The sequence below is a fragment of the Plecotus auritus genome (assembly GCF_963455305.1).
Source record: "Plecotus auritus genome assembly, chromosome: 9".
Classification (NCBI taxonomy): Eukaryota; Metazoa; Chordata; class Mammalia; order Chiroptera; family Vespertilionidae; genus Plecotus; species Plecotus auritus.
In genome coordinates this window covers 96,528,637-96,600,725 of record NC_137783.1, presented here as the reverse complement: position 1 = coordinate 96,600,725, position 72,089 = coordinate 96,528,637, and the positions used below count along the sequence as shown (strand labels likewise).

General features: G+C 40.3%; 3 protein-coding genes and 3 pseudogenes across 6 annotated transcripts; 3 read left to right on the top strand and 3 right to left on the bottom strand.

Annotated features, from left to right (window-relative positions):
• Window positions 1-16,609: 16,609 nt before the first annotated feature.
• On the top strand, window positions 16,610-17,734 carry LOC308234067 (speckle-type POZ protein-like; the record flags this gene model as incomplete). Its single annotated transcript, XM_080641255.1, has 1 exon — window positions 16,610-17,734. The coding sequence occupies one exon, from the start codon at window positions 16,610-16,612 to the stop codon at window positions 17,732-17,734; it is 1,125 nt and encodes a 374-aa protein (XP_080497381.1).
• Window positions 17,735-29,711: 11,977 nt separating this feature from the next.
• On the bottom strand, window positions 29,712-31,354 carry LOC308233616 (upstream-binding factor 1-like protein 1; annotated as a pseudogene). The gene is made up of 2 exons: window positions 31,342-31,354; window positions 29,712-30,379 (listed from the first exon to the last, which is right to left on the bottom strand). The product of its transcript is annotated as an upstream-binding factor 1-like protein 1 (transcript).
• Window positions 31,355-32,080: 726 nt separating this feature from the next.
• On the top strand, window positions 32,081-35,000 carry LOC308233615 (TSC22 domain family protein 3-like; annotated as a pseudogene). Its single transcript has 3 exons — window positions 32,081-32,141; window positions 33,866-34,090; window positions 34,922-35,000. The product of its transcript is annotated as a TSC22 domain family protein 3-like (transcript).
• Window positions 35,001-44,190: 9,190 nt separating this feature from the next.
• On the top strand, window positions 44,191-45,405 carry LOC308233614 (upstream-binding factor 1-like protein 1; the record flags this gene model as incomplete). Its single annotated transcript, XM_080640596.1, has 1 exon — window positions 44,191-45,405. The coding sequence occupies one exon, from the start codon at window positions 44,191-44,193 to the stop codon at window positions 45,403-45,405; it is 1,215 nt and encodes a 404-aa protein (XP_080496722.1).
• Window positions 45,406-58,461: 13,056 nt separating this feature from the next.
• LOC308233613 (TSC22 domain family protein 3-like) lies at window positions 58,462-61,178 on the bottom strand (annotated as a pseudogene). The gene is made up of 4 exons: window positions 61,118-61,178; window positions 59,780-60,004; window positions 59,547-59,668; window positions 58,462-58,466 (listed from the first exon to the last, which is right to left on the bottom strand). The product of its transcript is annotated as a TSC22 domain family protein 3-like (transcript).
• Window positions 61,179-64,388: 3,210 nt separating this feature from the next.
• Window positions 64,389-70,626, bottom strand: LOC308233610 (tripartite motif-containing protein 43-like; the record flags this gene model as incomplete). The annotated part of the gene is made up of 7 exons (XM_080640594.1): window positions 64,389-64,393; window positions 65,196-65,450; window positions 66,795-66,892; window positions 67,393-67,415; window positions 68,346-68,576; window positions 69,437-69,532; window positions 70,216-70,626. 7 exons carry the CDS (start codon window positions 70,624-70,626, stop codon window positions 64,389-64,391), a joined length of 1,119 nt encoding a protein of 372 aa, XP_080496720.1.
• Between the last annotated feature and the right edge of the window lie 1,463 nt (window positions 70,627-72,089).

The following is a 72,089-nucleotide window of genomic DNA, read 5'->3' as shown; positions in this document are numbered from 1 at the left end:
AGGACATCCAGTCTAATTAGCATATTACGTTTTTATTATTATAGATTCCCTTAATCCAGTTACTCTGTTATTACCACAAAAGCAACTTGCTAAAGACATTGAGGTTTTGACCCTTGCTTAGGCATGATTTCTAGAATTTGGCAATCAATTTTAAAGCTCTATTTTTCATTGGATGCCCTGTTTTGCTTTCATTGTTATAAGTGATCAGATCTCTCCTTGGGAATAACACTTGGAAATGAGTGACGTTGGAAACCTAGACCTGGTTGCATCATTTCACTTCTCTGCCTGACCTCCTTCCATCCTCAGGACACCTTGAGAAAGCTCTGCATGTTTTAGTTTAAGTGCTATTATTAAGATTGCCTCTGATTGTTCCTTAAAGGGGGAATAGGAAAAAGTACAGTATTAAAACACACCCTAAAAATATATATATAAAAGGAAACAATTTGCATGTTTACCTTCTTTTTCTGTTTGTTTTGCAAGATTTGGGAACTGTATTGGAAAGGTGAGTTTACACTAATTCTTTCTGAGAAATTTAGTGTCTTCTGGATGAGTGAGTTGAACATGTTTTGAGCTAGAAATCTTTTCCTCTGTAGCTATTTCCTGTTTTATTTTTCAAAAATGGCCCTAAAGCCTTCTGGTCTCAGAAGTTTCCTTCTCATGTGGCTGAATTCAAACATACCTAAAAACATCTGATCTCTGGGTTTTCTTCCAGCTCCTCTCCTCCATACTCTCTCTAATTATCACAATAGACATTACTGGAGTGATTGTTTTAAGATATCCCAGAAAAGGTACCAACACTGCAGAGTTGGAAGGTGAGAAAATCAGGAAAGAGGGAGCTTTCCTATGAAAAGATGGGAATTGCTTTTGTCCCCAGGACTAGCAATGACTCAGCCAGGTCCATCACTGCATGTCCCCTTGTAAGCAGACCTTAAGGGGGATGACATCCTGGTGCCCCCTAAGAAGTTAGACCTTCAGGAGCAGGGCTGCCAGGCAGGAGCTAGGTTTCCTTGCTTGGCAAAAAAAGAGAGCAAAGCTATTTGGCTCTGTGGACTCTTAGCTTTCACACACTGACTGTCTCATTGGTGATGACTTGCAGACTCAAGTTCCAAAGGGTCTGCCTGCATGTTCTACTCCCTGTAAGATATCCAGGAATTTGCATTCCCTGAGGTGGAGTAGATAGAGAAAATGATTCTCAATCATTTTAGGAATGCAATAATATCTCAGAAGAATGGGGAAGTTGACATTTGATATAAATTAAATTTAGAAAAGAAGGTAGCATTTCTTATATCCTGAAGAGGGTAGACTACAATGTATAACCCATTAGCTCAGAATGAGAGGATCCTGATGAAACATCTTGGATGAAAAGCTACGATTGTGTGACTAACTTTTGGCTGCAAATGCCACTGATGTCATTCGTCACAGGACTGAATTGGTGCAGAATCAAAAGCCTCAGCCAGTGAATCTGGATCTAACTTCATGGTGCTTCATTGGACTCAGACATGCTGAACAGGTTTAGAGGTAAGAGCCTACCCTGTAGCATCCGGTCTCAATTTCTCTGTGGTTCTTAGGTTTTTAGATTCTTTTTCTATTTTAACTTTATTTAGTTTTTGTGTGTGGCATGAAGGCAGTCCATGACTTTCCAAAATTAGTATCTTCTTCCCTTGTGTAGTTATATCACAACTAGAGGCCCAGTGCATGAATTTGTTCACAGGTGGGGTCCTTCAGCCTGGCTGGCAATCGCGGCCAATTGCACAGTCCTGATCTGTGCCAATCTGGGCTGGCCGGCCAGGGGGAGGGACCGTGCGAGGTTGGCTGGCCATGGGAGGTTGGCTGTGGGAGCGCACTGACCACCAGGGGGCAGCTCTTGCATTGAGCACAACCATATGGTTCAACCATATTAGGCTAATAGTAGAGACCAGGTCTAAGCCTCCAGAATTGAAACTGAGATTATACAGAATGCAGGGTTTGAACAGATAATAAAAAGCCAAAGCATTCTCTTCAGAAATTACTAATTTATGCATAGCATGAATTTCCATCAAATGTTTTGACTCTTGAAAATGTAACAGGTGCCACTTATACTCTAATAACAACCTACATAATAGCAAAGTGCTGTCTATTTCTTAAATAGTATCAAGGACAATCAACACAAGAAGAATTTTCTAAAGGAAGGAAAGAAAAGGTTTTATGTGTGACCTGAAACAAACTACCCAGAGGTTGACATAAATCTTTGCTTCACACTGTCACACAGGTGGTTATATGTGCAGAGGTTTTGTTTTCTTCTTCTATGTAATGTAAAGGACTTCTGTGTGCTGTAGAGGTAGTGATAACATTTGCTTTTTGTGGATGAGCCAGTGCACTCCCTTTGCTGTCTTTATTTTGATTACATTGGAGGAGGGACAAATGAAAAGACTCTGCCCCTCAGGCGATTGAAATTCCATTTATTGACATGATTTTTGCCTCTCTCTCTGCAGTGGATAATGTTCTGAGTCATGGAACCATCAGTCTCTACATGAGCCTTTCTGAGGATGTGAAAGGTGTGCTGTTTGGAACTGAACCATCACAGCATGTCCAGGGAGCCTCAGAGAGTGCAGAGTTTTGCGACATGGGGAACTCATAGTTTCACCTCTGGTAGACAATACTGGGAGGTGGATGTGCCACACAACTTGAGTTGGATTCTGGGAGTCTGTAAAGATATCATTATAAGGGATAATGATTTTTTTATTGATTTTGAAGAAGCATCTCTTCTATTTTCATTAAAGCTGAATGATCATTATTATCTCTCCACTAACAGCCCACTCTTAGTTCATCATGTGAAAATGCCTGTGGGTAAGATTGGAGTGTTTCTGGATTATGAGAAAGGAATTGTGAGCTTCCATGATGCTGGCAATGGTTCCCTCATATGTAGTTTAGCTTCTTCCTCCTTCTCTTCCCCTCTGAAGCCTTTCCTTTGCTTTGAAGCTTCATGAAAAGTTAAGTTTTGGCCATTTATTTGATGAATTTCCATGTGTCTGGAAACTATTTTTATGAAATGTCCTGTGAGGCACCAGGTGATACCTAGCACATTGTAATTTAAGGGAACATAATTGTATGTTCATAACCACATTAAATGTATAAATGTCTTTATAAATTTTCTTTTCTATTTTTTAACATATGTAATAAATTAATTTTATTGTTGATATTATTACAGATGTCTCCCATTTCCCCCTTATTCCCCACCTCCAAGCCCCTAACCTCTCCCACCCCCCAGGTCTTCAACATCATATTGCACCTGTGCATGGCTATGCATGTGAGTTATTTTGTTTTCTCTTCTCACTCCCCCATCTTCACATCAAGGTATGTCAGTCTGTACCATTCCTCCATGCTTCTGGTCTTATTTTTATTGGTGAATTAATTTCATTCGTTTGATTCCACAAAAAAGTGAGATCATGTGATACTTGTCTTTCTCAGATTGACTTATTTCACATAACATAATACTCTCCATGTCCATCCATGCTATCCTAAAGGGTAAAGATATACATGTTTTCCACAGCTGCATACTATTCCATTGTATAAAAGTCTCACAGCTTTTTATCCCTACATCTACTAATGAGCACTTGGGCTGTTTCCAAAGCTTAGCTATTGGGCAAAGGTTACTAAGTAGAAAATATACAAATGAGACTACATCAAAATAAAAAGCTTCTTCACAGCAGAAACCACCATCAAAATGAAAAGGAGACCCACTGTATGGGAGAACATATTTGCCAATGATACATTTGATATGGGGTTAATATCCAAATTATACGAAGTATTCACACAACTCAACAATGGAAGTCAATTTAATTAAAAAATGGGAAGAAGGCCTGATTACACATATCTCCTAAGAGGACATACAAATGGCCAAGAGACATGAAAAAATTCTCAAAGTCACTAATCATCAGAAACATGCAAATTAAAACCACAAAATTTGACTCAGGTTGTGACTCAATGACTGTTCCTACAGCAGAACAGTCTTGATAGGCATGTGACACACATGGAAAGCAGACACAGGAAAGCACCCACAACCTTTAGAAGCCATTCTTAACTTTATGACCAACTCTGTTCCCTCCCATTCCCTTTTCTTCTGCATAAAGAACAATCCCTCTTTTGCTGACATCCTTCTTTTTCCAAATAGCTTAAGTTTCAGGTATTTCACCCAAATTTATAGCTCCAGGTGCTGGGTCCTAAAGGCTCTAATATTCCAGCTAGCACTCAATGCCAGTCTCTCACTTAGCTCAAGATATTTGACTTAGATTATTATTATGACACGTAATTTTAGGGAATTTAACTTTAATTGTCCTTTTTCATCTCAATCAGAATCCATATCCCAGAACTTTTAAAAAATATTTTTATTTTGATGGCGTCCAACTTATCTTTTTTTTTTTGCTGTTACATGTGTTTGTTTGTGTGTTTTTTTAAATTGGTTTCAGAGAGAAGAAAGAGAGAAACACTGATGAGAGACAAATATTGATTGGCTACTTCCTGCACATCCCCCACAATGATGGAGCCCAAACCCTCAGCAAGTGCCCTCACCAGGAGTCCAACCAGCAAGCTCTGGGTCATGGGTTGATGCTCAACCACTGATCCACACTGGCTGGGATGGAGTAATTTATATTTTTTTAATAAATAATATTTTTGTACTTCACTAAGGAAAAGTTGGCACTAGAAAAATTGGATAAGAAATAAAAGAAAAAAAGGCCTTTGTCTTTGTTTTGAATAATCATGGAGTTAAAGACTATTTTCAATAATCATAACTGTACAAACTTACTAACATTATCTACTTTAAGCATCTATACTAATAATAGAGGAACTTGCAAATTGTCTGGGATGCCATCATAGTAACAGTAATGACCAAACAGCTGGCTGCGTGGGGCAACAAGGCTGGCAAGGGGGTTAGTGAGGGATGACCAAATGACTGAACAGCAGACTGCCTGGGGCAACCAGGCCAGCAGGAGGGGTAGTAAGGGGCAACCAGGACAGCAGTTAGGGGTGATCAGGCTGGTGAAGGGAGGGCAGTTAGGGGCGATCAGGCAGGAGAGCAGTTAGGATCCAGATGTCCCGGATTGTGAGAGGGATGTCCGACTGCCCGTTTAGGCCTGGTCCCTGGGATCAGGCTTAAAGAGCAGTCGGACATCCCCCGAGGGGTCCTGGATTGGAGAGAGTACAGGCTGGGCTGAAGGGATCCCCCCACCCCCTGCACAAATTTTGTGCCCTGCGCCTCTAGTACATAGATATGTTACAAAAGGTTTAGACCAGTGGTTCCCAACCTTTTTGTGGCCATGACCCATCTAAGCATCTCTAAAACCCTGTTGCCACTGCTGTGAGATCTTATTCAAAAAGTGAACTCCTATTCACGTGGGGGAAATGTAAAAGGTCATTAATTTGCTCTAAACAAGCTTCCAAAGGACTTGGAATCCAGGAAAGAGAAAAATAAAACACAAAAGGACAGATGAAATACTGAGGAAGAAATTACTGAAAAATTGTTTAAAAAAATCATTGGGCCGAAACCGGTTTGGCTCAGTGGATAGAGCGTCGGCCTGCGGACTGGGGGGTCCCGGGTTCGATTCCGGTCAAGGGCACATACCTTGGTTGCGGGCACATCCCCGGTGGGGGGTGTGCAGGAGGCAGCTGATAGATGTTTCTCTCTCATCGATGTTTCTAGCTCTCTGTCCCTCTCCTCTCTCTTCCTCTCTGTAAAAAATTAATAAAATATATTAAAAAAAAAATCATTGGAAGTGATATGAAAAAATAGCAAATAAAGTTTCAAAACATATAATAGAGAACTGAAATGTATAAATATGTTACAATATATATTTATATACTGTATATGAGGCCCCTAGAACCATAATAAATGAAAAAAATTCACTGTTAATAACTCATTCCTGAATTGCCCTCCTTAAAAATCAAATTGCCACCGTGTGGATCCTATGCCCCACATTGGGCACCATTGGTTTAGAGACAAGGTAACAATTCCAATTTCTTACAAAATCTCTGCATTTCCACAGCTGGCTTATTTAGTGAGAAATATATCAGGGAAGGGATGCATCCCGCTTTAAATAGCAAGTTTTGGCAGAGTCCAGATATGAATTATTTGTTTAAAAATATTCTTTTTTGCCATTTTCCTCCATTGAGGTGGGTTTCCATCTTGTTTCAGTGAGTTATAAACCAAGTAGTCAAAGGAGACAAAAGTGATTTTCAAACTAGTTGCCTTGGGAGCAGGCAGCAGGCTGGATAGAGGTGGTGTCAAGGGAAAGCTTCACTTAAGGACTGGTGCAGGGAGCACCCAGATGGCTAATTTGACTGTTAATTTTAACAACATGTTAACAATATCTGTGATGTCAAGGCCATGACGATGGCCATAGCCACGGCAGGACAGAGCAGCAATTTTATTTTTTTTAATGATTTTTATTTATTTCAGAGAGGAATGGAGAGAGAGAGAGAGAGAAACGTCAATGATGAGAGAGAATCATGGACTGGCTGCCTCCTGCATGCCCCCCACTGGGGATTGAGCCTGAAACCCAGGCATATTCCCTCACCCTGAATCAAACCGGACTTCCTGGTTCATAAGTCCCAGCTCAAACACTGAACTACGTATTCTCCAAGTGCCAGAACAGCAAAAACAACCCTGGCTGTGTTGGTGCACTGGTTACAGCATCAGCCCAGGGTTTGATTCCCAGTAAAGGTCAAGCACATTGCTTGAAGGTTTGATCCCTTGTCCTGGTCTGGGCATGTAAGGAAAGCAACCAATCTATATGTCTCTTTCAGGTCTATGTTTTTCTCTTGCTGTCTATCTCTTTCTTTCTTGGTCACTCTCTCTGCCTACACCCTACCCTATACTCTAAAAAAAAAATCTATGGAAAAAATAGTCTAAGGTGAGAATTAAAATAATAATAATAAAATTGTAGCAACAAATAAAGCACTTCCCACATAACAGAACATAGTTAAAATATTTTCAAGTGCACACAGTAAAATATTTCCACATTTTTGGACATTTGCTATAGCCACTAGTTAATGAAATAATCCATTCTATCTGTAAGATAAAAATAGAAATTCTTTTTTCTTCTTTTTTTTAAATCCTCGCCCAAGGACATTTTTCCATTGATATTTAGAAAGTTGAAGGCAGGGGAGAGACAGAGAGAAACATCAATGTGAGAGAGGCACATACTTCGGTTGTCTTCTTCTGGGGCCCTGAACAAGGTCCGGGATCCAGTCTGCAACCAAGGAATAGGCCCTTGACCTGAACCGAACCAAAGACACAGAGACACTTCAGTCCCAAGTCCTACGCTCAATCCACAGAGCCTGACATGCTAGAGATAAAAATAAAAGTTTTTGATGGATGAAATATATAATAATAAAAATGTAATATGCTAATTAGACCAGAGGTCCTTCAAGACAACCTTCCAGACAAAGCTGGGGCTGACAGGGAAGCCTGGATCCTGGGTGCCAGAGGGAAGCCAGTGCTCGCAGCCAGGGAAAGGAAGACCTACTCTTGCAGAATTTCATGCATGGGGCCTCTAGTGTAGATATAAAGGCAGCCTGTGAGGGTTACTTTTTTGGGAAATGGGTGACTTGATGAGATTATGTTGGTAGAGGTATATTTAGGGAGATTACCAAAGGTGTTAATCCTTTTCCCCTTAGAAGAGAGAAGCTCTATGAAGACCTCTCAAATCCTATCACTTGGAATAAATGGGTGTGGTCTTCACAGACTCAATATAAAGAGCCAAAGTCACTGTTTCCAGAACACAGGGAGTGTGCTTGGAGCTTACCTGGTCGGGGAGACTTCTGAGAGCTACTACCACCAGGCTTGGAAGGCTTGATCCCTGAGCTGACTTCTTTGTATTAATACTTCTCAAGCAACTATTGGTGAGTTTTCATTAATCAACAAACTGAGGTTGTTTCTATAAAATCACGTTGTTTCCATTACTGTTTTTTTCAGTATGTGCTTTGTAATTAATATGATGACTAATTTTAGTTCTCTTGTTTTATACTAGTGGCCCGGTGCACGAAATTCGTGCACATTAAAAGGGGATTAATTAGAGGAAATAATTTAATATTGCTATTTGCCCTTTCTCTATAATAGAAGTGTCAGAGATGAAAGAAAATTAGTAAAATGTATATGAAAACCTTTCTCCTGTCAGAGTCTGGGGCACACCATGGGACCCAGAGTCAAGTCCCCGCCCACCCACATGTGCCTCAAAATCGCATGAGACCCAGACCCGGCCGCCACCCCCCCTCATTGGATAGATCCAGACCTGGCTAGTCCCACCCTTGTCAAGCCCCGCCTGGCAGGGAATGTAGCCTCAAGTCCCCTGGCCCAGCACCAGGACGGGGGGAGGTGGGCATGGCCTCAGGTCCCCCGTCAAGCCCCACCAGGTGTGGGACATGGCCTGAGATCCCCTGTCAAGCCCTGCTGACTGGGGAGCATGACCTGAGGTCCCTGTCAAGCCCCACCAGGCGGGGGGGGGGGGGTGGGCGCAGCCTCAGGTCCCCCGGCCCAGCACTGGGAGGGGGGAACAGCCTCAGGTCCCCTGGCTCAGTGCTGGGGCGGGGGGTGCAGCCTGAGGTCCCCTAGCCCAGCACCAGGACGGGAAGCGCACCTTGAGATCCCCTGTCAAGCCCTGCCAGCCTGAGGTCCCCTGTCAAGCCCCATGAGGGTGAGGGAGGGCATAGCCTCAGGTCTCTGCTGATTGCTTGTTAAGGCTCCTTATAGAACTTGGCCTCAGCTGTGGGTGCAGCCATTTTTGTGACGGAGTGATGGTTAATTAACATATTCCCTCTTATTAGATAGGACTAGAGGCCTGGTGCATGAAATGCATGCAGGGGTAGGGTCCCTAGGCCTGGCTGGCAATCAGGGCCAATCTGTGGGGTGACCAGCGGGGTGATTGGATGGCCCCCACTGGCACTCACCTTGGCTGGCCTAGCACTGTCACCTGCTAGCTGGCCCTGCTCCCCCCTGCCACCACCAGTCACCTCCCTCTGCAGGGCAAATGGTGAGGCAATCCAGGGGCCCCCACTGGCACCCGCCCTGGCTGGTTTGGGGCCTGCTGGCTGGGGGCAAGTCATACGTTAAGTGTCTGCCCCTTGGTGGTCAGTGTGTGTCATAGTGACCATTCCACTGGTTGTTCCTCCCTTTGGCCAATTTGCATATTAGGCTTTTATTATCTACACTAATAAAAGAGAAACATGCAAATTGACCTCCACTATGCCCACCAGCCAATCAGGGGCGAATATGCAAATTAACCCAACAAAGATGGTGTTTAATTTGCATCCGCAGGCATGGAGCAAAGACTGAAGACAGCATAGAAGGAAGCCAAGCACTGCAGAAGGGAGCAAAGCAGCAGAGAAGGGAGTGGAATAGGGATTCTCTGCTTTGCTCAGGCCACAGGAAGCCCTATTCTTGCAGGAATAGGCCTAAGGAAGCCCTATTCTTGCAGGAATCTTCCTGCAATGGGCCTCTAGTATAGAATAATCCTTAGTTGTTCCTAGGACTCAGATAGTAGTCCAGATTATTTTATAGTTTTCTACATGGTTGTGTATTCTAAAAAAAAATTTAAGAGTATTTGATTCTATATGTAGTAAACATTAGAGCCTACTCTAAACATGGTGAATGCCTGTATACACAAGAGAGATGCTATTCTATAATACCTAGCCAGATAAGCATTCAGTGATTTGAAGAAATCTTGTTACATGTTTCAATATTTCACTTTGAAGTGAAGTAAATATTTCTTAAGAAACATGAATTTTCTGACTTAAATTTAAAATTCAGAACAGTCCAGTGCTCTGTCCACATACCCTTTACCCCAGCTAATATCATCTTTAGTAATGTTTCTAATAGAATTTTCCACAAACAAAAATATACACAAAATGTGTATTTTATAGCATTTTCAGTAGCTAAGTAAATAAATGGATGAGAAATAAATATTCTGAAATATGGGATGTCATTTAAGATATGTACTACATATTATTAATCTGTTATTCAACTGACCATATTGTATACTTAATCATTTGGTCTATGTTATCTTGTATGTTTTTAAATAATGGGTTTTCTTAATATTATAAAACAAATACTTGGTTCCACATGAAAAGTAGAACCACAGTACTGAATGATACCAAACTAAACATAAAAACTCACTGATATCAGTCAAGATCACAGTGAGTTACCTTAGAGGCTAAAATTTTAATTTATTGCTAATGTAATCAGAAATATGTATTAACATTATCAATGCATTGAGTTAGAGAAGATACAATCAGGGCATTGATTCTGTGGATGGTCTTACATGGTAAACCTAGAATGGAACAATGAGACCTGTTCTTATATTTCTTAAATTTAATGTTATATCAACTTATGCTAGCTTTTTGATGTGCCAACTTGATTAGGCAGAACTAAAAGTACAAAAAGGAGAGCAGCAACCTTTTTTTTAAATTAACATACATATGCTTTGCCTAGTTATTCAATCAAAGGCTAAATTACTTGGTGCTGTGAGGAGATTTGCAGTTGTAAGTAAAGTCCCTTATTTTGACTTAAAGGTAAAGAAATTAGAAAGTAGTCCTGACTTCATCAGTGGAAGTCCTTTAGAGAAAGGTGTAGACAATCCTTGAAAACACTCCAAACATCAAATGGGCCTGTATTGCTCCAGAAATGCCTCACTGACAGTGACAACTGCTTTGTCCCATGACCATTGGGTTCCAGCCTGCTGGGGATTTCTCTTTCCACCTTACTCTACCCAGATCTCACATTTGCTTAACTAGTCCCTGTGATGGTGTAAGCCAGTTTTTTGTGGGTCATGAATTCAAGTTAATAAATAAACAATATAGATGAACTAAGATGTCTTTAAATAGAAACACATAAAACAAGATGATGTACTAACTAATGGAAGGAGAAGCTATGACCAGAGGCTGGAAGAGACTAACTGCATTTTTGGCAGGAACAGTGCTTCAGTACTTGCTAGTAGCGTGTTTGTACCTCTTTATAGAACAAGAATGAAACTGACTACATGTGTAATATCTGTCATTTTAAAAAGAAAGTACAGGCAGTCCTCAAAGTTACGTCAGACTCGACGTATATCATTTTGTGCTCAATACATATTATTAAATGAATCTTAGGTAATTGTGGAGCATCTGTCTACTATGATAGCATTTATCTTTTAGTTCAGAGAGAAGGGAGAGGAAGAGAGAGATAGAAACATCAATGATGAGAGAGAATCATTGATTGGCTGCCTCCTGCATGCCCCCCACAGGGATCGAGCCTGCAACCCAGGCATGTTCCCTCATTGGGACTCAAACAATGACCTCCTGGTTCATAAGTTGATGCTAAACCACTGATTTATGATCAAAGTGCTAGAGCAGCAATTTTAGAGCAATGTGTAATATTTGTAATCTCAGGGCAAGAGTTTGATTCCTGGTCTGGGCATGTTTCTTTCTCTCTCTCTCTTTTTCCTTCTCTCTCTCAAATCAATAAACATACCCTTGGATGAGGATTTTTTTAAAAAGAGTAGTGGTCACCCTGGCCAGTTTGGCTCAGTGGATGGAGCGTTGGCCTGCAGACCAAAGGGTCCCAGGTTTGATTCTGGTCAAGGACACATGCTGGGGTTGCAGGCTCGGTCCAATGTGCAGGAAGCAGCCAATCAATGATTCCCTCTCATCATTGATGTTTCTATCTCTTTCTTCCTCTGAAATAAATAAAAAACAAAAAGAGCCGTGGTCAAGGTATTCTTACATTACAATATGAAAACAATCCTGGCTGTTTTGGCACAGTGATTAGAGCATCAGCATAGGGTTTGATTCCCAGGAAAGGCCAAGCACATGGATTGAGAGTTTAATCCCCTGCCCTGGTCCCTGGTAGGGCATGTAAGAGAGGCAACCATTCTATGGTTCTCTCTCAGGTTTATGTTTGTCTCTCTCTGTCTCCCTCTTTCTCCGTCTCTTTCTGCCTACACCAGTGGTCGGCAAACTGCGGCTCGCGAGCCACATGCAGCTCTCTGGCCCCTTGAGTGTGGCTCTTCCACAAAATACCACAGCCTGGGCAAGTCTATTTTGAAGAAGTGGTGTTAGAAGAAACTTAAGTTTAAAAAATTTGGCTCTCAAAAGAAATTTCAATCATTGTACTGTTGGTATTTGGCTCTGTTGACTGATGAATTTGCCGACCATTGGCCTACACCCTACCCTCCACTCTTTCAAAAATCAATGGAAAAAATATCCTAAGGTGAGAATTAAAATAATAATAATAATTAAAAAATGATAGCAACAAATAAAGCCCTTCCTATATAACAGAACATAAAATATTTTCAAGTGCACACAGTAAAATATTTCCAAGTTTTTGGACATTTGCTATAATGAGTAATTAATGAAATAATCCATTCTATCTGTTTGTAATTTAAAAATAAAAGTTTTTTTTTCTTTTTTTAAATCCTCACCAAGGACATTTTTCCATGGATATTTAGAAAGTTGGAGACAGGAGAGAGACAGAGAGAAACATCAATGTGAGAGAGACACATACTTTGGTTGTCTCCTGCTGGGGCCCCGAATAAGGCCTGGGATCCAGCCTGCAACCAACGCACAGGCCCTTGACCTGAATTGAACCAGAGACACCTCAGTCAGCAATCATACACTCTATCAATGGAGCCAGACCAGCTAGAGATAAAAGTAAAAGTTCCTGATGGCCAGAAATTTAGATATAAAGGAAGCCTGTGAGAGTTACTTTGTTGAGAAATGGGTGACTTGATGAGATTATGTTGGTAGAGGTATATTTAGGGAGATTACCAAAGGTGTTAATCCTTTTCCCCTTAGAAGAGAACAGCGCTATAGAGACCTCTCAAATCCTATCACTTGGAATAAATGGGTGTGGTCTTCACAGACTCAATATAAAGAGCCAAAGTCACTGTTTCCAGAACACAGGGAGTGTGCTTGGAGCTTACCTGGTCGGGGAGACTTCTGAGAGCTACTACCACCAGGCTTGGAAGGCTTGATCCCTGAGCTGACCTCTTTGTATTAGTACTTCTCCAGCAAGCATTGGTGAGTTTTCATTCATCAGCAAACTGAGATTTTTTTTCTATAAAAAATCATGTTGAATCCATTCCTGTTTTGTTTGGTCTGTGTTTTGTAATTAGTATGATGGCTAATTTTACTTCTCTTATTTTATTAATCCTTAGTTGTTCCTAGGACTCAGAAAGTAGTGGCCAGATTATCTTGTAGTTTTATACATAATTGTGTATTCTAAAAAAAATGTAAGAGTATTTGATTCTATATGTAGTACACATTACAGCCTACTCTAAACATGGTGAATGCTTGTGTATACAACACAGATGCAATTCTATAATATCTAGCCAGATAAACATTCAATCATTTGAAAAAAAAATGCTGTTACAGGTATGAATAATTCACTTTGAAGTGAAGTAAATGTTTCTTAAGTTTTCTGATTTAAATTTAAAATTCAGAACAGTCCAGTGGTCTGCCCACATACCCTTTAACCCAACTATATCATCTTTAGCAATCTTTCCAATAGAATTTCCCACAAACAAAAGTATATACTGAAGATGAATTTTATAGCATTTTCAGTAGATGAATAAATAAATGGGAAATACATATTCTGAAGTATGTAGTGTCACTTAAGAAATACACTACATATTACTAGTATGTTATTCAACTTACAATATTCTAGAATTATTGATTTAGTCTATGTTATCTTATATATTTTTAACTAATGAGTTTTATTAATATTTTAAAACAAATGCTTGCTTCCACATGAATAGAAAAACCACAGTACTGAAGGATCCAAATTAAACATAAAAACACATTGATATAAGTCAAGATAACAGGGAGTAACCATAGAGGTTAAAATTTCAATTTATTGCTAATATAATAAGAAATCTTTATTAACATTATCAATTTATTGAGTTAGAGAAGATACATCCAGCGCACTTACTCTGTGGTTGGTCCAACCTGGTAAACCTAGAATGGAACAAGGAGACCTGTTCTTATATTTCTTATATTTAATGTAATATCAACTTGATTAGGCAGAACTAAAAGGACAGAAAGGAGAACAGCAACTTTTTTTTTTTAATAACATACATACCCTTTGCCTAGTTATTAAAGGCTAATTTACTTTGTGCTGTGAGGAGATTTGCAGTTGTAAGTAAAGTCCCTTACTTTGTGAGTTAAAGAAATTGGAAAGTGGTCCTGACTTCATCAGTAGAAGTCCTTTAAAGGAAAGTCATAGACAATCCTTGAACAACACTCCAAATATCAAATGGGCCTGTATTGCTCCAAAAACCTCTCACTGACAGTGACAACTGCTTTGTCCCATGACCATTGGGTTCCAGCCTGCTGGTGAGTTCTCTTCCCAACTTACCCTGCCACAGATCTCACACTTGCTTAAGTAGCCCCTAAGATCATGTAAGTCAGTTCTTTGTAATAAATCTGTATATGGATCTCTTCATAAGTGCATCCATATTACTGGTTCTGCATCTGTGGTTGAGCCTTGACTGACAGCACTGATAGATCCTTCTTCATTGCTTGACAGTCTTGACCACAAATCTTGTGATCAAAAAAAGAATTCTTGTCTCAGAAAATACTAGTATTAGGCCCTGCCCAGTGTGGTTTGGTTGGCTGGGCATCATTCAATGCACCAAAAGGCTGCTGGCTCAATTCACAGATGTGCCTGGGTTTCTGGCTCAATACCAGATAGAGGCTGTGCAGGAGCCAGTCAAGAGATGTTTCTCTCTCTCCTTTTCTGCCTTCTTCTCCTTCTGAAAATCAATAAAAAAACATATTTTTAAAAAGAAAATATTAGATAGCCCCTCCCCAAATTTCCTTCCTTTATTTCATTTTCATATAAAAACACAGATATAGCATACCAAGAAAAATACTGACAGTCCTTCCTCTTTATTTTCAGATTCTGTATTTGCAAATTTGCATATTCACTAAACTATTTGTAATTCTAAAAGTAATACTCATGGTGTTTTCCTAGCCATATTTGGACATGCACTGAGAAGGAGAAATTTGAGTCCCTCCAGTTGAATGTTCCAAGCAGAGTTTGAATAAGGAGAAGCTCATACAGTAAGTGTCTTTTCTATGGTACCTTATACCAGGATTTTTGTATTTTGGTACCACTTGTTGGTGACTTCACTGTTTAAAATAGCCCGGGCTTTAGTGCCAAAGCACTGGGCTATGCTTTATGGAGATAATGTATCTGTTAGATAAGCTTCTTTAAGGAATGAGCTCTAGCACTGTTGGCCATGAATTCAATGTTAATAAGTAAATAATATATGTTAACTAAGATGTCTTTAAATAGAAACACATAAAACAAGATTATGTACTAACTGATGGATGGGCATGCTAGGAGGAGAGACTGGAAGGAGACTAACTCTGCATTTTTGCCAGGAGTAATGCTTCAGTACTTGCTAGTAGAGTGTTTGTGCTACTTTAAACATGAAGGGAAATTAATATAAGTGAGTAATATCTGTCACTTTAAAAAGGAAGTAATTAGTTTTTAGAATGCAATGAAGAATCTATACTTACAGATAATGAAAGTAATAGATTATCCCATAGAAATATGATCAATTTTATGAAGAGCTTATTTATGGCAAAGAAAATTAAAGAGCAAAGAAACAGGAAAAGATGCTAACTCTAATTACCAAAGGGGAGAAAGAAATTCTATTCAAAAGAATTATTTTTCACATATGAGATTAATAAAACTTTTGTAAATTTGATAATAGAACCCAAGGATTGGATAATTAGTGATTTCTTTTAAATGTTGGAAAGGGAAAGTAATTGGATTTTTAGGGAGTGTTCCCTGTGGGTCTACTCCAGGGAATATCCTGTAGTGTAAATAGATTAGAATGCAGGAGTGGGAAACCTTTTTCTGCCAAGGACCATTGGAAATTTAGAAAATATTTTGAACTCCAAACAAAATGAACTGATATTATTAACAATTAGCCTGCTACATTTGGTCTAACATTTTAATTACCCCTAAAGACTTGGGAGTTCCAGGCCAAATGATTTTGGGGGCCTTATATGGGCCTCAGGCAGGACATGCCACACATGTGGATTAGAGGATCGCTTTAAGAAATGCCTAGTACTCACAAAAAACTCAATACATATTATTAAGTGAATCTTAGATAATTGTGAGCATCTGTCTACTATGATAGCATTTATGTTTAATTTAATTTAATTTTTATTTCAGAGAGGAAGAGAGAGATAGAAACATCAATGAAGACAAAGAATCACTGAATTGCTGCCTCCTGCAAGCCCCACACTGGGGATCAAGCCTGCAATGTGGCCATATGCTCTGAGGTGGAATGAAACCGAGACCTCTTGCTTCATAGGTTGACACTAAACCACTGAGCCACGCCAGCCAAGCAGCATTTATGTTTTAGATACATCATTCAAACATTTTTTTGAAACAAAGTCTGAATGTTGCCGACAGTCTAAAGCCAGTGTAGAAGGACAGGTACCTGCAGCTGTAGGCCCCGCTTTGAGAGATTTCCTGTTAGAAAAGACAACTTCATCTTCCCACTACTGACTTCACTTGGGAGAAGAGAGAACAGAAATCTTTGTCCTCTGACTTTGGAAATCTTGTTTAACCTTCAAACTGGCGATGTCAAGGGTTTCAAGTCCTCTACCTCCAAAAGAAATGTCGAGTGGCCCTGTAACTGAGAGCTGGTGCCACACACAGATCCAGGTAGTGAAATTCTCCCATATGTGGACCATCAGTAACTTTAGCTTTTGCCAGCAGGAAATGGGTGAAGTCATTCAAAGTTCAACCTTTTCATCAGAAGCCAATGATCAACTGAAATGGTGTTTGAGAGTATACCCAAAAGGGCTAGATGATGAGAGCAAAGATTATGTGTCACTTTACCTGTTTCTGGTCAGTTCTCCAAAGAGTATATTTTTGGCAAAATTCAAATTCTCCATCCTGAATGACAAGGGAGAAGAAGCCAAATCTTTGGAGAGTCACCGGGCATATAGGTTTGTACAAGGCAAAGACTGGGGATTCAAGAAATTCATCCCTAGAGATGTTCTATTGGATGAAGACTACAGGTTTCTCCCTGATGACAAGCTGACCCTCTTCTGTGAGGTGAGTGTGGTGCAAGATTCCGTCACCATTTGTGGCCAGAATGCCATGAAGATGGTGAAGGTTCCCGAGTGCCGGCTGGCCGATGAGCTAGGAGGACTTTGGGAGAATTCCTGGTTCACAGACTGTTGTTTTTGTGTGGCTGGCCAGGAAGTCCAGGCTCACAAAGCTATCTTAGCAGCTCGTTCTCCAGTGTTTAGGGCCATGTTTGAACATGCAGTGGAGGAGAGCAAAAAGAATCAGGTGGAAATCATTGACGTGGAGCCTGGAGTGTTTAAGGAAATGATGTGCTTCATTTACACGGGGAAGGCTCCAAACCTGGAAACAATGGCTGATGGTTTGCTGGCAGCTGCTGACAAGTATGCCCTGGAGCGTCTGAAGGTCATGTGTGAGGAAGCCCTCAGCAGTCACCTGTCTGAGGAGAATGCTGCAGAAATGCTCACTTTGGCTGACCTCCACAGCGCAGATCAATTGAAAACTCAGGCAGTGGATTTCATCAACTCTCATGCTGAGGCTGTCCTGGAGACCTCGGGGTGGCAGACACTGGTGGTGTCCCATCCCCACTTGATGGCTGAGATGTACCGCTCTCTGGCTTCAGCACAGAGCCCATGTCTGGGACCCCCATGCAAGCGCCTGATGGAGTCCTGATAGCCTGCCCTTTTTAAAACTCCCTTGACTTTCCAGAAGCAGCAGCCATTGTTGCTGCCATTGATGATCAGGTAGAGAGTCTGTGGAGCTTTGCCTCTGCTGTGGGGGGAAGTCTGCATCTTGAACCTAGATTTTTATTCTTCTTATTTTTTTTTTAATGAATCATATATTTAAAAAAAATATATATCTTTACTAGAGGCCCAGTGCACAAAATTCGTGCAGGGGTGGGGGGTGTCCCTCAGCCCAGCCTGCACCTTCTCTAATCTGGTACCCCTTGAGGGATGTCTGACTGCCCGTTTCAGCCCGATCCAACTGGTATCGGGCCCAAACGGGCAGTCGGACATCCCTCTCACAATCCACGACTGCTGAATCCCAACTGCTCGTCTTCCTGCCTGCCTGATTGCCCCTAACCGCTTCTGCTTTCCAGGCTGATCACCCCCTAACAACTTCCCTGCCAGCCTGATGGATGCCTAACTGCTCCCCTGCCAGCCTGATTGCCCCTAACTGTCCTCCCCTGCTAGCCTGGTTGCACCTAACTGTCCTCCCCTGCAGGGCAGTCGCCCCCAACTGCCCTTGCCTGCTGGCCCGGTAACCCCTAATTGCCCTCCCTTGCCAGCCTGGTTGCCCCTAACTGCCCTCCCCTGCTGTCCTGGTTCCCCCCAACTGCCCTCCCCTGCAGGCCTGGTTGCCCCCAACTGCTCTCCCCTGCAGCCCTGGTCCTTTCCAACAGCCCTTCCCTGCTGGCCTGGTCCCACCCAACTGCCCTCCCCTGCAGGCCTGGTCCCCCCCAACTGCCTTCCCCTGCTGGCCTTGTCGCCCACAACTGCCCTCCACTGCTGGCCATCTTGTGGTGGCCATCTTGTGTCCACATGGGGGCGACCATCTTTGACCACATGGGGGCATCCATCTTGTGTGTTGGAGTGATGTTCAATTTGCATATTACTCTTTTATTAGATAGGATTGATTTCACAGAGAAAGGGAGAGAGATAGAAACAGCCATGATGAGAGTGAATCATTTATTGGCTGCCTCCTGCATGCCCCCTACTGGAGATTGATCCCTCAATCTGTTCATGTGCCCTTGGCTGGAATCAAACTTGGAACCCTTCAGTCTGCAGACCAACACTCTATCCACTGAGCCAAACCAGCTAAAGCTCAACCGCACACTTTTAAATAGCAGGAAATAAACGTGGGGAAAACTGGATGGGTGGGAGGAGGAGGGAAGGACTGGGGTCTCTGGGCTGTTGAACCTAATGAAAACACCCCATTGTTCCTTTTGGGGTGACCTGGTTTGATTCAGAGGGTGGAGAGGAGTCTGTTTAGGTCCTGGCCCTGAGGCCATCCCTGAGGTGGTACATGGAGAAAACTGTAAGCCTCTTACTGAGCAGAACAAATCCTCAGGTGCCTGGAACAAAACAAAACAAAAACAAAAACAAAACAAAAAAAGGAAGGACACTGAGTTTTAAGAGAAGGGGAAAGAAAAGGAAACAAGAAAGGATTTTTGCAGAATTTCACAAAATCAGTGTGTGGATTTCAGTACTATTTATATTGAGAGAAATTTCAGTCCACCGAACTGTGCTAAAACTTGGGTATTTGTGCAAATGTCTCACCACCATACGAGTATCAGAATAGTTCTCTTGGTGTTAGCACTTACTGTTTGCAAGAATAGAATTCGTCCTTTTATCCCCTTATGAAAAACAACAAGTGAATGGGTAAAGTTGAAGGAGGTTATTTGATCTGGAAGATGAGTGTTCTGATGCTGTGCCTTTTACAAAAATTATTTATTGTTGAAAACTGGAAAAAAATAATTCATCCAGAATTCATGCTGTCTTGCTAAAAACTAGGTAGCTACGGTAGTTTAGATATTGTGGAAAACAATTTTTTGGCATTTTTTTCTGATTTTATTTCTCCTCAATCCCCCTCACCCTTTTCTAAGGAAAAAGAAAAAAGAAATAAAGCCAGGTATTTAATCAATGGTGCAAACAGGAATTGCTAATAGATCATGAACTTCTTTTGTCACTTTGCTAAATATCCGGGAGTTCCAATTTCAAGAGATGGGTGTGGAGCTATTGCTTAGAGCAATGGCCTCCAGATTGAAGGGGCTCAAGATTGATGATGGTCAAGGCACATACCTGGGTTGCAGTCTCCATCCCTGGCCCCAGTTCTGGTGCATGCAGGAGGCAAAAAATTGATGTGTCTCTCTCATATCGATGTTTCTCTCTCTCTCTCCCCCTCCCTTCTACTCTCTCTAAAAATCAATTTAAAAATATCCTAAGGTGAGGACTAATCCTATCTAATAAAAGAGAAACATACAAATTGAGCATACCTCTGCTATGCCCACCAGCCAATCAGAACGAGTATGCAAATTAACCCAAAAAATATGGTGGTGGCCATGGAGCTGGAGTGAGCAAGAAGCTTCGGTTGCCCCCGGCGATGGAGGAAGCCAAGCTTTCCGCCCACCCTGGCAAGCCCTGGCCTCTGCTCAAGGCTACAAAGTTTCAATTATAGAAGATACATAAATCCCAGATACTTGCTTCTAGCCGGCCCTGGCCTCCACTCAAGGAGGCGCTGAAAGAAAAAAGAAAAAGAAAAATGAGGGGCTGGGAGCTTGGGTTGCTGGGGGGCGTGGCCAGCCTGGAAACAGCCATCAGCCCCTCACCCAGGCTGGCCACAGCCCCTTCAGGATGGTGGTCCCCACTGGGATGCCTGGCCAGCCTGGGTGAGGGGCTGATGGCTGTTTGCAGGCTGGCCAAGCCCCTCAGCAGGGACCCTCACCCCATGGGGGTGTGGCTGGCCTGCAAACCACCACAGGCCCCTTGCCCAGGCTGCCTCACACCCCAAGGGAACCCCCACCCTGATCTGGTACACTCTTCAGGGCAAACCAGCTGGCCCCCACCCATGCACTAGGCCTCTATCTATACTAATAAAAGGGTAATATGCTAATTAGACTGGGAGACCTTTCAGGAGACCTTCCAACATTTTTCTGGACAAAGCCATGGTGGCGGGGCCGAGGTAGAAGCGGTAAGAGGCCAAGAGGGGAGCACAGTTGTGGGTGATCAGGCCAGGATGGAACTGCAGTTGTGGGTGATCAGGCTGGTGGGGGGTGGGGCCGATGGGGGTAAGCAGACCAGAAGGGGGGCCAATTGGGGGTGAGCAGGCCGTCAGTGGGGGTCAGTTGGAGGTGATCAGGACAGCAGGGGAGGCAGTTTGGAGTGAGCAGGCCAGCATGGGGTCAGTTGGGGTCGAGCAGGGCAGTGGGGAGGGGAGGTGGGGGCGAGCAGGCCAGCAGGGGGGCAGTTGGGGTGAGCAGGCTGGCAGGGGAGGCAGTTGAGGGCGTGCACACTGGCACGGGGGCAGTTGGGGATGAACAGGTCAGCAGTGGGGGCAGTTGGGGGCGAGCAGGCCAGCAAGCAGAGTGGTTAGGGGCAATCAGGCAGGCAGGCAGGTGAGCAGTTAGGAGCCAGAAGTCCTGGATTGCGAGAGGGATGTCCAACTGCAGGTTTAGGCCTGATCCCTATAAACCGGTAGTAGGACATCCTTCGAGGGGTCCCAGATTGGAGAGAGTGCAGGCTGGGCTGAGGAACACACACCCCCCACCCCCGTGCACGAATTTCATGCACCGGCCACTAGTAAAAAAATAAAAAATAAATAAAAAAATACAGAGGTGGATGCTCTCTTCAAAATTTTAGTGAAAGGGTCCACATGAGACTGCACTTCAATTTGGCTGCACTATGCAGACTATTCAGCTAGTAAGGTCCTCAGCTTGGGTATATTTAACAGAATTAGTTTGGGAAAACACCTTGTGGAAACTATTCACAGAACCCAGAGAGGTGAATGCAACTTAAATGAAGGAAATTCATTCTATTTGGGTGCTAAAAATGTTTTATCTTCAATCTACCAAATTATACTATTTGTAACTCATATTCTTATTATGCACTTTTATGTATTATTAAGATATAATTTATCATTATTTTGTGTATTTTGATGTATTGTTATGACTTAGAAAGTAGTTGCCAAATATCATGTAATTTTATAGCAAAGTATTTAAAAGATACAATGTTTGCTGCTATAGGTATGGATAAGTAGTGAACATATGGAATTAATATTAATACATATTTGCATATACACATATATGTAATGAGAGTATTAGAAATATCTTATTGTTGAATACTGTAAATGCTGTCCCGTCATAACTTTTCACTTGTGTACCTGATTTTAAGTTATTCAGAAAATAATTAGGAAAACAAATCTAGGATATGAGAAGGCTCACTTAAATACTTATTTTAGACGTCAGATCCCAATTGTTTGACAAATTAATTTCAAGGTATAATTTTCCATATGATGCTGGCTGTCATTTCACTTTAGACTTACATCTCATAAAACTATGAAAACATTCCTGTAAACTCTGACTGGACTCTGAACTTTATTGGCAATTCTGATCTTTTTATTTTTCACCTGATTCAGAAATGAAAAGTCACCCTAGCTGGTTTGGCTCTGTGGATAGAGCATTAACCCGTGGACTGCAGGGTCCCGGGGTTGATTCTGGTCAAGAGCTTGTACCTGTATCCCAGGCTCAATCCCTGGCCCTGGTCTGGGCATGTGCAGGAGGCAACCAATCTATGGGTCTCTCTCACATCAATGTTTCTCTCTTTGTGTCTCTCCCCCTCTCTTCCTCTCTCTCCAAAAATCAATGGAAATATTTCTTTGGGTGAGGATTAACAAAACAAAACAAACAAAACAAAAGATGCCTCTGCATCATAGAAGAAAAAAAAAGAAATTAAAAGTCAACTCCTAGTACTGTGAAAGTAAAGTTTGTAGCTGCAATATGATTGTACATATTTTAGTTTAAAATTATCAATCTCCTTTTTTACTAAAAAAATAAGAAAATTGTTTACTTAAACTTTTAGCCTATATTTTCATGTGAGAAATAAGGAATACAATACTTATAGAACATTCAATGTACTGTTGTAATGACAATATATATATATTTTAAAAATATATCAGTTCAGATTTTGTATAAGCAAAAGTTATTAATCTTCAAGAGTTAAAAAAAAGGGCCCAATTTCTTTCCTAATGAATCTGGATTGGTTCAATTTGTTTTTTGTTTATTTCCTTATTTGTTTGTTTTAAAGGCAAGAGCTAGGTTTCCATGACCCTCTCTCTGAAGTCATTTCATAGAACCATTCTGGCCATCTTCTCAGATTCATTGGCTAAATAGATTTATGGACTAAATCTCACACTTCTGTGCTCATTAACAAGTTATTGAAAAGAGGAATGGGAACAATTCTGACTGATTTAGAACAATTAAGACCAGTACTCAAGTTCTAAATCCACATCCTGGAAATGGATATTCCCACAAATTTATATTTGGATAAGGACTAGTAACTGGGTGTGGAAGGTGATGTGAGCCAGAATAATAACTGCTGTAAAGCCTGAGGACTCTTTCTTGGGCTTCATATTTTTATCTGTGCCATGGAATATACAGTTTATCTTTCTTTAGTGAGTACTACAAAGAGAAAAAATATGGATATCAAATAATTGTTCAGAAACTTCTCACAAATAATTGTTCAGAAACTTCTCACAAACCCAGGCCCATAAAGGACCTATCTCTTCCTAATTCTTCCCAGAAACATGGATTCCCAAATCTTGCAAGTCTTCCAGAATGAACTCACCTTCTCCATCTGCACTAACTACTTCATAGACCCCATCAACTTAGACTGTGGGCACAGCTTTTGCAGGCCCTGTTTCTACCTCAGCTGGCAGCACAGGTCAGTTCTTGCTCACTGCTCTTGCCATAGAGCAACCCAGCAGAGAGACTTCCACACAAATGTCTGTCTCAAGGAACTGGCTCTCCTCATCAGACAAGCCAGTCTGTGGCAATTCCTGCGCTCTATGGAAAATGGGTGTAGGATACACATGGAGGCAAAGCAGAGCTTCTGTGAGGACCAGAGGAGCCTGCTCTGTTTGCACTGCTCTACCTCCCAGGAGCATGAGGCTCACAGACACTGTTCAGTAGAAAAGGCAGCTGAGCAACACAGGGTAAGTGATGCCCCTGAGGACCCACTTCTGTAAAGTGGGTATGAAATTCCTGGTCGTCTGTTTCCTTGGGGATGGGATTACTCCATCCCGGTGTTCCTTTGAGAATCTCTGCCCTGGAATTTCTTAGGGTGAAGCCTCCCCGATTTGACAAATATATAATGTAAATAAGCAATTCTATTATCCCTTTTTTTTCAGTGGCTCTGATTTATCACTCATTCTAGGGGCCCTCCCTCTATGAGGTCTAAATGTTATATCCTCCTTTCTCTGACTCTGAGAAACTACTTCTAAAATGGACACACATGGGGTTTTCATTCTTTTACAGAGAAAAATGTTTGACTTGTGGCAATTCTTCACATCCCTTTCAAAATGATGATATTATTATTTAAAATGAAGGAATGTTCTTCTGATTCTAATTTTTGGTAACTGAGGAGAATTCAGGGAATATCATGCATTGGCCATTTTGCTAAGAAAAGTGATCTTGGAGAAATGAGTCCTTTTTTTTTTTTTTTTTTTCCTTAGTCCTCACCTGAGGAAACATACATATTTTTTTTCTGTATTTTAAGAGAGGAAGAGGGAGAGAGAGAGATAGACACATCAATGATGAGAGAGAATCATTGATTGGCTGCCACCAGCATGCCCCCTCCTGGTGATCAAGCCCACAACCCAGGCCTGTGCCATGACCAGCAATGGATCTTTGACCTCCTGGTTCATAGATCAACACTCAACCACTAAGCTACACTGGCCAGGCTAAGGATATTTTTTTCCCATTAATTTTAAGAGAGAGTGGAAAGGAGGGTGGGAGATACAGAGAAAGAGAGGGAGAGAGACAGAGATTGAGTGCCCAGATAGATGCATTGCAAGGGATGGAACTTGCAAACCAGGGATGTGCCCTTGACTAGAATCAAACCCACGACCCTTTATGTCTGAGCCAAAGCTCTAAACACTGAGACAATGGCCAGAGTGCGGTAAGTCTTATATTGAACCATAAACATTTGAATTTAAAAAAATGTTCAAATGTCTGTCTTTAGGGATTTGCTTGTTCTGCACGTGTATTGGACATCTCTGTACTTTATTAGATGTGACAACCAAAACTGCTCTTGCTGTTGTGACTTCATAATAAATTAACATCTTGAAAGACTTTATTTGCAATGTGTCCACATGGTTTCTTTACTTTTTGCAGTGACTATCACTTTGCGGCCGGGAAGAACTAATAGTCTTGTCTTCCTTTCTGGAGGTTTGATAAGTCTTTGTGTGGGATGTGGTCCTCAAGGGGCACATGTGTCTCTCCTGGATCTGAGTGTTTTCATGACTGGGTTGCTCAGACTTTTACTTCTGGGACACATTACTGGGAGATAGAAGTGGGAGACACTTGGAATTGAGCTTCTGGAGTCTGTAGTGATGATTGGAAAGAGAGGAATATGAATGTCCAGAAGGGACTCTTTATTTTTGCTGTGCTAAGACCCACATCCACTACAATGTCTTCACCACCTCCCCACTTTTACTGCAGTATGTGGCCAAATCTATTGGCCGAGTAGGGGTATTCCTGGATTATGAATGCGACCTTTATAAATGTAGCTCAAAGTTCCCTTATATGTAGAATCTCTTCTTGTTCATTCTCTTTCTGTCTCTGGCTAATCTTTTGCTGTAGTCACTTCTGACTACAAATAGATTAGGAATTTTTCTATATACTGTGGAATTCCAATATCTAAGGAAAACCTTTCCTGGTGTAATACCAAATAATACAAATATGTTATAATTTTTTGTTTTTAGTTTCTTTGTATGTCATGAAAATCCATTTACTATATTATTAAATATGATGATAACATTTAAAACATTATCAGTTTGTGCTTTACTCAGTTTGGGAAAATCATCACCCATGATGCATGGCATAGTATATGTTCTCTGGTTTTTGCTTTATTTCTAAACTGTCATTAGGAATTATAATTAGATATGACAAAGGTGTCTGAAAAAGGTAAAATTTAATGCAAGAGAGCAGGCATCATATTCATTCTCTTCCCAAACAGATATGATTGTAAAGTCACAATAGCAAAAACCAACCAACAACAACAACAAAAAAAAAAAACACAAAAAAAAACCCAAAACACATACAATGACAATTTAAAAATAATTTTCTAATTCCTTTTCATCTATATTCTACATGCTCATGTCTCAGTTTAATTATCCATAGTTGAAGTAACATTACTTAAAATCCTGTGCTGTGCATTCCTTTGTAATTCTCACCACAGTGATACATACTTCAGTGTTATTGGTATTCTCTACTAGATGGAAATTCACAGGATGATCAGACCAGTACTCTCCTCATCTTCCTTAGGATCACTGTCTAGAGCTACACTTATTCAGACATTATACTATCTATATGTTAAGTACATAATGCTGTATCATCATCTTCATATCTCAGTATCACTCCCTGGCTTTCCCTCTATTAATCTAGCTGTGAAGCCCTGTGTCATTTCCCCACCTCAATCATCCACTTCACCCTCTTTACAGCTGTGATTAACTTGCTAATAAAACTCTTCACCAAATAATTAGTCTTAATTATTGCATTTTTTAAATTTATATAAATTTTTTTTCTTCAATATGATGGGCACACTCCACTAAATTTTTAGTTGTATGAAGTCTCAAATTCAAAATAAGGTTGTATTTTGTAATTTGAGCCCCCTTTAACCTAATTAATTATATGTAATATATTTTTAATTATATTCTAATGTAAATAATAAATTTTTTAACATTGTTAATTAAACATCGTTATTTATTACCCATTTCATTGAATATATGCTGTGGCTATTCCCTCATATATGTAATACTAGCAGGTGAAGGAACACATGGGTGTTTATAAAATACAAAAGCTTTTACCATATTTTAACTTTAATAACCAATGGTGGTTTTTATAGGATTCTATTATTACTGGAATTTTTTTGTTTTTCTTTAAGATTTTATATAGCTTAATTTAAAATGTACAAACTGTGCCTCTATAAAAATACCGAAATAAACAGTATACACTAAAAGCTTTCAACTTTCTCATCAATGGTGCTGTTTAATTGATAATTTGGCCAAGTGTTTGTGCCAAAGTAATTAATCTATGGGATTTTTAGTCTCATTACATCTCTAAAAAGAGTAATTTTATTGTTCAAAAAATAAATAATAAAAATAATTGGATTGTGCCAATCAGAATCAGCATTTAACTAAAAGTTAATTTTTATATTATCTAAACACCAAACACAGCCATGTAAGCTCTCCCCAGCCACAAACTTCATTTCAGTAACTTGAGGCCTTTTTCAGTAATCTGATGAACCTCTGCCTAAGGCAATGGAACCCTTAGCTACCACCCAGTATCGGGTGACAGGGTGACAATGCTGAAAAGAAAGGGCCACAAACCCAGGTTGACTTTTGGAGAATTAATTGTGCTTCTTTTTAAAAAATATATATTTTTATTGATTTCAGAGATGAGGGAGGGGCAGGCTGCTAGTTAAACTAACACCTAAGGGCCCTCTGTAATCCCTGAGACCCTAGAATGGGGGAGTGGTAGGCCATCCAAAGCTCCAGTAGACCCCTTACACAACTGAGCACATGTATCCAAGGCCCTGTTTTTTGGTGACAGCCGCCTTTTTGTAAATTACAGAAAATTGAAGGTAAAAAGTGATATCACTTTACAGTAAACCCATGATTTTGAAGACCTTCATTAAATGAACTTAGAATTTAACAGAAAAAAATTCTGGACCTTATGTCATATGTGAAAGTTAACACCCTGTTAAATTTGAAATGCTTTCAACAAAGATTTGCTTATAATTACATTAACTGGTTGATGTTTATTTTTTTAAATTAACTCACTGTTATTTTTAATAAATTTCAGCAAATAGGCCATATGTTGGAAAAACACTAGAGATTTTGCTGACATAAATAAATATTACATGTCTACAGCTATAGACTACATACTTAAATCCAAGGGTCACTGCTCCTAAACAATGTTCAGCAGATGATTAGCACATGATCTCACCACTTCCTGAGCTGTAATTGGTTGTACTGGCTGATGTTCCCACAGGTGCTAAGCCACGCCCCTGCTGTTTGTATTTGTTTACTTGTGGTGACTGGCAACTACACACATTTAATAGAACTATTCAGTATAAATTTAAAATTACTGTACTACATATAGAAAACTTTTCTGTGAAATTGAACTTTTCATAAGTAATTTTAGTTACACAAGGGTGTCTACCTAAGTGAAAACAGGTAGCCAACTAGTGTCAACTTTTTTTTTTATTATTATTATTTTTTTTAATATATATTTTTTTATTGATATTTTATAGAGAGGAAGAGAGAGGGATAGAGAGCTAGAAACATCGATGAGAGAGAAACATCGATCAGCTGCCTCCTGCACACCTCCCCCTGGAGATGTGCCCGCAACCAAGGCACATGCCCCCGACCGGAATCGAACCCAGGACCCTTCAGTCCGCAGGCCGACGCTCCCTCCACTGAGCCAAACCGGCTTCGGCTAGTGTCAACTTTTTAACGTGCATTTGGACATACGACTTTTTTATATAAAGCAATTTTGGCTTTAACTGACACATCCTTGTGGGAATTAGTTATATCAGGGATTTGCTATAATATCATTCCCAGTATCATTTTATGAATCTTTTGGAAAAAGATATATTATTATATTGGTTAACCTGGTTTCAATACTTCACTGAAGAAAGGACAGTTTTTTAAGAATTAGAAAATACATTTGTAGGGCTTTATTTTCACAATAAAGGGACTGAATGAGAGTACTTATGCTTTAGGAATTCAACCTTTATTTAAAAATAAGTTTTTATTGATTTCAGAGAATAAGAAAGAGGGGGAGAGAGATAGAAACATCAATGATGAGAGAGAATCATTGATCTGCTGCCTCCTGCATGCCCCACACTGGGGATCATGCCCACAACACAGGCATGGGCCCTGCCCAGGAATCAAACCATGACCTTCTGGTTCATAGGTCATTGATCAACCACTGAGCAACACCAGCAGGGAAATTTTTAATTTTTAAAATTTGCTTTATCTTATGAAATATTATATGTCATCATTTACTAATCTGTCCTCTCAGTGTCATCCATGTTTAATGCCAGGTAAAGCATGAAATAATTGTAAATATCCATGCTTATCTATTAAAAACCTGCTAAAGTTTGGCAGGCCCTATGACACTCCTCAAGGAGCTCACATTTGCAATTGTGTGGTGAGAAGAGAGATCACATTCACTGTCCTTGAGGAGGTAAGGGAGATGTCACTGAATGTAGAATGCAAAGGATTTAGGGTGGTCATTACTAAGAAAAAGTATGCTAAATTAAGGAGCAGGTTTTGGAAGTGAAATGAATTATCAATATGTTGACAATTTTAGATTGGTATTCAGAAGGAAATTGTGATAGTATGTAATATTTATCTTAATGCAATTGTTAACATTTAAAAACAAAAAGCCATTGATCACTTCTAGGAAGTAAATGCTCCATTATAAACATTTATTAAAAGAAAAGTAAAACAAAAAAAGAGGAACACTAGTAATAAACACATGTGTACATTTAATGTGATTATGCCATTTTATAAACATACAAAAATTATCTTTCCTTACATTACATGCTCAAAGACAGTCAGGTATCATCCTGCTGCCATATAAGAGCTATATATATAAAAGCCTAAGCAGGCAAACGACCGAACATCCACACGACCAAATGACTGGTTGACCCGTTGTTATGACCCACGCTGACCATCACGGGGCAGATGCTCAATGCAGGAGCTTTCCCTTGGTGGTCAGTGTGCTCTCACAGCCAACCTCCTGGTGTCGGCCAACCTGCTTGGTCCCTCCCCCTGGCTGGCCTGTCCCCTTCTTGCAGAGTGCTTGATGGTGGAGACTGCACATCTGTCCTGATGATCTTGGGGTCCGGGCCTCCATGCATGATCATGAACATCTCTCTCTGTAGGCAGCATACTCTTCAGGAGACAGACTCTTGAGCCAGTGATCCAGGTCCACCTTGTACTGTTTCTGCAACTCCTCAGCCTGCTGCTTACAATGCTCCCTCTGGCTCCTTGGGACATGCTGCCAGCGTCTGATAATCTCCACCATGCATTCCCTCAGGGGCAGGCGTTGTAGCTCCCTACTCGACCACAAATCCTGGTGGAACTTGTGGTATTCATTCAGGAGGAGATTCTTGAGCTCTCCATGGAATTTTATCTTTTTTTTGAAAAATCATTTTCTGGGGAAGACTTTAGTTCTTTCCCATTTCTCTAAAACTTCTTAGGGGTTCTGTTTGTGCTCCTTTTGGGGACAACAGATGTCTTGGAGTTCTGGACTAGATCAGGGTGATCTTTCTGAACTGGAAATTCCCATTTATCTTCTGGAAATCTTGAATACACTTCAGCTTCATCTCCTCTTGGAGCTCCTTGTGTTTCTCTGAGCTCCTGTGGTCAGCTCCTGGTTCCTGAGTTTGGGATACATTTGGGAATACAAGGGCCACTTCTCTTTGAAGAAGTGGAGGTAAGCAGTCAGGATCTGCTTGGACAAGTTGGGATAGTTCTTGCATGCTTTACTTTTGTAGGAATTTTTAACATGTTCTTTAGCTTTCAAGACTAGCCTGGGGGAGGGAAACAGACTCCCCAAGTTCGCAGATCCAGGTTCAAATTCAGCACAGCCTCTCTGCTAGGGTGCAGGGTCTGGTCATGGGAAACAAACTCCCCGGATTTGCACCCCCAGGCTCAAATTCAGCTCTGTCTCCTTGCCCTGTGTGGGTGTGGGAACTGGTCGCAATAAACAACCTCCCTAAGGATGCGCAGCTAGGCTCAAATTCAGCTCAGTCTTCCTGCCTGGGCCTGGAGCCTAGTCTCAGGGAACAAATTCCCTGAGTTCGCAAGTCCAGGCTCAAATTCAGCTCTGTCTCCCTGCCCTGCGTGGGCAGGGGATCTGTTCACAGAAAACAATCTCCCCAAAGATGTGCACTTAGGGTCAAATTCAGCAGTCTCCCTGCCTGCACGCGGAGCTTGGTTGCAGGAAACAAACTTCCTGTGTCCGACACCAAGGCTCAAAATCAGGTCAAGCTGCGGCTGCTGTGTGTGTGCAGGAAGCCGTATTGTGCGGCCAGGGTCTGGCAGATCCTATGCTGCTGCTGCGGGGATGGTAGGGAAGGAGGATTGGCTTTGTGACTCAGAAATCTGCGGCCGGTTGCCTGGAGTCTTGGTGTCCCTGGGTCTGCAGATGTGATGGCAGGTCTTCTACCAGAGCGGCTGTAGGGTCCAGGTTTGCTTTGGAGACCAGACTGGGTGGTGGCGAGGCTAGGATCCTAGTCTCAAGCAGTTCTGTTCTTCAAGATGGCACGGTCTCTGTGCCGCCAGTGTCCTCCCCAGAGTGTTTGCGGTGGCAGCGGGATTTTGCCATCTAAGACTGCCCAGATTGGCAGCCCCTTGGAAGACATGCAGGATCTAACTGTCCTTATTTCACTCATACACACACCCACATACATCCACACACACCTCTATTGCTCTCTTACTCTCTCACACACTCTCCCTCCTTACCTTCCTGCCGGTCGCCATCTTGCCTCCAATCTCCATAATTATCTTAAAGGCCCTTATAAATCAGTAAGTTTACATTAATAATTTATCTCCACCTCCCTTTCTTAGGTCTGTGAAAGTGTATTCACATTAAGAAAAAATAAAAGTAGCCCTAACCTGTTTGGCTCAGTGGATAGAGCATCGGCCTGCGGACTCAAGGGTCCCGGGTTCGATTCCGGTCGAGGGCATGTACCTTGGTTGCCGGCGCATACCCTGTGGGGGGTGTGCAGGAGGCAGCTGATCGATGTTTCTCTCTGATAGATTTTCTAGCTCTCTGTCTCTCTCCCTTCCTCTCTGTGTAAAATCAATAAAATATATTTAAAAAAAAAAAGAAAAAAGAAAAGTAAAGGAAAAAGAACAATAAGGACATGAAACTAAGCCACAAAAAGCATAGAATGAAAATACATACTGTTAAGACCTTTACTCTTCTCCTTTAAAAAAAATTTTTTTTATTGATTTCAGAAAGGAAGGGAGAGGGAAAAAGAGATAGAAACATCAAAGATATAAAAATCATTAATAAGTTGCCTCCTGCATGCCCCTTACTGGTGGTGATTGAGCACTCAACTAGGGCATGTGCCCTTTGGAATCAAACCTGGGACCCTTCAGCTTGCAGGCTGACACTATCCACTGAACCAAACCAGCTAAGACCTTTACTCTTCTTAAAGTTCAGTCACAACCTTAAGATAGAAATAAATCTATTGAGGAGAAAAAAAATAATAGGGCAATATGGTGGTGAGCTTAGACACAGAGTCAAGAGTATTATGGAATAAGAATAATGTAGGCGGATGTGAGGATGAGGTCACAGAAAGGGTTAATCTCCATAATGTATTGACCCATAGTTGAAAGGACCCCTATACCATGTAAACATCTCTCAGTCTGACCCATTTCATCAAAAATGTATTGATTCTTTCTTGTTTTTTTGTACTTAGAGGAGGTTAAGATAATGCTTCAGGGAAGTGAATTAGCCCCTTCCAAACTTTTGACCTATAAAGTCAATGTGCTTATTGGGGTGACATCCTACCTAATAAAAGAGTAATATGCAAATTGCTCGTTACTCCAACACACAAGATGGCTGCCCCCATGTCATCAAAGTTGTCTGCCCCATGTGGACACCACAAGATGGCCAGCAAGGGAGGGCAGCTGTGGGCAATCTGGCCAGCAGGGGAGGGCAGTTGGGAGGGACCAGGTCTGCAAGGGAGGGCAATTGGGGGTGATTAGGCCTGCAGGGGAGGCCAGTTGGGGGAGGGACCCGGCCTTTAAGGGAGGGCAATTGGGGATGATCAGGTCTGCAGGGAGGGCAGTTTGGGGTGACCAGGCCTGCAGGGGAGGACATTTGTGAGGGGACCCATGCCTGCAGGGAAGGGCAGTTGGGGGGGACCAGGCTGGCAGGGAAGTGCACTTAGGGGCAATCGGGCTGTCCGGAGAGCAGTTAGGCATTGATCAGGCTGGCAGGGAGAAGTGGTTAGGGGCAATCAGGCAGGCAGGCAAGCGAGCGGTTGGGAGCCAGCAGTCCTGGATTGTGAGAGGGATGGCCAGATTGGAGAGGGTGCAGGTTGGGCTGAGGGACACCGCCCCCCCCATGCCCCCATGCATGAATTTAGTGCACCAGGCCTCCAGTTGGTTAATAAAATTATATAGGTTACAAGTATAAATTCTATAATGTCATCTGTATATTGTATTGTGTGCTTACCACCCAAAGTCAAGTCTCCTTCCATCACCATTTATCCCCTTCACTCTTCTATACAACTAATTTGTGCTTCAGAATACTGATCCAATGATCCTCAATGTTTTTACATTTTCATTCGAAATATAACTCAGTTCCTCCAGATGGTGCTGCTATTGAGGAGTAAAAGTAATCTTCAAAGTCAATCAAAATTTCTTTTTGAAATGTTTTTGTGAAATATTTTTAACTTTAAAATGTCCATGGACAGCCCTAGCCGGTTTGGCTCAGTGGATAGAAGGGTCCCACATTCAATTCCGATTATGGTCAAGGGCACATGCTCGGGTTGCAGGATCGGTCCCGGTAGGGAGCATGCAGGAGGCAGATAGATGATCAATGATTCTCTCTCATCATTGATGTCTCTATCTCTCTTTCTCCCTCTCCCTTCCTCCCTGAAATCAATAAAAATAAAAACACCTAAAAATGTCCACGGACAGAAAAAAGCAGATCTTTATCTTAAAACATATACATACCAAGTGCTTACAAACTACTTCAAACTAAAGGTCAAGTTTCTGACAGAACTCACAGGGTTTTTGATTTGTATCAGAAAATATTCATTTTTAATTGCCTTATAAGAAAAATATTCTGGTGAGAATAAGCTGCTGCAGGCCGAGGCAGAGGCAGCTGGAGGCAGAGGGGTGGTGGGCAGGGCTGGGCAGGGGGCTGGCTGTGCACTGGGTGCCATCTGGGAGCAGGACTGAAGCTTCAGAGCCCAGAAGGAATTCCTAGCTAGCTTCGGAGCTCATACCTCCGGAACCAGCCTGGTGGTCTTAGACAACAAGATTGAGCAGGCCTGGTCAAGAATCACCTGCTCTATGCTGTGAGAGAAGAGGCGGAGATCCTGAAGGAGCAGATCCCAGAGCTGGTGGAGAAAAACTCCTTGCTGGAGTGTGAGAACCCCCTCTTGAAGACTCTGGCCAGCCCAGAGCAGCTGGAGAAGTTCCAGTCCCGTCCGACCCTGAAAAGCCAGCTCCTGAAGCCCCACAATCACCTGAGGCCCCTGATGGATCTGCAGGGTAAGTGGCCCTGTCCTCAGAGTGGGCAGAGCCACTAAACTTATTCTATCTAGTACTTCCCACTTTGTTTCTGGCTCTCTAACTCATCTCACCTGGAGAATTTTCACCTAGCATAGCTGGTGCCAAGAGATGCCCCAAGGACATGGCCACCTGGGTCTACTCTAGTGACAGACCTTTGGCAAAGAGCAGGTCTTTGGAGACTGAGTTGCCTGGGACCTCATCACCCAAAGCTGGTGAGCCTCTAATGCCCCCGCTCCCTGGGGGCTCCCAGGGCCCCGGGCAATTTTGCTGTGACTGGCCAAGGAGAAAGCTAGTTTGACATGTGATGCCACTTTTCTCCTGAAAGTATAAGGGGGTCTGCTTTTCATTTCCATGGACATCTTTAATAGCTTCACCTGACAATGACTGTTCCTATGAAGAAGCCTCTTGTGTTTGAAGCAGAGGCAGCCTCTCTCTTATCCCCTGCCTCGCCAAAGCAGGGCCACAGATGAGAGAGATTGAGCCCAGTCAGCCCTCTGTCGGTTAATATGGTACAATGCATGGATTGGGCACAGCTCTGTGTGGCATTATGGCTTTGGGATGACTGCCTACAAAGTTCTGATTGGTTAGTAATGGCATAGTTTTTCTAGATAGCCATACATGCATATATATACACCCATAGTCTAGATCTATATGTTAGTGTAGTGAGGTATACATATACACATACACCTACATTTTGAAGGGCCTTAACAGCTTTGGGAGTATTGAGCAGTCCCTCACCTTTTAAGGCTAACTTTTTAGCCTTAACTCTGACTGAGTTCATTTATCAAATTGATCCTGTTTGTCCTTCAGGTTAAGTAAGACTAAAAAGCAAAAGCAGGGAGAGGGCCAGCCTCTGAATGTGTCCACAGATGCCTTGCTGCTGCAATAATTGCCCAGTGTGTCCTCTGAAGACATGTGAGGTCCTCTTTTGAATGCCAAACCCACCATCCATTGGTGCTGACTACATAGAATGGGGTTGAGAAAAGATCAGCTGGGACTTCACGTTGTCATTACAAACTTTTTTTTAATGTTTGTGGAAAACTTTTAAGTGAAGAAACGATTGGCTTTCTGCTGTCCTTTTGTGGACAAGGGATGAACAAAGCAATGGCTTTGACCTGATGGTGCCTGGGAGACGTGCTCAGGGAGCTTGTTTCTAGGAGGTTCTGTGGCAGTGAATACTTGCCACTCTCTGACACTTTATCCTCATGTATGTCTCCAGGATTTTGATGTTGATTTCGAAAATGTAGCTTGAAATTTCAATTAACTTTGCTTTTTTTTCCTAAAAAGAAAAAAAGAAAAGACAAAGTATTCTCCACTAGTAAAAAAGATTTATAATCAAATAATAAACTCATGTGGAGCATAGAGGGTTTTTAGGGCAGTGAAACTATTCTGTATGATACTATTATGTGACTCTAGGTTTCTATAATCACAATAAAAGAAAGAATGAGAGAGGGAGAGACAGAAAGTCAATCTTCTTTCCAGATGAGGAAAGAAAGGCATTTGGATAAAGGCATGTCTGCTTGAGTTCGATCTACCTATTAAATAGATATCTAACCTAGCCATTAATTTCCCTCCAATACAAGCCTAGACATAGCAAAACTAGACAGGTGGGGTTTATGCTAACATACAAATGAGAAAATAAGACAGAAGGGTCCTCAGCATCCTTTTTGTTTAAAATAAACAATGAGCCCTGGTAAGTGTGACTGAGTTGATTGGAGCTTGGTCCAGGGCACTGAAAGGTTGTGGGTTCCATACCCAGACAGGGCACACACCCAGGTTAGGGGTTCAATATTTGGTCGGGATCTACGGGAGGCAGCCAATGGATGTTTCTCCCTCTCTCTCTTTCTCTTTCCCGGTCTGTCTTTTCCTCCTTCTCGCCCTCACTTTTTCTTCTCTAAAGTCAATTAAAATATTTTATTAAATAAACAATGATCTAGGCCTTGCCTGGGTAGCTTAGTTGGTTAGAATGTTATCTGGACTTGCCAAGGTTGCGGGCTTGATTCTCTATCAGGGCACATACAAGAATCAACCAATGAATATATACATAGGTGAAACAAATCCCCCCCTTCCTATTTCTCTAAAATCAATAAATTTTAAAAAATAAAGTTAACAATGATCTCAATCTTAACTAACTTACTTAGACAAGCTAATTGGTTCAGAAGTGCACAGACTATTAATCAATGAACCAATCTCTCTCTGACTCCAAGACTGTAAAATATACACCCTTTATCTCTATGCCAGTAGTCTCTATCTGTCTGGCCTCCATTCTGACAAAGCAAACATATTGATTGGATTAACATGGGTCTCTTAATTTAATCTTTTTGATTTTGACTTTGAACTCCTTAAAATACAAAAAGAATTTATGCTTGACTTTTAATAGCAAAGATCTTCCTATAAAAAACTATAAATAGTAAAATATTTTGTTACTTATAGTTCAGAAAAACAATTTTTTTCCAAGTCAATTTAGTCCATCAAAGTATCTCCACATTTTGAACATCCAACTTATGGTGTTAATTAGCAACAAGTAATGGATTAATTAAAAAAAAATAATGCATGCCATTGTGGCTCGGTTGGGTGGAGCATCATCTGGTACACTAAATGGTGGTGGATGCCATTCCTAGTTAGGGATAAGTTTATATTTTGGTTTTCACACCCAATCAGGGTGCATGCTGGAGACAGTGAATCTCTGTTTCTCACTCATCTCTCTCTCTACCTGCCTCTTTCTCTCTCTCTCCCCCCTTAACTCTCAGGAACCAATTTAAAAACAAAAAACAAACAAAAAAAATCCTGGCATGTAATTTCTACACTAGAAAATCCAGGGATGCAGTTAATGGAAGTATTACTGGTTCATCTTTATTTCTGATAGTCTCCCATTATGTCTAATGCTACTTCTTGGGTAGCCTTAGAGTTGTTCAAATGTATTTCCGAGTTTTCAAATGTAGTCTGGAAATGGAAAGTTTTAAGGAAATAGCAAATAGGAACTTTACAGGGGTTTTCTAATTAATTGACACTTTTGTATTTCAGGTTAATGTGTATGAAGATACATGCATACATTATGTTGAACATTTTAGGTAGTTTATGATTTTAAAAATTGGACAAAAATAGAAAAATCTTTTTTAAGACCTAAAACAAATCCAGTAGCAATATGGTAGTAAAATAAAAAATAATCAAGTAATTTATTATAACAAATATCAATATATTACAAGTGCTCTAATCACAGATATTTTAAATATTGATGTCATTTAAATTAATGAGGAAATATACTTGTTTGCTTGGAGAAAATTCAAGCACTCCAATAGGTAAACTGAAAGTATTTGCATAATAGAATGTAGGCATGAAGGTATTTACTCTAAATTCCATGCTCACCAGTCTCCTATGAGCCGTCTCACCACTGGAAGTTTTGTCACTATCAGGGTCAGTAGGAATTCTCTGAGCTCAACTGGCAGCTCCAAGTTTAGTCAGTCTACCCTGGAGAAGAAGTGAAGTGGCATCTGCACAGATGGGCCTTTTATATCATTCCACCCAGGTAAGGCCACACCCACTTGCTGAGACTGGCTTAAGTTTTCAAAGAAAGTGCCCAGTCTGAATAGATTACACAGATAGTACTAAGATTGCTACTTGGGTTTACAAAGGATAGAAAACAACACTTGGTGGCTGGCACCAACAGAATGTAAATGTGCTTTGCGGTAAGATCTATGAAACGTTCCAATATGCAATACTGTTTTATTAACTATAGTTACCATCTTATAGATGCTGTAGAAAATAATTTTTAACAGAGGTGCCATGCTACCTGTATTTTGTTGAAACTTATCACAAGTTAACAAATCATGTAGTAGGTTTCATGTTTTCAGAAGGTGGGGGAGGGTGTTTGGGTGGGAAGAACTTAAAAAACTTGTATGCATACATGCATAAACCATGGACACAAAATATAGGGTGCTGAAGGCTGGGGGGAGGATGGAGGGGGTGGGCTAGGAAGAGTCAATGGGAGGAAAAAGGGTGATATTCAATGTAAGCAAATAGAAAAAGAAGTTTCACTTTTCAGTAAAAATCAGATAATTCTGTGAGAGGCTGCCCCCCATAATTGCACAAAAAGTAGTGGAATCTCATTTTTGGTGTAAAAAATCTAGTAGTATGTGGTGCTAAAATAAAATATATATATATATATATATATATATATATATATATATATATATATCTTGTTATAACAAACACATTACAATTGCTCTAATCACAGATAATTTAAATATTTATGTCACTTTAATTAACTAGGAAATCAACTTGTATACTTAGAGAAGGTCCAAGCACTCCAATGGGTAAATTGAAGGCATTTGTGGGCATGAAGATATTTACTCTAAATCCATATGCCACAGAGTCTACTAGGAGTGATCTCACCTCTGTAAGCTCCAGCAGCTCCAAATGTGGTCAGTCTACCCTGGAGAAGTGGCCTCTGGAGAGATGTGGCTTTTATATGATCCCATCCAGGTAAGGCCATACCCACTTGTTGAGATTGGCTTATATTTTCAGAAGGCAGGGGAGGTTGGGTGGGTGGGAAGAGATTAAAGAACTTGTTTGCATATTTGCATAACCCAAGGCCATGGACAATAGGATGTTGAGAGTCTGAGGAGGGTAGTGGAGGCAGTCTAGAAGGTGTCAATGGTGGGAAAGGAGACATATGTAATACTTTCAACAATAAAGAATTATTTTAAAAAACAATATAAAAAATCAAATAATAAATTAAATAAGGAAGTGACATGGCTAATCAGGTTACACAGATGTCTGGGTAGGTTTATAAAGTACAGAAAGCAACATTTGGGCCCCTAACTGGTTTGGCTGAGTGGATAGAGTGTTGGCCTGGGGATTGAAGGGTCCCAGGTTCCATTCTGGCCAAGGGCACATATCAAGGTTTCAAGCTTGGTCTCCAGCAGGGAGCATGCAGGAGACAGGAGACAGGTGATCAATAATTCTCTCCCATCATTGATGTTGGGAGGAAGGAAGGAAGGAAGGAAGGAAGGAAGGAAGGAAGGAAGGAAGGAAGGAAGGAAGGAAGGAGAAAGAAAGAAAGAAAGAAAGAAAGAAAGAAAGAAAGAAAGAAAGAAAGAAAGAAAGAAAGAAAGAAAGAAAGAAAGAAAGAAAAAAGAAAGAAAGGAAGGAAGAAAGAAAACAACACTTGGGGCATACACCCTAACAGAATATAAACATGTTTTGCAGTAATATGCTTGAAACTTTCAAATATGCAATACAATATTATTAACTATAGTCACCCTATTATACATGCTATAGAAAATTATTTTTAAATATATTTTTATTTACTTCAGAGAGTAATGGAGAGGGAGTGGGAGAAACATCAATGATGAGAGGGTCATTGATTGGCTACCTCCTGCAAGGCCCACAATGGGGATCCAGCTCACAACCTAGTCATGTGCTTGACTGGGAAATGAACCCTGACCTCTTGCTTCATAGGTCGATGCTCAACCACTGAGCCATGCTGGCCCGGCAAAAAAAATCTCACTTTTTAAAAATTATTGAAAACAAGTCCTTCAAAACCACATACACTTGAAAAAGGTGAAGTACCTGCCCTCTTACTCAATGCATAGGACTGTAAAGGAATGTAAGGGTCATTGACCAGCAAATGATCCCAAAATTAATTCTGGGATAATTATCTCAGACATTCCTCAACATGTTGCATATCATCTATGGAAGCATATAGAGGAAGAAGTTTCACTTTTCAGCAAAAATCAAATAATTCTGTGAGATACTGAATCCCTGTAGTGCTGTTACATGGTGCTGTCCCTTACAGGGACTTGTCCAACAATCACTTGCACTACTGTTTCCTGGATTTGTGATTATGTCACACAGAATTTTAAAATTCTATAACCCTGCAATCTCATTACTACCTAAGTAATAAGTATAGTAACTAGGCTGGCTGGTGTGACTCAGTGGTTGAGCTTTGACCCATGAACAAAGAGGTCAAGGTTTGATTCCAGGTCAGGGCACATGCCTGGCATTAAGGTTTGATCCCCAGTAGAGGGCTTATAAGAAGCAGCTGATAAATGATTCTCTCTCATCATTGATGTGTGTGTCTCTCTCTTTCTTCCTTTCTCTGAAATCAATAAGAAAACATATTTACAAAAATCAATATAGTAAGTAAGCCATCATAGGATATCAAATAAGAAAGGAATCTCAGGTTCAGTCATCTGCTCTTCGTTTTCTTCTTCAGTTGTACACGGCAGATTCCTCTTCCTTATTTGAGCTGTTAAGATTTTTTATTTCTCTGCATGCATTCATCTTTTCTACTGACCTATAATCTCCAGATTCTAGGAGATTTGTCTTACCATTGAAGACTGGATTTAGGGAAGGAGAATTGAGAAGTTACTATGGCACCTAGCAAAACTTAGTTATGTTGGTTTAGTTACTATATTTATTGATTTATTATTTATTTATTTATTTATTTATTTATTTATTTATTTTTTAAATATATTTTATTGAATTTTACAGAGAGGAACTGAGAAGGATAGAGAGTTAGAAATATCAATGAGAGAGAAATATCGATCAGCTGCCTTTGCACACCCCCTACTTAGGATGTGCCCTCAACCAAGGTACATGCCCTTGACCGGAATTGAACCTGGGACCCTTGAGTCCGAAGGCCAATGCTCTATCCACTGAGCCAAACCGGTTAGGGCTATTATTTATTTTTATAAATTTATTTTTTATTGATTTCAGAGAGAGGAAGGAAAAGGGTGAAAGAGATAGAAACATCAATAATGAGAGAGAATCATGGATGGGCTGTGTCCTACAAAACCCTTACTGAGGACGGAGCCAGCATCTCAGGTATGTGGCTGACCAGGATTCCAACAGTGACCATGGGCAGCCTACCCTCAGAATTATTTGATTTTTGCTGAAAAATGAAACTTCTTCCTCTATATGCTTGTATTGATGACTTGCAACATGTTGAGGAATGTCTTAAAAATTTTTCCAGAATAAATTTTGTGATCATTGTTGGTCAATGACCCTTACCTTAATTTATAATCCTATTAAGGGGGCAGGTACTTCACCTCTTTCTAGGAAATGTGGGCTTTGATGGATTTAGGATTCATTTTCCAATAAATTTTAAAAGATGAGTTTCATTTAGATTTTCACGTTTCAACTTTCCAGAAAAGTTAGATTATTTTCATTTCATATATTTATAAAAATCGGACCTAAATTCCCCAACATTTTATAGTTTAGGGGAACAACTTACCTGGCGGGGGAATCAGTGATTTGTTAAATTGTGATAGGTGCCAACAAAATACAGGTAGCATGGCACCTCTGTTAAACATAATTTTCTACTGCATCTATAAGATGGTGACTATAGTTAATAATATAGTTGAAAGTTTCATGCCTCTTACTGCAAAATACATTCACATTCTGTTAGGATGAAAGAGGCCAAGTATTGTTTTCTGTGTGTTGTCAACCAATCAGCCATCTTACTACTGTCTGTAATCTATTCAGGTTCAGGCTGTTTACTTCCTTTTGAAGACATAATCCAATCTCAGCAGTGGGTGTGGCCTTAATTGGGTGGAATCATATAAAAGGCACATCTGTGCAGACGCCACTTCACTTCTTCTCCAGGGTAGACTGACTGAAGTTGGAGCTGCCAGTTGAGCACAGAGATTTCCTATTGACACTGATAGCGACAGAACTTTCACAGGTGGGAACATTCTTAGGACACACTGTTGAGTATGGAATTTAGAGTAAATATCTTTTTTTTTTTTTGAGTAAATATCTTCATGCCTTCTGTCTCTTATTACAAATATTTTCAATTTACCTGTTGGAGTGCTTGCATCTTCTCTAAGTAGATAAGTAGATTTCCTTGTTAATTGAAATGACATCAATATCTGTGATTAGAGCAATCGTAATATATTTGTTGTAGTAAACTATCTGATTATTTTTTATTTTAGTACCATATTGCATATTTTTTAGTTCTTAAAAGAGATTTCTCTAGTTTTTGTGCAATTATGAAAATCATAAACACCTAAAATATTCAACATAATATATGCATGTTAGTGTCTTCATACACCTTAACCTAAAAAGTGTTCAATTAGTTAGAAAACCTTTTAAAGGTCCTATATGCTATTTTCTGTTTTTCAAAGCTCATGTGTCCAGTTTTTTATTTTTTTTTTCCCTTAACAGGCACATTTTTATTTTTAAGTACATTTTTTTTTTATTTCAGAAAAGAACAGAGAGGGAGAGATAAATAGAAAGATTAATGATGAGAGAGATACATTGGTTGGCTGCCTCCTGCATGCCCACCAGTGGGAATCAAGCCCACAACCCAGGCATGTGCCCTGACCTCCTGGTTCAGATGTTAATGCTCATCTACTGAACCATGCTGGCCTGGCTAATTACTGTTTCAAAAGGAAATGGGGAAATAATCCCAGTGGGAAAACCAACCAAAACAACCAACAAGTAAAACCAAAATCAAATCTCTTAGGCCCTTTTGGTCCTGAATCTTATTCCTGTTGGCTTCCTGAGCAGGACTGAGACAATTTAAACAGCCATCCCAGAGATGAGAGGAGTTCTAGATCAGAGGGAAAGACTCAATGAGCACTGAAGGGAAGGACCTATATTCAAATACAGTACGATTTGAAATAAAGTCAGATGTAGGAGCAGGAATGGGAGTAGAATGTGGAAATATTTGCCATGTGGATGTTGTTTAAAATCTATGCCAAGGGTGAAAGAAGTAAATAGATTTTTCCTGGAAATTCCAAAGGAAAATAATCTAATAAATGAAGTGACTGTCTGTCTTCCCCACTACAGAAACCTAATTAGGGCGGAGCTTCAGGGATCCCCATATCAATGTGTCTCAAAAGCCAGATTCTTTCTTTTTGCAGGCATTTGAAGTTGGCTGGAAAACTCAGAAGGTTACAGCTGGTTTTAGATACAAGAGCCCAGAGAACACAGAACTGCTGACGCAACTGGGTGGGCGTTCCTATGAGATCAATTATACAATCTTAAGGTGAGCACACACTTGTAAGTACATGAGTTCTCACTTCCTTCCTTAATATACATAAATAAATACATATATAGTAATTTAATTTGTCGGTAGGCTTAAAATTCTCTTAAGAAAATGTAATTTGCCTAGTTAATAAAATTATGTAATTACTTATAGTTTACTCCTGAGCTATAGAATTTTAATCTCTTATTGCTTTGACATTTACATAATTTTTTTATGTTATGTTCCTTGTGCATACAAATTGGGATACCTAGAGGGAAACTTCTGTATTTCCAGTACTTTTATAGTTTGCATGAAAACTAAAGCTTAATTGGAAAAACTTGTTGTAGAACAGCAAAAGTGACAGATGCTTAAGGATGAAGAAAAGTTAACCAAATAAAATTGTAAATATTCCATAATTCTTATTCATTCCTTAACATGTGAAGGGAGAATTAATATGATTCATTAGAAAGCATTCATTCCCCTGCATTTTAGATAATCTATAAATTCACCATTTACTCCAGGTTAAAGATTCACTCATAGAAAAAGGTCACACTGAAATGCAAGTCTCCTTAGCTTGTTTCAATTTATTTAAAGCCTGTACCTTTGGTCACAGACACCTGCTGCACTAGGAAGTGGCCACACTCAAGGCACTAGAGAGCAACAGTCCTTTCCCTTTTGGGCATTTCTATTTTCATTTTTTTTTCTTCTTCCCAAGGCTTTTTTCTTACGTTGAGCCTTGAGTAGCCAGTTGTTCTATTTAACAAAGGCACTGGTGAGATCGGGAAAAGGCAGGCTAGAATGATAGGTGATGTGACTCTCAAAAAGTGCAAATGTAGCATATGTAAGGTAAACATAAATTTTGCTTCAGAGGTAGGCAGGACATTTTTTTGTTTATTATGTTAAGGCAATTTAATTGTATGAGGGACATTTTCCAAGTGAGTTGTGATTTTCTCATTCATTCTTCTATTTCTCCCCAGAAATACAGAACACACACTGCAAAACTTCCAAAATAGCTCAGCTGCTAAGACTTAAGCTTGAAGACTTTTGAGTTTCTGCTGTGGTGTTTGCATAACTGGGACCTCATAAGTGGTCCAAAGTCCTCGAAATGCCATTGACTAATGGCCGAGACCAATGGCCTAAAGAAGACATTGTGATGTTACTGGACCTCCTGAAGAATAATCTGCCATCCAATGACAACCACACATTCAAAACAACCCAGTCACATATGGACTGGGGAAAAGTAGCTTTTAAAGGTTATTCTGGAGAAATGTGCAAACTCAAGTGGTTAGAGATTTCTAGGAAGATAAGAAAGTATAGGACTTTGACAGAATTAGTCCTGGAAGCTAAGGAACATGTTAAAAATTCCTACAGAAGCAAAAAACTCAAGAAACATCCAGACATGCCCAAGCAGCCCCTCACTGCTTACCTTCGCTTCTTCAAGGAGAATCGGCTTGAGTATTCCCAAATGCACCCCAAACTCAACAACCAGGAACTGACCAAGGTCATGTCTGAGAAATACAAGGAGCTCCCAGAGGAGATGAAGCTGAAATATATCAAAGATTTCCAGAAAGAGAAACAGGAATATGGGGGGAAACTGGCTAAGTTCAGGAAAGACCACCCTGATCTAGTGCAGAATTCTAAGACCTCTGTTGTCCCCAAAAGGAACCCAAGCAGAGCCCCCAAGAAGTTTCGGGGAAATGGGAAAGAACTGAAGTCTTCCCCAGAAAACGATTTTTCAAAGGAGATAAAATTCCATGGAGAGCCTGAGAAGCCCCCCATGAACGAATACCAGAAGTTCCACCAGGATCTGTGGTCCAGTAGGGAGCTGCAAGGCCTGCCCCTGAGGGAGCGCATGGTGGAGATCAGTAGACGCTGGCAGCGTGTCCCAAGGAGCCAGAGGGAGCATTATAAGCAGCAGGCTGAGGAGCTGCAGAAACAGTACAAGGTGGACCTGGAGCACTGGCTCAAGAGTCTGTCTCCTGAAGAGTATGCTGCCTACAGAGAGAGAGCCTCTGGGAAGCGTAAGATCATGAACATGCGTGGAGGCCCGGACCCCAAGATCATCAGGAAAGATGTGCAGTCTCCATCAGCATGGACTCTGCAAGAAGGGCTTGCACAGAACCAGGGGCCGGGTCCCGGGATGGCATCTTCAGAGACATATGGGAACCATTCTCATGCCTCACGGGGATCTAAAGAAAAGAAGGAGCATGAAGAAAAGGCAGAAAGCAGCAGCTCCTCAGACTCCAGCAGCAGCGATGAAGATGACAGCAGCTCCAGCTCATCTTCCTCGTGGGACACCACTGACTCAGACTCCAACTGAGCTTTGTTCATTCCTAGATGGTGGGACAGAGAACTTCCCAACAAAATTCTCTGGCATTTATGTAAACTGAAGTGCTCTTCTCCCTGTCCCCCTTTATATATATATATGAAAAACTGCTTTTATTTTATTTTAATTTTTTATTGTGTCCTTATCCCCCCATTGTTCCCCTCCCCCCACTCATGCCCTCACCCCCCTGGTGTCTGTGTCCATTGGTAGGCTTATATGCATGCATGCAAGTCCTTTGGTTGATCTCTCCCCTTACTCTCACTCTCCCCTACATTCCCTCTGAAGTTTGAGAGTCTGATCTTCCTGTCCCCTTTTATTGCTTTGCTTCTTCCTTTCTTTCCCCTACTCCTTCTCAATACAGAGTAGGACAGGTTGAGAAGCAGGGAATTGGGACAGTACTCTCAATATCAGGTCCACACACCTGGGAAGAGATGTTCCTGCTGGGAGAAGAAATATGTGTGAGCCTGTATTGTGTCCCCCCTACACCATCAGTACCACTCCCTCTAGGAGCCCCAAGCAATGAAGGATCTTGAAATAAATGGTGAGGTGATTGGGCAGCTGTGGGGGGCACACTGCACTAGACTGTGTATTTCTGAAGAAAGAAGTTTTGCTTTCTTCATTTTCTATCTGCCAGAGGTCGTCTGAGGCCACCATGAGCCTGTGACTTCTACATTCTCTGCAAGAGCTGTAGCTCTGGACTCTTGCACTCATCTGGTGTGAGAAAGGAGCTGGTCATTCTTAATGTGAGAGTGGACAGCATCATGTAGCAGTCAATATTTATACATGTATTTTTAACTTTTACATTTCTATGAGAATTTCTTTCTAATTTCAAATAAAATTATATTTTTTAATGTTAGCTATTTCATGTGAATGAGTGCCTCCATAGAATAAATGCATTATAATTTGGGGCACTGCTTCTCCAAGTAGTGTCTGCATTTGTTCTTGGCAAAACCTAAATTCCTTCCTGTTCCTCCAGGTTCAAGTGAATCTCCTATTTAGTGTTCATGGTTGATGGATATATGAATAGATGGATGAATAGATTGATAGATAGATAGATAGATAGATAGTAGATAGATAGATAGATGATAGACAGAAATAAAAAGACACATGGATAGCCCTGGCTGCTGTCTTTCAGTGGTTAGAGTATTGGCCTGCACACCGAAGGGGCTCAAGTTCAATTCCCAATCAAGGGCAAGTACCTTGGTTGCAGGTTTGATCCCTGTCCCCAGTTGGGGTGTGTGGGAGAGGCAACCGATTGATTTGTCTCTCATATAGGTTTCTCTCTCTTTCTCTAAAAATCAATGGGAAAAAATACCCTTGGGAGAGGATTAACAACAACAAAAAATGATATATGGATAGATACATAGATATATACATAGAAAGATATAGACATATAAATATACACTATTCTGTTCCACTGGTCTATCTGTGAATTATTGTGGTCATACCACATTGCTTTGATTATTTGGTTTACTGATATGTTTGAAAATCTATTTAAGGCCCTATCATTAGATTCTTTTCCCCTGTATATTTCTGGCTATTTCCATATTGTGTTCTCATGAATATAAGCATGATAAAAGTAATTGTATCATTTTTATATGAAAATAATTTAGATAGCTAGATATCTTAGTGAATTTTTATTAAGTGTTTTTCTAGATAAAGAGTACATTTTAGAAAATAATGGCAACATTAACATATTTTATACCTCTAATCATTTCTCTTTCTAAAAGTGTTGGTTGGAATATTCAGAACAATGTTAAGTAATAGCAATGATATGTGCTTATCTTGCATTTGACTTTCAGACTAAGATTTAAAGGATTTGCAACTATTGAAATTATGCTGATTAATATCACATTTAGAATAAACTATATAACCTATTCATAAAATGCCTATGTATTTATATTATTTTTACTACATAATATGTATTATTATTTAATACATCACTTCTTTTTTTTTTTCTTCAAATTTTTATTAAGGTATTATATGTGTACATATCTTACCATTGCCCCCCACCCCCACCCCACTCCCATACCTGCCCTCACCCCCCAATGTTTTGCATCAGTTGGTTACTCTTATATGCATGCATACAAGTCCTTCAGTTGATCTCTTATTTCCCCCACCTCTCCCTAACCTTACCGCTGTAATTAGACACTCTGTTTGATGCTTTACTGTCTCTGTAACTATCTTTTGGTTCATCAGTTTATAATGTTTTTCATTATCCCTAAATGAGTGAGATCATGTGGTATTTTTCTTTCATTGACTGGCTTATTTCACTTAGCATAATGTTCTCTAATTTTATCCAGGTGTCTACAAATGGTAGTAATTCCTTCTTTTTTATGGCAGCATAGTATTCCATTGTGTAGATGTACCATAGTTTTCTGATCCAGTCATCTGCTGACGGGCACCAAGGCTGTTTCCAAATCTTAGCTATTGTAAATTGTGCTGCTATGAACACAGGGGTGCATATATCCTTTCTGATTGGTGTTTCTGGTTTCTTAGGATATATTCCTAGGAGTGGGATTACTGGGTCAAATGGGAGTTCCATTTTCAGTTTTTTGAGGAAACTCCATACTGTTCTCCACAGTGGCTGCACCAGTCTGCATTCCCACCAGCAGTGCACGAGGGTTCCTTTTTCTCCGCATCCTCGCCAACACTTGTCGTTTGTTGATTTGTTGATGATAGCCATTCTGACAGGTGTGAGATGGTATCGCATTGTCGTTTTGATTTGCATCTCTCGGATAATAAGTGACTTTGAGCATGTTTTCATGTGTCTCTTGGCCTTCCTTCTGTCTTCTTTCGAAAAGATTCTATTTAGGTCCGTTGCCCATTTTTTTATTGGATCATTTACCTTCCTTTTATTAGGTTGTATAAGCTGCCTGTAGATGTTGGACATTAAACCTTTATCAGTGATACCATTTGCAAATATGTTCTCCCATACAGTGGGGTTTCTTGTTGTTTTGTTGATGGTTTCTTTTGCTGTGCAAAAGCTTTTTATTTTGATGTAGTCCCATTTGTTTATTTTCTCTTTGGCTTCCATTGCCCTAGGGGCAGTATCACTGAAAAAGTTCTTTTGGCATATGTCTGAGATTTTGCTGCCTGTGGATTCCTCTAGTATTTTTATGGTTTCCCGTCTTATATTTAAGTCCTGTATCCATTTTGAGTTTATTTTTGTGTATGGTGTAAGTTGGTGATCTAGTTTCATTTTTTTGCATGTATCTGTCCAATTTTCCCAACACCATTTATTGAAGAGACTGTCTTGACTCCATTGTATGCTCATGCCTCCTTTGTCAAATATTAATTGCGCATATTGGTTTGGGTCGATATCTGGATTCTCTATTCTATTCCATTGATCTATATGTCTGTTCTTGTGCCAGTACCAGGCTGTTTTGAGGACAGTGGCTTTGTAATACAGCTTGAAATCTGGTATTGAGATCCCTCCTACTTTATTCTTCTTTCTCAGGATTGCTGTGGCTATTCGGGGTCTTTTTTTATTCCAGATGAATTTTTGGAGAGTTCTTTCTAGGTCTGTGAAATATGCTGTTGGTATTTTAATGGGGAGTGCATTGAATCTATAGATTGCTTTGGGTAGTATGGACATTTTGATGATGTTGATTCTACCAATCCATGAAAATGGTATGTTCTTCCATCTGTTTACATCTTCCTCTATCTCTTTTTTCAGTGTCCTGTAGTTTTCCGCATATAGGTCTTTTACCTCCTTGGTTAGGTTTATTCCTAAGTATCTTAATTTTTTTGGTGCGATGGAAAATGGGATTGCTTTTTTAGTCTCTCTTTCTGTAAGTTCACTGTTGGTGTATAGAAATGCCATAGATTTCTTGGCGTTAATTTTGTATCCTGCTACCTTGCCGAATTCATTTATTAAGTCTGTTAGTTTTTTGATAGAGTCTTTCGGGTTTTTTATGTACAATATCATGTCATCTGCAAATAAGGACAGCTTTACTTCTTCTTTTCCAATTTGGATGCCTTTTATTTCTTCTTCTTGTCTAATTGCAATGGCTAATACTTCCAGTACTATGTCAAACAGGAGTGGTGAGAGTGGGCATCCCTGTCTTGTTCCTGTTCTTAGGGGAAATGGTTTTAGTTTTTGCCCATTGAGTATGATGTTAGCTGTGGGTTTATCATATATAGCTTTTATTATGTTGAGGTATGATCCTTCTATTCCCACCTTGTTGAGAGTTTTTATCAAGAAAGGGTGTTGGATTTTGTCAAATGCTTTTTCTGCATCAATTGATATGACTATGTGATTTTTATCTTTCAATTTGTTTATGTGATGTATCACATTTATTGATTTTCGGATATTGAACCATCCTTGCATTCCTGGGATAAACCCTACTTGGTCATGGTGTATGATCTTTCTGATGTACTGCTGGATCCGATTTGCTAGAATTTTGTTGAGGATTTTGGCATCTACATTCATGAGGGATATTGGCCTGTAATTCTCTTTCATTGTGTTGTCTTTATCTGGTTTTGGTATTAGGGTGATGCTGGCTTCATAGAGGGAGCTTGGAAGTGTTCCTTCCTCTTGAATTTTTTGGAATAGTCTGAGGAGGATAGGTTTTAGTTCTTCCTTGAATGTTTGGTAAAACTCTCCTGTGAAGCCGTCTGGCCACGGGCTTTTGTTTGCCGGAAGCTCTTTGATGACTGCTTCAATTTCTTCCATAGTTACTGGCATATTGAGCTGTTTAGATTCTTCCTGATTGAGTTTTGGAAGGTTATATTTTTCTAGGAATATGTCCATTTCCTCCAGGTTGTCCAGTTTGTTGGAATAGAGTTGTTCGTAGTATTTTTTAACAATCCTTTGTATTTCGGCGGGATCTGTTGTTATTTCACCACTTTCATTTCTGATTTTGTTTATTTGGGTCCTCTCTCTTTGCTTCTTGGTGAGCCTGGCTAGAGGTTCATCAATCTTGTTTATCCTTTCAAAGAACCAGCTCTTGGTTTTGTTGATCTTTTGTATTGTTTCTTTGGTCTCTATGTCGTTTATCTGTGCTCTGATCTTTATTATTTCCTTCCTTCTGCTTACACTGGGCTTTTCTTGTTGCTCTTTTTCTAACTCTTTGAGTTGTAGGTTTAGGTAACTTATTACCATATTTTCTTGTTTTTTGCAGTATGCTTGTAGAGCTATGAACTTCCCTCTCAAGACTGCTTTTTCTGTGTCCCATAGATTTTGGATTGTTGTGTTTTCATTGTCATTTGTTGCCATGATGTTTTTTATTTCTTCCTTGATATCTCTGGTAACCCAGTCATTGTTTAATAGCATGCTGTTTAGTCTCCATGTGTTTGATTTCTTTGGGTTGTTTTTATTGTAGTTGATTTCCAGTTTTATGCCATTGTGGTCTGTAAAGACACTTGATATGATTTCTATCTTCTTGAATTTGAAGAGACTTTGCTTATGGCCCAACATATGGTCTATCTTTGAAAATGACCCATGTGCACTTGAGAAGAATGTATATTCTGTGGCTTTGGGGTGAAATGTTCTGAAGATGTCAATTAATTCCCTCTGGTCTGGTGAGTCATTTAGGATTGATGTTTCTTTGCTGATTTTTTGTTTAGAGGATTTGTCCAATGGTGACAGTGGGGTATTAAAGTCTCCTACTGTGATTGAATTGCTGTCAATCTCTCCCTTGATATCTTCCAAGAGGTTTTTTATGTATTTGGGTGCTCCTGTATTGGGTGCATATATGTTTACCAGAGTTATTTCTTCTTGTTGGATTGCTCCCTTTAGTATTATGAAGTGGCCTTCCTTATCTCTTGTTATGTCCTTCAGTTTGAGATCTAATTTGTCAGATATAAGTATTGCTACCCCAGCTTTTTTTTCAGTTCCATTTGCCTGGAAAACCTTTTTCCATCCCTTCACCCTCAGTCTGTGTGTGTCTTTTTTTCTGAGGTGGGTTTCTTGTAGACAGCAGATATATGGGTCATGTTTTCTTATCCAATCCATTACCCTATGTCTTTTGATTGGGGCATTTAATCCATTTACATTTAAAGTTATTATTGATAGGTACTTATTTGTCGCCATTCCTATTCTTTACACCTGTGTTCCTTCTTCGCTTCCTATTTCTTTTTTTTTTTTTTTTACAGCAGACCCTTTAGCATTTCTTGCATTGCTGGTTTGGTGGTAATAAATTCCCTTAGTCCTTTTTTGTCTGTGAAGCTCCTGATTTCACCTTCAATTTTGATTGACAGCCTTGCTGGGTACAGTATTCTTGGATTCAGACCCTTCCTTTGCATGACTTTGTATATTTCATTCCATTCCCTTCTGGCCTGATGAGTTTCTGTTGAGAAATCAGTTGCTAGTCTGATGGGGGTTCCTTTGTATGTAACTTTCTGTCTCTCTCTGGCCGCTTTTAAGATTCTTACTTTGTCGTTGGTGTTTGCCAATTTAATTATAATGTGCCTTGGCGTTGGTCTTTTGGGGTTCATTTTGCTTGGGACTCTGTGAGCTTCTTGGATTTGTGTGGGTTTTTTCTTCTCTATATCAGGGAAATTTTCTGTCATTATTTCTTCAAATAGGTTTTCTATTCCTTGCTCAGCTTCCTTTCCTTCTGGAACCCCTATTATGCGGATGTTGTTTTGTTTCGTGTTGTCCCAAAGTTCCCTTAGGCTCTCCTCCTGCCTTTTAATTTTTTTTTCTAGAAGTTGCTCTACTTGGGTATTTTTTCCCATCTTGTCTTCTAGCTCACTGATGCGGTCCTCTGCTTCTTCTAGTCTACTCTTGATGCTTTCTATTGAGTTCTTTACAGCAGCGATGTCATTTTTCATTTCTTCTTGGTTCTTCTTCATTTCCTCTTGGTTCTTGCTCATATTGTCGAATTTGTCTTCCATTCTTTTCAGCCACCTTATGACCATTTCTCTGAATTCTTTTTCTGGAAGGTTGCTTGCTTCCATTTTGTTTACTTCCTTTTCTGGTGATGCCTGCTTTTCTTTCATATGCGGGCTGTGTCTTTGTCTCCCCATGGTCTCTCTTCTCTGGGTGTCTGGTTATGTAGTTCTCTCTCTCCTGCGTCGATTTAAAGGCACAAAATACAGCACTACCAGGTACAACACACAAGGCACTGAACAGAAATGTATTCACGATATTAATAACCTCCAATAAAGGTGACCACCAGAGAAAGGCAAATTAGGGGATAGTAGAGAAAGAAGAAGAGGAAAAAGAAAGAAAGAAGAAGAAAAAAAAAAAGGGGTGTCAAAATGAAATTGGGAAAAGGGAAAAAAAGAAGAAAAAAAAGTAAGAGAGACAAGAAAGAGACTAAGAGAGAAAGGGAAACAGACTATATATATTGGGGATAAAACTCCAATAGAACAATCACTTATCCCAGCAAATGCCAGCTACAAGTACCTGGGGATTAATACAAACTACATCACCAACTAATATTGAGTGAGGTAAGGGAAAACAGAAGCACTAAACAAACAAAAAAATAAACAAAAGAAGAATAAGCAAAACAATCTCACAAAAAAGCATAAAAATTCGATATAATCTACATTCAAGCGAACAACAACAAAAGGACAGAGAGAAAAACAATTTTTTGGATAGTTAAGACAGCGAAGAGAGAGGTGTGTATGGACTTGGAGCAGGGGATTGGAGATTAGATATATAAGTGAAATTTTAAAAGGGGGTAAACAGAAAGAATAGGGAAAATCTAAAGCAGGAAAGGGGTAAGATAAACAGGACACTGAAAAGGGAAAAGTGAGGAAGAGAGTGATGGCATAAAGGTAGATTTGAGATAGAGCAAAATGATGCTAAAGGAAAGATAAAAATAGAATGTAGAACATTAATCCCAAAACAAAATGAAGAGAAAATAAAATGACACTTAAAAAAAAAAAAGATAAAATAGCAGTAGTAATAATACGGATTGAAAATAAAAATGTAATAATTAAAAAGGTAAAATTAAGTGAGAAAAAAAATTAGTTTCTTGAGTAAAAGATGCAAAAAATGAAAATAAAAAAATAAAAAATAAAAATAAAATGTGGAGTAGTGAAGGTCATTCACTTCCTCTGTTGTTCTGTTTGGCATGCCTGTTTCTCAGTCCGGACAGTATTGCAGTTCCCTGCATTCCACTGCTCTCCAGTGATGTAAGCCAGTCCTGATTTTAAGCAGGCGGTGTGTCTTAATTCGTATTCCTTTATTTTTGATTACACAAGAGTCAATTTGTGATTCAGCCCCTGGGTGGCAGTGTTTCTGGATTGACTTCCGGGTTTATCTATGGCCTCTCTAGGGAGTGTTAGAGCCTTCTTTCCCTGTGGCACTCACTACCGGTTTGTGGGAGTGGGCTGCCTCAGAGCTGGCTCTCCGATGGTCACTCCCCGCTCCGATCCCCAGGTTCCAGAAAAACAACTTTCCCCTGCAGTCTCCCAGGGTGTCCCCAACTGGGTGAACCTATGAATTGGGCTTAGTAATCAGAAGCAAGAATTTCAAGAGGAAAAAGCCCAAGTGTGCGCACTCCGTGGCTGCGCGTAAGTCTAGCACACCCCTGAAATTCTTAGGGTGTCCCTGCACTTCAGATCAAAATGGGTTGCTTTTTAGAGAGCCCTTCTGTTAGCAGCTCTGAGGACCCCCTTCCACATTCACAGATCACGCCAGCCCCAGCAGCCACCGATTTTTCTAGGCACAGACTTCCCTGGTCCTCCAGCTCCCGCAAAACGTGCGTTCCTCTCTTGCGCTGGGACCAGAGACCTCACCTTATCCTAGGCGAAATCTGACCTTTCCGTGGTGGAGTGTAGAGCTCCTCTGAACCCGTGTGTTTGTGCCAATTGGAGAGCGTTGTTCTGGGGCTCGCAGCTGTTCTGTGGGTGCCGCAGTTGTGGATTCTCAGGCTTCCGATAAGCTCCACTTTCCGGTTCCAGATGGCGGCGACTCCGCGTCCAAGCCCGCAGCTCCGGGAGGGGACCCAGCCGCAGTGGGAGCTGCCAGGTCAGGGGAACCCCATCTAGCAGTCTCCCACCTTCTTCTGGAGTTCAGCTGTCCCCCAACTTGCCAACAAACACTCCTGGTGTGACCCTCAGCTGTTCTTTCTTTCTGCTCCGGGACAAGGCTCGGAACACGTCTGTCTATTCCGCCGCCATTTTTCTCTCTCTAATACATCACTTCTATCACATGAATAACATTTTCATTAGCTATATTCATATCAGAAATTGGGTTATTGTATGCCCTAATATTAAACAATCATCATATTCCAGAAATAAACCCGTTTTTTTATTCCATATTGAAAAGATGACTAGAGGTTAGGCAGATTTTCTAGCCATTCCTATGCTGGGAATGTGACATTTACACAAAGCTTCTGGGTATATTCACTACATTCACTAACTCTTTTTCATAAACTAGGTTTGAAGTGTTTTCCCCACAGTAATGAAACCTGCCTGGGGGCAGCAGGCTGAGGAAAACAGGACACATTATTACAATAAAGCTGAAGGATTTCCCCTCTCTCTTCCCTAGAAATTGAAAAGAAAATGTATTTAGGATAGAGGATCCAGGGAGGGAAATCTCTCAGAACAGTTCCAGACACCTAGGCTGCACTCCTTAGCACCTAGTCTCTTTCACTTTGCATAAAATTGGAGAGAAAGTAAATGTTAAGTATCATGGAACCATCTGGGTGTCACGATGTGCATGGTGTCTGACAGTCCAGAGGAAGGTGGCTATCCCTCATGTCTGTGCTACTTGAAGTTCAGGGGGGAAAATGAGGCTGCAGAGTGATTTGGCTTCTACATTTATCCTCTTAACAGATTGGCTCTCATTCATCAGGCATTCTTTTTCTTCCAGGACCGTAAACTCCTGGTTTCCCAACTTGGCCTCTCAGTCTGCTCCACTGCTTTCCCTGTTGTGGGATCTACATACTCTTATTTTAGTCTACACACTTTTCAGGCATGACCTCATTGTACCCCATGTTTTCAATTATCATTCTTTTTTTTTTTAAATGTATTTTATTGATTTTTTACAGAGAGCAGGGGAGAAGAACAGAGAGTTAGAAATATCGATGAGAGAAACATCCACCAGCTGCCTCCTGTACACTCCCTACTGGTATGTGCCCGCAACCAAGGTACATGCCCTTGACCAGAATCGAACCTGGCACCCTTGAGTCCTCAGGCTGACGCTCTATCCACTGAGCCAAACTGGTTAGGGCATCAATTATCATTCTTATATCAAGGAGTTCCACATTGATATCTAAGTCCATATGTACAGAAATTCATCCACAGAGAAATAAAAAATTCGTAACATCTCAAATAGGGAAGACAAATTTACGGTGTACAAATGAAGAAGAAAACTAAGAGCAGGTGATGGAACCTGAGATTCCTTCCTTGTTTGAGATTCTATGATGGCTTAGTTACTATATTTATTTTTATAAATGTTTTCTTCTTGATTTCAGAGACCGGAAGAAAGAGAGAGGGAGATAGAAACATCAATGATGAAAGAGAATCATCAATCAGCTGGCTCTTAACAAGCCTCCTGCTGGGCTCGAGCCAGCATCCTGGGGATGTGTCCTTAACTGGCATGGAACTGTGGCCTCTTAGTTCATAGTTCGATGATCAACCACTGAGTCATATTAGATGGGCAGTACGAGACATTCTTAGACATTCTTATTTTATTTCTTATTCTTACAGGAAAGCTTTCAAATTCTCCATTAAATATGTTTGCCGTAATTGCTTCTAGATCATTTTTATAAGCTTATAAAATTTAATTCCCCTTTTTGTTTGTTAATAAGTATTTAAAATAATGAATGGTCATTGAATTACATTGAGTGAATTTATCTTGAATCTAAATAGTCAAATACATATGCATAACATATTCATAAAATTTTCTTATTATCCATTAACATCTAAATAATCTGCATGTTTGCTCTTTTTTAAAAAAAATCCACACCTTCAGTTATGTTTGTTTGTTTGTTTATTTCCTTTGGAAGAGAGGAAAGGAGAAAGAGAGAGAGAGAGAGACATGGATCCATTGCCTCACATATGTGCCCTCACCAGGAATTGAACCTCTAACCTTTTGGTGTATGGGATGATGCTCCAATCAACTGAGCCACCTGGCCAGGACTGTATATTTGAACATCTCTCTCCCCTTTTAGGGGTATTAGTCTTCTTGTGGGCTTATCAATTTAATTGATCTATTCAAAGAGCTAATTTTGTATGCTATTGAGTTTTTCATTGTATTTTCTTTAATTTCAGTATTTTATGCATTATTATTATAATTTTATTTCTAATTATCTGATATGGATTTTCTTTTCTTGATCTACCTTGTTAAGATAGGCTTTTTTTCTTTCATAATATAGTCATTTAATACTACAAATTTTCTAGTGCACACCTTACAAAAAGTAATTAAAAACAGTTGAAATATATTTTAATAACATATTTAATCCAATATATCCAAAACTTAATTGTACTGGACAAAAAGCTGTTCCTAAAGTGGTAACTAAAATTTTTATTGGTAGTTCATCTCATGGTAAAATTCCTCAACATGCAATGAAACTAAAGTAGTCATATTTTTGTGCAAAAAATTAAAATTTAAAGTTATCAAGACTGCATTATAAAATTTACAAAAGCCTCCATTAATCAAAAAAAGGGAGGATGGTAGGGTAATATCATGTAAGGAAAAATATCCTATAAGTAAATTACATCTAGAAAATTTTTACTTTACAAAATTAATTTTCATTTGTAATGCTAACAGCAAGACACCCATGAAAAACACAAATAAGACAAAGGAAAATCGTTTGGGCAAAAATAAAAAGGATCCCAAATCAATTATATAGAAAAGATTCCTTTATTAACTTTTGGTCGAGAATATGTTTGTATATTTTCAGAAAACAACTCCAAGACCATGTGGATTCCTGCAACAGAGAGGAATTGACAGGTCTGCTCCGACCATGAAGACAAGAGGAGAAACAGTCCAGAGATGGAAGACGCTGACGACACCTTGCCACGCTAGTATTCAGCTGCTGTGCGTAGCAGCAGGTTGCCTAGGACCAAACCAGAGAGGGTCGGACCTGCATTGCCACCATGTGCCCACCATCCAAATATCATTGCTGACATGTACACATAAGGAACTGTTTGACATTGAAATGGGGACTCAGAACTGTTGCACATAGAAATTGGGACTCAAACATTTTTTGTTATTATATGTTTATTTCTAGTCTGCAGAGGCAAGATTTTTTAAAGGAAAGAAATGGGAAAAAAATAGATACAGAGGCAAAGAAGCATTGAACAGACTGTCAGGCTACAGCGGGAAGGCAGGGGAGGTTGGGGGGGGGCTGTAAGAGATCAACCAAATGACTTGTATGCATGCATATAAGCAAAACCAATGGATACAAGACACTGGGCAGAGGGGGGGCAGGTAAAGGCACGTAATGGGGGGTAGGGGAGGCCGGGGTGGAGGTCAATGGGGGAAAAAAAAGGAGACATATGTACTACTATTTGTAATACTTCAAACAATAAAAAAATAAATAAAAAACAAAAAACAAAAATAATATCAAAATATTAATGAGATGTTTTACACTTTTCTTTACACTAATTTTTTTTTTAATTTTACATTATGCATGGGTTTAATTCTTACAACACAGCCCAGTTAAGACTATTCACATTTCAGGTGACTACCAAAAATGACAAAACCAAATTAGACAAACCACCCATCTACAAGGGAAATAGCTTGTTTTCAAATCCTTACTTGACAGAACAATTTCAAATAGTCTTAGGACCAGAGGGTGGTAGGAACCCACATTCTCTAAAGTCCAACAGATGGCCACTATCAATGGCCTAATGATGATAGTTTTAGAGGAAAAGTTGTCCAAGCTATCCAGGCTGGTTGCTTTATTGAGCGTGATTCACTGGTGGATGTAACATGGCATCATAGTCACCACCAGTGAGACTCTTTATTTTCTGGTAAATATGGAGGACTGGATTTCATTCCTAGGCTCTTTCTTAGAATTTCCACAGACTAGACAGTTTTCTTAATATATTAGTACAGTCCTACACTTTGAACTGGAGATTAGGTTATTGTAGGTATAAAAACAAGTTTAAATCATCCTGATTGGATTAAATAATTGCTTAATCTGTTAAAGAAAACAATAACAAACACCTTCAGGTGGCTGACAATAAGATCAGTGGGTCTGATGTCATTATTTGGTCTTCCAGTATTTTTCACCCACATAAGTTGACCTCAGATATGACTTCCAATACCCTTCACTCTAAACCTAAAATATATTTACTAGACTAGGTCATTGCATGAATCTTTTTTAAATATAGATTTTACCTTTTAGGTTCACAGTGAAATTGAGGGGATGGTAAAGAGATTTTTCATATTTCCCCTCCCCCTACACAGGAAACTATAGTGACACATCATTACCACCCAGAGTGCCTTTACGTAAACTTATAGCTTACATTAGGGTTCACTCTAGATGATGTACATTCTATGGATTTGTACAATTGATAATGAAATGTAATCACAATAATAGTATCATGCAGCAACAAGGCATCTGTGGACACATTCAGAGGCTGGCCCTCTCCCTGCTTTTGCTTTTTAGTCTTAATTAACCTGAAGGACAAACAGGATCAATTTGATAAATGAACTCAGTCAGAGTTAAGGCTAAAAAGTTAGCCTTAAAAGGTGAGGGACTGCTCAATACTCCCAAAGCTGTTAAGGCCCTTCAAAATGTAGGTGTATGTGTATATGTATACCTCACTACACTAACATATAGATCTAGACTATGGGTGTATATATATGCATGTATGGCTATCTAGAAAAACTATGCCATTACTAACCAATCAGAACTTTGTAGGCAGTCATCCCAAAGCCATAATGCCACACAGAGCTGTGCCCAATCCATGCATTGTACCATATTAACCGACAGAGGGCTGACTGGGCTCAATCTCTCTCATCTGTGGCCCTGCTTTGGCGAGGCAGGGGATAAGAGAGAGGCTGCCTCTGCTTCAAACACAAGAGGCTTCTTCATAGGAACAGTCATTGTCAGGTGAAGCTATTAAAGATGTCCATGGAAATGAAAAGCAGACCCCCTTATACTTTCAGGAGAAAAGTGGCATCACATGTCAAACTAGCTTTCTCCTTGGCCAGTCACAGCAAAATTGCCCGGGGCCCTGGGAGCCCCCAGGGAGCGGGGGCATTAGAGGCTCACCAGCTTTGGGTGATGAGGTCCCAGGCAACTCAGTCTCCAAAGACCTGCTCTTTGCCAAAGGTCTGTCACTAGAGTAGACCCAGGTGGCCATGTCCTTGGGGCATCTCTTGGCACCAGCTATGCTAGGTGAAAATTCTCCAGGTGAGATGAGTTAGAGAGCCAGAAACAAAGTGGGAAGTACTAGATAGAATAAGTTTAGTGGCTCTGCCCACTCTGAGGACAGGGCCACTTACCCTGCAGATCCATCAGGGGCCTCAGGTGATTGTGGGGCTTCAGGAGCTGGCTTTTCAGGGTCGGACGGGACTGGAACTTCTCCAGCTGCTCTGGGCTGGCCAGAGTCTTCAAGAGGGGGTTCTCACACTCCAGCAAGGAGTTTTTCTCCACCAGCTCTGGGATCTGCTCCTTCAGGATCTCCGCCTCTTCTCTCACAGCATAGAGCAGGTGATTCTTGACCAGGCCTGCTCAATCTTGTTGTCTAAGACCACCAGGCTGGTTCCGGAGGTATGAGCTCCGAAGCTAGCTAGGAATTCCTTCTGGGCTCTGAAGCTTCAGTCCTGCTCCCAGGTGGCACCCAGTGCACAGCCAGCCCCCTGCCCAGCCCTGCCCACCACCCCTCTGCCTCCAGCTGCCTCTGCCTCGGCCTGCAGCAGCTTATTCTCACCAGAATATTTTTCTTATAAGGCAATTAAAAATGAATATTTTCTGATACAAATCAAAAACCCTGTGAGTTCTGTCAGAAACTTGACCTTTAGTTTGAAGTAGTTTGTAAGCACTTGGTATGTATATGTTTTAAGATAAAGATCTGCTTTTTTCTGTCCGTGGACATTTTTAGGTGTTTTTATTTTTATTGATTTCAGGGAGGAAGGGAGAGGGAGAAAGAGAGATAGAGACATCAATGATGAGAGAGAATCATTGATCATCTATCTGCCTCCTGCATGCTCCCTACCGGGACCGATCCTGCAACCCGAGCATGTGCCCTTGACCATAATCGGAATTGAATGTGGGACCCTTCTATCCACTGAGCCAAACCGGCTAGGGCTGTCCATGGACATTTTAAAGTTAAAAATATTTCACAAAAACATTTCAAAAAGAAATTTTGATTGACTTTGAAGATTACTTTTACTCCTCAATAGCAGCACCATCTGGAGGAACTGAGTTATATTTCGAATGAAAATGTAAAAACATTGAGGATCATTGGATCAGTATTCTGAAGCACAAATTAGTTGTATAGAAGAGTGAAGGGGGATAAATGGTGATGGAAGGAGACTTGACTTTGGGTGGTAAGCACACAATACAATATACAGATGACATTATAGAATTTATACTTGTAACCTATATAATTTTATTAACCAATGTCACCCCAATAAGCACAATGACTTTATAGGTCAAAAGTTTGGAAAGGGCTAATTCATTTCCCTGAAGCAATGTCTTACCTCCTCTAAGTACAAAAAACAAGAAAGAATCAATACATTTTTGATGAAATGGGTCAGACTGAGAGATGTTATAAGGGTCCTTACAACTCTGGATCAATACATTATGGAGATTAACCCTTTCTGTGACCTCATCCTCACATCCGCCTACATTATTCTTATTCCATAATACTCTTGACTCTGTGTCTAAGCTCACCACCATATTGCCCTATTATTTTTTTTCTCCTCAATAGATTTATTTCTATCTTAAGGTTGTGACTGAACTTTAAGAAGAGTAAAGGTCTTAGCTGGTTTGGTTCAGTGGATAGTGTCAGCCTGCAAGCTGAAGGGTCCCAGGTTTGATTCCAATGGGCACATGCTCTAGTTGAGTGCTCAATCACCACCAGTAAGGGGCATGCAGGAGGCAACCTATCAATGATTTTTATATCATTGATGTTTCTAACTCTTTCTCCCTCTCCCTTCCTTTCTGAAATCAATAAAAATATTTTTTTTTTAAAAAAAAAGGAGAAGAGTAAAGGTCTTAACAGTATGTATTTTCATTCTATAATTTTTGTGGCTTAGTTTCATGTCCTTATTATTCTTTTTCCTTTATTTTCATTTTTTTCTTAACGTGAATACACTTTCACACATCTAAGAAAGGGAGGTGAAGATTAATTATTAATGTAAACTTACTGATTTATAAGTGCCTTTAAGATAATTATGGAAACACTTTCTTATAAATATTGGAAATATTTTTCCCAGTATGCTGTTTTTAGATCATTTACTTTGTGATTTTTCCAACTTTTAGGTTTTATAGGTCCCAATTCATCTAGACTTATTAAACCACACCTGTTTTCTTCTGATGTCGTACTTGTATTCTTTACATTTAATTATTTATTTCAACGGAATTTATTTTTGCAATTGAATATATTTTGGACTGAATATAAATTAAATTTCAATTATCTGATAAAAATATTTTTTATATTTAGTGTCTAAAATATAAATATATGTTTTGCATTGAATATAAACTGGATCTAAATCATTAAAAATTTACTATTTGACAATTTAATTTCATTACAAACTAGTGGCCCAGTGCATGAAATTCATGCACGGGTGTGGTGGTGTTCCTCAGCCCGGCCTGCACCCTCTCCAATCTGGGACCCCTCGAAGGATGTCCTACTGCCAGTTTAGAGGGATCGGGCCTAAACTGGCAGTCGAACATCCCTCTCACAATCCAGGACAGCTGGCTCCAGCTGCTCACCTGCCTGCCTGCCTGCCTGATTGCCCCTAACCACTCTGCCTGCCAGCCTGCTTGCCCCCAAATGCCCCCTCACCAGCCTGCTCACCCCCACCTTCCCTCCACACTGGCCTGCTCACTCCCAACTGACCCCCTGCTGGCCTGCTCACTCCAAACTGCTCCCCCTGCTGTTCTGATCACCTCCAACTGATCCCCACTGACAGCCTGCTCACCCCCAACTGGCCCCCCCCTGCTGGTCTGCTTATCCCCAACAGCCCCTGCCATCCCATCCTGGCCTGATAACCCCCAGCCACCCAAGGTCCCAGCCCCTCCTTTTTTTCTTTTTTTTTTTTTTTCAGCGCCTCCTTGAGCAGAGGCCAGGGCCAGCTGGAAGCAAGTATCTAGGATTTATTTATCTTCTATAATTGAAACTTTGTAGCCTTGAGTGGAGGCCAGGGCTGGCCAGGGTGGGCGGGAAGCTTGGCTTCCTCCATCGCCGGGGCAACCCAAGCCTCCTGCTTGCTCCAGCTCTGTGGCCGGCAGCCAACTTGCTTGGGTTAATTTGCATACTCGTTCCTGATTGGCTTAGGGGCATGGCTTGTGGGTGTAGCAGAGCAGAGTGATGGTTAATTTGCATGTTTCTCTTTTATTAGTGAAGATAGCCCCAAACCATGTATTGAAAACCCAGAAGGATGGGCCTGGCCAGTGTAGCTCAGTTGGTTAGAGTATTGACCCGTGCACAAAAGGGTCTCTGGTTCAATTCCTGGTTAGGGCACATACTCAGGTTGTGGGTTCAATCCCTGGTGGGGATGCAGCTCTCTCTCCCCTCCCTTCTCTCTCTAAAATCAATTCAAAATATATTTAAAAATTAAAGAAAAAGTAAAACAAAAAGATTGCTCTTTAAGAAATATACAACCCTAACCGGTTTGGCTCAGTGGATAGAGTGTCAGCCTCTGGACTCAAGGGTCCCAGGTTTGATTCCAGTCAAGGGCATGTACCTTGGTTGGGAGCCCATCCCCAGTAGGGTGTGTGCAGGAGGCAGCTGACTGATGTTTCTTTCTCATCGATGTTTCTAACTCTCTATCTCTTTCTCTTCCTCTCTGTAAAAAAAAAAATCAATAAAATATATTTTTTTAAAAAAGCAATATACCTCTTGCCCAGCTGGTGTGGCTTAATTCTTGAGTGTCAACCTATGAACCAGGAGGTCACAGTTCCATTCCTGCTCAGGGCACTGGGCTAGGGCTCGATCCCCAGTATAGGACATGCAGAAGGCAGCCAATCAATGATGTTTCTATCTCTCTTTCCCTCTCCCTTCCTCTCTGAAATCAATAAAAATGTATTTTTATAAAAAGAATGAAAAAATGTAAATATTGGCAGTACATATTTATTTAGAATCTATTCTATATTAGGTCCTAGAATAAACTCTTTCTTTGCATTAGGTATTCTGACTCTAACCAACAGTCATTGGAAGGTTGTTTCATTTTCTGCATTATTTCTCCTTAGAAATGTGTATTTTTGAGATGCAACACATGGCAATGGTAGGAGCACAGACATTAGAGATAGTTTCTTTATCAGAATATTGGATTAAGGCTCCATATGTAAAATACAGAAAACACATTTACAGGAAAATCAGATGGCATGAGTTCCATAAATGTAAGCTCTTTGTCTGCTAAATATGAGTCTTTTTTTTAGACTAAAAAATTACCTTGATTTAGCTAATCATCATTGATTAATTTCTAACAATATATTCAGAAAATGCAGTGGTGAATTTGCTACTTAATGTGGGACAAGAACAATTCAAACAACAACTGATGCATGGGGAGAGATAGGAGGAAGCTTATGTCTGCATTTTGGTCTTCTGTCTTCCATTCCATTATTCATGGCCCAGGTGATGATGCTAACTGAATTAACAATGATGTATGACTGCCCAGATTGTAACACACACACACACACACACACACACACACACACACCCCTAGTCCCTATCATAATAGAGATTCTATAGTGGCTGTCTCACACACACAAATACCATTTTATCACACAAGGGAAAAATGAATGGGGTTAAACTCTGTTTTAAAATCAGTTTTTAAGATCAACTTTCAAATCCTGAAAATTTATAGCAAAACTCCTTTCAAGTAAGTTAATTTACTCATGTACCCCTTCAAAGATTCGCTAAGTGCCCCTGATGCCAATGTGTTATACTGTTGAGGGGGGAAAAAAGGACAAGGTATTCAAGCTATTCTAGGTTCTCTAAAATGAAGGCCTATCCTAGTCAGCAGAAACTTCCTTGTCAGCTCAGTTTTCTCCCCGGAGGGTAAGTAAACTTGTAGGAGTGACCAGACCAAAGGGAAGAAGTTGCAGACTGACATGGCATGTAGATAACCAGGTATATCCAGCATGTGCAAACCCTGCATTCCTGGATTCAAACCATGAATAGTAATTGCACAATGATATATATTTTGGTGACTCCAGCAAGCTCATAAAACAGGCAAAAAACCACAGTATATATATTCTAGATAAAAAGCCATAAAGCATGATTTTAATGACAAAAAAAATGAAAATAACACAATTTTACTTTTCATCTTATCTTTCTATTGAATAAGAATAAAAAGAGGTTACATTAAAGTAGAAGAAGCATAAAAGACAATAATGTATCATTGATAGTCTTCAACTAAAAAGGACTCCCTCACATCAGAGACCCCGGGCACATAAGCATGTTCATAACTTAGCCCTACCCATGTGTTGCCAGTGAAATGAAAGGTCTGAAATTGTTATTGCATAGTTCACCTATATACTCCTGAAATGGGGAAGGCCTAATGAAGGAATGCTTGATGAGAGAACACCTTGCAGCATCCACAAAACTTACACTTCTATTGTCAACATCAAGGAACACACCGACCCTGCCCAGAGGTTTCTGTATGTACTGACGGGCCATTGGGGCAGTGGTCCAGAGAGTGGTATGATTATCCTCCTTCACATGTATAAGAAGAAATGTGTCCTTACATTCAGTCAATGTGCCATTCTTCTTCATCGAGGGATCCTTACAGACCCCTACAGCCCAGTCCCAAGATTTGTCCACATACACCTCCCAATAATGTTTGCCAGAGTTGAAGACCTGGGCTCCCCATGCAGCAAAATAGTTAGATGCTCCAGGATCCAGAGACACATGTGGACCATCACGCATAAACCTCAGACTTCTCACGTCATTAAACAACCGTATATTGTCATGGGTTATTTCACCAGTGAAGGAAACTTCCACTGCGAAGCAAAGAGAATATTCCAGTCAAAATCAATGTTAAGCCCTAGGCAGTTTGCTCAGTGATAAGAGCATCAGCCCATGGACTAAATTTTGCAGGGTTTGATTCCTGATCAAGGGCAGGTAACTTGGTTGCAGGTTCATCTCTGCCATGGTGGGGCTGCATGTGGGAGGCAACCATTCTATATGTGTCTCTCTTGTCTGTTTTTCTTGGTCTGTCTCTCTCTCCCTCTCCTTCCGCCCTTCCATGCTCCTCTGAAAATCAATGAAAAGAATATCCTTGGGTGAGGATTAAAAAAACAAACAAATCAATGTTGAAAATAAAATTGTCTATGAGAGAAAGGGACACCTTAGTGTCTAACTGAAAAAAAAAAATTCCAACACTAGGTTTGAATGGAAAATATTGGATTCAAATGATGCCAACATATCTCCTAAAGAAACAAATATCTAAGACCTCCTAAAAAATAGGCTATCATAAACGTGAAGAAGGTCATGTCTACTTCTGGCTGGTTACTTTTTATAAGCTGGATACCTGGGCAGTGCCACCAAGTCCATAGCAATAAATCTTATCCCTCCCACTCCTTGAGGAGAAAAATAATTTTAGTCTAAATAAATGGAGATGACTTGCTCAAAATATGGTGTTACACCAGCTGATGATACTCCAGTTAAGTAAGCAAGTTGACATTAAAGAAGAAACATAAATGCCTTCTTAGGTATGATTTCCTACGAAGGATAGGCTACCTTTGATAACTGGTTCCACCTAAAAGCTTAATCTTCCTTTCTCATAGATTAAACTCCCAGGTATATGTTTCCCGTTGAGCTCTACGTATAGGCTCATTGACCACCAAATTATTTTATTGTCATATTCATAAGTTCTTGGTTTCTACAACTAGCTTTTTTCACAATGGCGATTATTTCTCATTATATCAATTGAAACCCACATTATATATCCAATTCCTACAATTATTTAAGGAAAAATATTTTAGAAATCTAATTCACTGCAGTTATTTGGAATACCTTGAACTGATATCCAGTTTTCTATGGATCAGTCAACAACTGACATTTTATGTGATGATATTTATAGGGTTCAGTGGGATCCTTTTTGGTGCATGTATTTTTTTATCATCGTATAAATAACATCAAATTTACAACTTATTGATAAGGCCTGAGTCACATCTATCATTTTCCTATATTATAGTGACCCCATAACTACATAGGACTATACATGCCACTTTGAAGACTATTTTCTTGTGCAAGATAAAGTTTAAGAAGGAGGAAAAGGTCACCCACAACATATCCCAACTGAAGGACCCCACCAGGTGGTCCCCCATTTTGGTGACACTCACCTCGGAAGTGGTTGAGCCTGCCCATCAGTCCAGTGATGGGACGTGCAGTGAGTTCTGGCTGCAGAGGCTGAGGCATGTGCAGCTGCACCTGCTCATTCCTGTCAGAGGAAGAGTCAATTAATCCTGCTGGTGGCATCACGATTCAGCTGAACAATCTTCATCAAAATCCTTTTGTTCACAATCGTGATATAGAATTGTGCCATTCTTAGGGAATCTCTCTAACTTTTTTTTTTTTTTTTTTGGCCAGCTACCAGTCCCATTTCTCAGAGGTACTTGTCTCTCTTACCTAATTCTGGGAAAATCTAGTCTTTGCAATTTCAGTTCCTATTGACTGTGAAATATTAAACCATAAATGACCAGTCTTTCAGAAAAGTCTACATTGAGCCTGACAACACACAACCCCTCAGCCACAGAAGGGAAAATACTAACTTCTGGTCAAAAGGAATAGGAAGTCCTATTCTGCAAAACATGCATAAGTAGATGTACACACAAATAACTGAGAATAATCTAAGAAATTATGTCTTCACTATTTTAGAGGTAGTTGGAATCTCTTTCACATCCCTAATGAGCCCCAGTTAGCATTGAAACCCAAACTCACCTTCTTAGTTTGTCTCCTATTTCCTGTCAAGAAAGAAAAGAGAAGCTTAGGCTTCTTCAGAAATAGGCTATTTTACCAACCAGACTTTGGGTTTGGGGATGTTCAGAAAAATACTAATCACACCACCTGCAAACTGTCTTATAAATTCATTTTTCTTTTCTTCCCTAAAGATAATACTGATACAACATGTTGTCAAAATTTAAATTCTTTTTCAAATACTTAAAAAAATTTTATTCCAGTAGAGTTGGTATTCTTATATAGGTTATGTTAATTTCAGGTGTACAATATAGCAAGTCAATATTTTTGTATCTTAAAGAGTGATCACTCTCACTAATCCTAGTAATTATCTGTCACCATGGGAACCTATCACAATATTTTGTACTGTCTTCCCACCCCCCTTTCGACCCCCACTTCTGGCAACTATCCTTTTGGTCGGTTTTTGTGTTCTTGATGAATTCAGAACTCTGAGTATGAAAAAAGAGAACACAAGAATAGTGACTACATTACTCTTATTCTCAGCTTTCTGCATTAGGGTCTTTCCTAAGGCTTGCTCTCAAAGTGTAACATGCCCCAAATTAACGGCGAGGGAAACCAATGGTAGGAGGAAATATATAGGAGCTTTTGCCAAATGTCTCTATATTGCCCACTTGCAGATCAAAATTAAAAGTACTTGGATAAGTTTTTCATCTTCTGTTTAGTAAAGCAAGAAATAAAAGGAGATTTAAGAAGGAACTGTGATTTTGAAAGGGAATTTTCAAAATCACAGTTCCATAAAACTTCATTGTTTATAATTAGGCGGGGAATAGCAGCTTATCTATATCATTCCCAATGGGGAGACCCTCTCTACCATAGATGTAGGAGATGAAGACATCAATCTTTGATACCAAATAAATAAGGGAAATCAAAGTCTTCTGATGATATAAAAAATTCCCAGGCACACGCTCAGTTCCTACCTTGAGCATCTCTACATCTGGTTTCAGACACATGTCCATGAGCTCATCATACATTGCTCTTAGGCTTATCCTCTTTTCAATCATTTCGGCTTGACATTTCTCCAGTTGCTCAGACAACTTTGACCCTTCCTTAATAAGTCTCTCTAAATATTTTTTGTCTTCCTCATGGAGAACCAGTTGGAGTATCTCATAAAAAGCCCTGGTTTCATCTTGGCGTCTATAGAGATAAGCCTGCAGAGAGATAGATTTCCTAGATCACAAACAAGGGCTGACCTTACCCTCCACCACTTAAACAGCATCTCGTTCACTGATGCTGTTCTCTACCAATAAGTTCCGTCACCCTAAATTCAGGTCATTCCTCTTTCCTTCATTTATGTTCCATTCTTATAAGCTATACCAACAGCCTTAATCCTTCCCTTTCCTCAAAACACCTTCTCCCACTTCATGAGTCCCTGAAAGAACTGGAGAAAAGCTTCTCATTGATAATTTCTTTTACACTCCTTTTCTCAAGACTGCAGGCCAGCTATGAACGTTTATGGTCATTACATGCAACATTTTGGTCTCTGCATCACTAAGTTCATCTCTGGTGTCAAAACCTCCCTACTCCACTGTCTGAGGACCCGCACAGCTCTTTATGGAGCACAGCATTGCCTTTCCCCACCCTCTTCTTTCCCCAGGGATTTGAAGCCATCAGAAAAGACCTCCCTGAAATCCTCACCATCTGCCCTCAAACTGACATCCATCCTGCTGGCCCTTTTCTCTATGGATGGGCTACTGTCCTCCATCTAAGACCACAGGCTCCTATATTCTTCTAAAGAACTATAATAATTTCATTGTGCATCCTTTCCCAAAAGTTATGGATTCACACTCTCTCTCCAGTCTCAGTTCTTTCTATTCTTTACTTCTTTTCCTCGTTTTTCTTTTAGTTTAACATGTTATATTTTCTTCTACTTAAAGCAATATCATTCTCTAGCTCCTGCACTCTCACTTCTCACCATGGTAGGCACACACCTTAAATTACTGTTCTCAGGTCTTTTTCCTATCATGTCTATGTCAGCCTGATTCACAGGAAAATGCAGCCTCATACTTACCATCCAATAGACAGGTATTCTGCCATTTTTACTGAGAGTTTTTTGAATTTCTTGAATCTTTTCCCATAAAGATCTCATTTGGTTGGAGAGCTTCCTCTGTAAAAAAAATTAAAAAAATTAAAGAAAATTGAATTTTAGCACCAGAGAAGCAAATACATTTAGGTTTCAGATCCTAAATGAAGGCATTAATCAAGGGATATTAGAGAAAAGTACTTTAAGTAGAGAAGGATCATGATTTTTCCCTATTTGCCCTCACTAAGGATCATAATTTTTCCCTATTTGCCCTCACTAATGATACATTTTAGGTTTTAGATTAAAGAACCACCCGATACAATATAGAAATTTGTCTAGAGAAACTGATCAAGATTTTACTTAGCACAACTACTTCTCAGTTGGTCAGAATTTGGAGCTAGAGATACTTGTCTGCTCCAAATTCCACTGTATTTTCTCCTACATCTTTGTCAGTGTTAGCAAATATGTACCCCATAGAAAATCCTTCCTGCATTTGTAGTTTTCACACCTGAGACTCTTTCTCAATGAGGGCTTTCCAGTGCCTTGAGTACAATGCTGCATCATCAAAGTAATGATGATCGTTAACTTAATTACTCTCCCATTAAATGCAATGTCCATGAAGACAGGTAAACCAGTGCATTTCCTCACTGCTTCATTAATGGTTCTTAAGGAGGTATCAATACAAGTCAGTAAGGAGAAGATTGAATCCTCATCTCTTTGCTGTACTCTCCTGCTGCATTCAAAGTGCTCTGAGGGGCACCACTCACCCTGAGTTCCTCAGCAGCCTCTTCCACGGAGCAGTGTCTGTGGGCCTCGTGCTCCTGAGAGCTAGAGCAGTGCAAACAGAGCAGGCTCCTGTGGTCTTCACAGAAGATCTGCTTGGGCTCCTTGTGCAGCCCACACCTATTGTCCTCAGAGCTCAGGAATTGCCGCAGACTGGCTTTTCTGGCCATGGACACCAGATTTTTCAGGATAATATTGGTTTTGAAGATTTTCTGCTCTGATGGTTCCCTGCACACAGGACAACAAGTAGAGCTGTCTGCTTTCTCCCAGGATACATAGAGACACGAACAACAGAAGCTGTGCCCACAGCCCACGGTGACTGGGTCTATAAAGTAATTCAGGCAGATGGCACAGGTGAGTTCTTTCTGGAAGTTTTCTGGGATGTCTGAGTCCATTTTTCTGAGGGAAGAAAACCAGGAGTTTATTCTTCTGCCCTGGGGATACAAATATCTAAGCAAAATGTGACTCAGGTTGCAACTCAATAACAGTGTGTCCAGAGCAGAGTAAACTTGATAGGCATGTGACACAAACAGAAAGCAGACACAGGAAAGCTCCCACAACCTGTAGAAACTATTCTTGGCTTTCTAACCAACACTATCCACCTCCTGCACCCTTTTCTTATGCTTAAGAAAGAACCTCAATTTGCTGAGGTCTTATTTTCTCCAAATAGCTTGAGTTTCAGGTATTTTGAATAATTTACAATTCCAGGTTCTGGGTCCTGCATGCTCTAATATTTTATCTAACACTCAATGACAGTCATTGATTTAGCTCAAAGTATTTTACTTCAATTTTTATGATTATGTAATTGTCAGGCATTTCACCTTGGATGTGATTTTTCATCTCAATCAGAATCCACATCCCAAAACATTTGATGGAATCCAACTGATATATTTCCTTTTGTTACATGTGCTTTAAAAAAAATATTTCAGCGAGAGGATGAGACAGAGAGAGAAGCATTGATGAAAGAGAAACATTGACTGGTTGCCTCCTGCACACGTCCCAATGGGGATTGAGTCCACAACCTCGGTGTATGTCCTGGCCAGGAATCAAATTGGGGATCTCCTAGTGCATAGGATGTTGCTCTATTTAACCAACTGAACCACACTGGCCTGGCAACTTTTTTGATTTATACAAAACAGTATGTGAATACCTTGAGAGTAATGAACAGGAAGCTAAACATTGTCAAAATCATCAGAATCTCACAGACTCTACTCACATGAGTATTCCAATGTGCTTTATTAGCCCTCTTCTCTTTATTAGCCATATCGATTAATCAAAGAAACAAAAATATTAAAGAGAATTGTTTTATTTGAAGTCTTCAATAATGATTATCAAGCACTACTTATGATAAGATTATGGATGTAATCATAATTATAGTAGGTGGATAGGCATGAGAAGAGCAAGACCCATGGACCAGTTGCATAGGGTCACCAGGGTGAGAACCCTAGGTGGCCAGCAATGGGGAAAAAAACTACAAGCCCTTGTTCTACCATTCCCTTAAGCATTAAGCCCTAGAGATGACATCTAGGCCTCATCTGTGTCTCAGCTCCAGGCCCAGAAAAGCGACAAAACCAAGCAGAGTGAAGCCATGGCTAACACCAGGACCAGCTTCAATGACTAATGACCCCTTCCCCTGGTGCCAACCAATCAGTGGAGACCAGGACCCTGAGGAGACAGTGGTAAAGTAGATAAATATTATATTGAGAACCTCTCCTGATCTCATATAAAAGCCCTCAGTTTGGCTCAGTGGTTCAAGCCTCAGCCTCAGACTGAAGGTTCTTGGGTTCCATTCTGTTCAAGGGCATATGTCTTGGTTGCAGGCTTAATCCAGGCTGCCAATCAGGGCTGGTGCTGGAGG